The sequence below is a fragment of the Adiantum capillus-veneris genome, chromosome 21 (genome assembly GCF_014529385.1).
Source record: "Adiantum capillus-veneris isolate H3 chromosome 21, ASM1452938v2, whole genome shotgun sequence".
Classification (NCBI taxonomy): Eukaryota; Viridiplantae; Streptophyta; class Polypodiopsida; order Polypodiales; family Pteridaceae; genus Adiantum; species Adiantum capillus-veneris.
Window position 1 is genome coordinate 54656363 of NC_140951.1, and position 72089 is coordinate 54728451.

General features: G+C 41.5%; 1 pseudogene; it reads right to left on the minus strand.

The window, feature by feature from the left end:
* Positions 1-2974: 2974 nt before the first annotated feature.
* LOC147430975 (uncharacterized) lies at positions 2975-49351 on the minus strand (annotated as a pseudogene).
* Between the last annotated feature and the right edge of the window lie 22738 nt (positions 49352-72089).

Consider the following 72089-nt stretch of genomic DNA (forward strand, 5'->3'; position numbering starts at 1 on the left):
GCGTTGCTAAAAGCATCGCAACAGAAACGTCGCTATAAGCATTGCTATATGCGTCTCTAAATAGTGATGCTCATAGTGATGCATATAATTTTTATTTTAGCGATGCATATAGCGACACTGCAGAACCTTATATAAAGATGCCTATAGCGATGCTGGAGAATAAAAGATTTGGGTGGCAGGGAAATGAATGCCCTGCCACCCATCAACCATATTGAACATTGTTTCCAGAATAAAGATTCAAAACTGACAAAAGTATTTTGAAAAAATTGAATTGACGAAAGTAATACAATGACAAAATTATACACATCATAGGCAAAATCACTTGATTGTTAAGCTTTGACCAAAATGTAATAGTTACAACACAACTGCCATTATCAAGAAAATACATCATTGACCAACAGTTACAAAAATGACGTACACACGTCATTTCATTATACATGCTATGACAAAAGAAAACTAGTGCTATCTCGCTACGGCTAGATGGCCGTGTCTAATCATATGTCTCATCGCGTCCAAGTGGTGTATCTGTTGGATTCTACATAAAAAACAATAAGACTTTCTGTAAGTATAAACATATAATTACAAAAAAATCCATTTTTTAGCTTATCATTAAAATAAAACAAATGTAAGAGAGTAAAGTGAGACACTAACCATGCCAAAGCGATAATTGAGAATGTTCATAAGGGCGTTTAAGCCCTTTCTGTCTACATACTCGTGCTTGTATGGTGTGAAATCACGTCCTGTCTCATTGACCACTATTCAAAACATACAAAGAATATGTTATGTTAGAATTTAAAGGTACAATTATCCATAACTACCAAACTTAAAGGGCAATGCAAAAACATTTACAAAATTGGCCTTAAATGATGCCCACCCACTTCTCCCAAGTGGTGCAAGCTCCCTGCCTCTACTCTCGCTTTGGCTGCTTCCACTTGTCAAGATTCTTGCATGCTTCTCACTTTGCATTCTTCCAATCTTCTTTGGCGAGCCAATATGGCCTGTTCCACCCATTATTTATTGTGTTTTGCACTTCCAAATGCTTGTGCTTGCAGTGTTCGTGCATCTGCACCTTCATCAAGTCTTCATTGAAGCACTCATCCCAACTTGACACGGGAAAGTTGTCATGCAGCATGCTTATGACTCTCTCTTTTAATTCATTTGGCACTTCACTCCAGGTGTTTAGTATATAGTGTCAAAACACCTGAGAGTAAAGGCCGCACATGTGCAATATCACCTTCTTGCCGTCATCATCGAAGATGATATTACCGTTGATGTTGACCAAGTACGGCAAGTCCCTTTCACCGATGATGCGTGAACTTGGTGTCTCTGCAGGCATCTCGAGTGGTGTCTCAATGGGGGTACGGATGATAAGTGTCTCAACTCGAGTTTTGGGCCCCGAAGCGAGGAGTGTCGACTGGGGTGATTCTCGGAGGAGTAGCGAGTGGTGTGCAGCCAGGGACAGCCTATAGTTGCGCAAAACCTGGAATAGAGGGCGATGCCATGGCTGGTGTGCGGGTGGGCAAATAAGATGAAGGTAAGGAGCCTCGTAGACTATGAGGCAGTGTCGAAGCATCAACGGTGTCATCTCCATAGCAACCGCCACCACCACCAGTAGAGCGTCGGTGCCTAGAAGAGTGTGTAGATTTTCTAGTCGCCATCGAACTCTCAGAGCGTTGAAGGAGTGGAAGGGCGTGACGGTGCTCTAGAGCAATGATGCTACTCGTACCACCTCTTGTGCTCAAAGACCAAGGAAGAAATAAATTGATCATCATATATACCTACATTAAATACATGAACATTCAATCTTAATGATGAATGGAGAAGAAAATCTGAACAAGTTATAATTTGATTAATCACAATTTAAATTTCTCAAGTATAGCATATAGACATGAATGGAAAAAACTCCACGTGGATACAATATATTATAAAAAGGAGTAAAATTGTTCAAATAAAATGTTGGATTTAAGAGGTCTCTCTCTCATCCTCTCATAACTTATCATAACTCCCTATGTCTATATAGATCTCTCCATTTAGGCAGACGTCATCTGTTTCATTTTATAGGTACTTTGTATGCATCCCATAGAGAGTATTGGCACCAGGCTCGTCTTGCACCACCTCAGCGGCTTCCAAATCAGCATCCTCTCCAATCTCCTCCACTAATGCCACTGTGATTGGCACATGGTAGCCCTCATACGTCCATGCACTATGAGGGGCTACCTCTATGACATACCACCACTTTGGTGTAGACTTTGTAGGATGAAATACCACCTGCAAGAGTCACATAACTTACATGAGTGCTTTTAGACCACCAATCCTCTAACATTGGATGTTAAATATTTACAGACTTACTTGTTCACAATGCTTGTGTAGTACAAAAGTGTCTCGAAGGTCGGTCCATTTTTTGGTTGAATCCACCTATAGGAAACCTGACTCTCCTGTGCGCACAGTAGTGTTGCGACCCTCCATGTTTATCTTGAACCATTGCACATTGAAAAATCCACAAATACTCCTCTATACTCGATTCTCAAAATCTCTTGTAGCGTGCCGAAGTAAGTGAGTTCCGCCACCACATGATGTGCATCAGAGGTCCGTAGTTGACTAGATTGTTTGAATTTTGCCATGATTCCACAATCTTGTGTAAAACGCTTTTTGTTGATCTTTTCCACCCTAAAATGTCAACCTTTACACCATGCTATCGTGTATGACTTATACTACAACCAACAAGGATTATACACCATGCTATCGTGTATGACTTATACTACAACCAACAAGGATTATGAGTGGCCGTCCAAACATCTAGAAAGCCATGAGTCATACATTGCAAACTTACCTTGGTCGTGCAACCTCAAGAGTACTCCCACTCCTCCTCAGTCACTTGTTCGCCACATTATTGTGCGCTTTTCAATTGGTTATGCAACCATATTAAGCTCATGAATATTGGTAGGCTCTCAAAGCCTGCTAGATAATGCATTGATCATCGTCTTCCCCGTCTCCACTCGATTTGTGCCCTTTGTCGCTCTTGCTTTGCATCCTCGTATTGTGAAATCCACTTTTTCATCATAGAATTGTAAAGCATCCAAAATTGATTGATTTTAGCCTCTAGATCTTTCGCCACTTTTTTCTCAACACCGAGTTGGACATGAAAATCCCAGATATGTGCTCATCATCTATGGTTTTCCATAGCGTGTCTCGCATACGATCAAATCCGTCTAGCTACTCTGCAATGTAAACTAAGGATTCTGATACCAACTAGCCTTCTTCCATGCTACCTCCGGACGTTCCTTCTGACGCACATCTCCCTTGAGAATTTTCATGAAACATTCTAAAAAGAGCATCCATCTGGAATGCACAATGCCAGCCATTTCCACCTCATCAACTATGTTAACAGGAAGATGCACTTGAATGGTTAGCATTCTAGTAGGAAAATGTTTCTCAAACATGTATACAAGCTCCGTAGTGTTTAGTTTGGTGGATGGTATGGAATCTACATGGATCTCCTTTTGTGAGATCCATTGTACCAACTTTGCAATTTTGTAGATTGTGGTACGGACATCAGGAGACAAAAATCCCTCAATGGCCACCGGTAAAATAAACTGCAAAACATGTCTAGCAATGATATTAAAGTCCACACACGGATATGCTACACAATTCCCACTATGATATATTCCACTTCAAACATACCTGACAGTTTGTATGCCAATCATGTGACTTCAAACTACAAACCTTCCCTTATTTAGTGAACCATTTTTGGAGCAAGTGCATTAGGCCACTGGACGTCCGAATGGATTGAATGATCTCTTTTACTTTCTATTCTTGTCCTCTTGTCAAAATCCATGGCACTTTAGAGAGTTTTATCAATCCATCAGGTGCTGTTTGCGGCCAATATTGCTCCATACGATCCACATTTCTAAGGTCAACTCTGGCCCCCAAAGTACCTTTCTTGCCGATGAGATGATCCCACAACAGATTACCCACATTCTTGAATATGTGCATTGGATTGAGGAAATGATTGATCATTAGTCTGGGCCAATATGGTAACTCGTACCATATAGAGAGTCTCTTCATCCCTGGGAGCAAACCGTCATCACACATCTCCTTTTGCTCTAACCATGCTCAAGCAAACATCCTCTGTGGCTCTCTTCAAAAAACCATCATGTAACTCGTGATTCTCTAAAAGATGCACTTCATGACCTTCGTAGATCTGCTTCTTCCGTGAGGGCACCCCATGTGCATTAAGTCTAGGTCCACATGTGACACGGGCTCTATATCCGCTTGTTTGAAGCCATGCATGTATACCAAGGTTTATAGTGTTTGAGTTTGAGTATATATCACATGAGCATTCTGTTAGAACGGAACAGTCATGCATAGTTCACATTAGAATGCCTCTGATCAACACATTGCATCGACCTGTGTGTCGACTCATATCCACCTCTTCTATGACAATCCACAATTGTTATAGCTCTTCCAATAGTGGACGAAGATACACATCCATATTCTTCACTTTATACCGCCCCAGCACAATCAAGCTTAAAACAATTGCCCCTTCTTGGTAAACCACGGGGGAATGTTGTAGTTGACAATGACAACTGCCCATACATTGTAAGATGAACAAATGGATACATATCCAGATTAAGGTTCAAATTCGGCCATGTGTTGTCCATATGCTTCCAGGCCACATAATCTACAAGAATCTGCAGCACACCATCCGAAGATCTATTCTCCTCGTTCCATGATGCTAGGGAGCTATGGACTTACATTCCAAGGAATGCTTGATGCAAGGCAGAAGAGGAAAGTGTCAAAAAACCTTCTGCATAATTTTTTGTCCTTGGACATCTACTCGATATCTCTCGAAATCACATTTCGGACACTTCTCTATGTCTTTGTATTCCCTTCTGAAAAGAATGCAGTCTCATTAGAACAAGCATGAATAGAATTTTAATCTATCTCCAAGGTTTGCAATATCTTTCTTGCTTCCTCTCTAGAATCTGGAATCACATTATCAACTGGCAGTATGTGCTCTTTGAGCAACCTACACAGCAAAACAAATGCGGTTCACTTGTGTAAGTAATCTATCGGATCATTACACATTTAGAGTTTTTTACTGAAGTAAACACATTGAAATAGATCACCTAAAAAGTGATGTGACGCTAGTGTCACTCCATCCAAACTTTGCCTCCATGTTGAGAAGAACAAGGAGCACCTTCAATCTAGGCACACGTGCTTCACCATACAATGGCGTATCGACTTCACTTTTCATGTCATCATAGATAAGCCTTTCTGGATTCATGATCGTCTCAATAATTTCATTGATCTTGGGCTCAAACCTAGGCTCGTTGGGAATGTGGTGTGCATGATCACCCTCTGAGATGTCAGAGGCTACATCTTGTGGCCTCATGTATGTTGCTTGACTAAAGCGCCTGCGAGCAATTCTATTGGGCTGCAAGATTGCTAATTGTTGTCCAGTGTCAGAGTATGACGAGTTGTAATTGGAAAAAACTCGATCTATAATAAATGGGTTAAGCTCGCCAAATTTGTGAATGTGCTGCAAAGAAAAGTGTCATGTCCATTGCACAGTATGTTTGCATCGATTTACAAGGACATAAGATCCTCGTTGAGAGATAGGCATTTTGGTTGGATGGCCCCACATCAGGGACTTCAAAATGACGTGATCACACTATAATTTCAGGTTAATAATTACAATAGAAATGCAAAATAACAAATATTTTGTTAATTGACATTCATCTTCTTTGACCTCCAGGGAGACCTGGAGACCGGCTCGTAGCCCGCTGGGCTAATTAGTTGGCCCGCCGGGCCCGCCGGGCTAGTGAATCTTCCCAACGGTCACGCCAGGTAAAGCTATTTGCCCGCCGGGCCCGCCGTGGCTATATAAAGGTGACGCCAGTGCTTGTCTTTTCACAAAAGAGGTACATTGAAAAGTCTTCACCAAACTTTCTGGCAGCTTTCAACATTCTCAAAGCAGTGTAGCACTAATTTCTTAAACCCTTCCTTATTTTATTGATGTTTTTTTTATTTTTTGTGTTAAAACTTAAAGGTTTAAAATTTCTTTCATCAAATCATCGTACTTGGATTCACTGGCACATGGTTGCAATTGCAGCTAGGTGTGTCATTGCAAAAGCTTACGATGATTATGTTTTATATTGCTCCTAGTCATTCATGCTTTGGCACCCAACATCTATTGAGGCTCCTCCAGCTTCTAGTGAGCACGGTGGTCCTTGCCCCATATGTAGATCATTCTTTCATGAGTGGTGTGGTCACTTCAACTTGCCATGCGGACATATGTACCATATATCATGCTTGATGCAAAGCATGATGAATAGATTTCATTGTGCTATATGTGAGTATGAGATATCCAAAAATCTATATGCAATGTTCAAAATGTCTGAAGACTATAATAAGCTTAGAGGTCAGCATGAACAGGAGAATGAAGATATTCTCACAAATATTTTACTATCACTTGATAGTTTTTGTAACATTTGAAAACATTTACTCGTTGTCTTGCGAGAATTTATTAGTGAATTGTGAATTGTCTTCACTTCAGCTTCAATTATGATATGTGATAATGCAAATATTTGTTAGGGATTTGTATATTATGAAGCTTTAATAGTGATTTGTGGCCTTGTAAAGGTTTTTAAGGGCTTCGTTTATTATTAAGAAAATGTCTAAACCTTAAACTAAATATAAAAAATAGCTTATAAGATAAACAGTTTCTGAACTTAAATAGAAGTCACTCAATGGATTCGATAATCTATTAATTAAACCACCGTCACGTGCTGCAACGTGTCAAAGTTGGTTCAATTTCCAAATTCTCTTCAATCTCTTCTAAAGTACATCTAGTTTCTACTTCATGAGATTCCCCTTGCAGCTCACTGTCTTCGTCCACCTCATCATTGGTTACATCATAAGTCCAGCGCGGCATCTCCTCTTTGTAGTTCACAGCTTGCACTCTTGCCAATAGCCGATGGTTGCAGTACATATACACCAATTTTTCAACTCTTGAATTTAGAAGGCGGTTTCTGATGATGGAATGTACACATTTATATGTACTCCAGTTTCTCTCAGATGTTGAATTGGATCCACATTGGGCTAGGATTCTAACAGCTAGGCGTTTAAGGGTGGGTGCACTACCACCATTCATCATCCACCACTTCCATGTTGGTTGCTCCGTGGCAAGTTTCTGCACAAATTCTGTACCAAACTTACCCTCTTTGAGTTTAAACTTCGTAAGATCAGTAACAGCTGATGCATGCTCATCAGGATCAGCATAAACCCTGCCTATCACATCATAAAAGTCTTCCAGCACCTCCTCATCAAGTTTGTCTATTTCCATTTCCCAATACTCTGGATCCAATAAGAAAGCTACGCTGTGTAGTGGATTATGTGCTCCAACGCATCGACCATGCACATACTTTCTCTGAATTTCTCTCCTCTTTTGAGTGAATGGTGTCTTCCAAGGCTTCACAATTGTCTCTTGGGGCTCCTCTGGATTTGCAAGGCTTTGTTGAACACTCTACCAAGCCATCCACACCTTACCTATGTTAGGCAAGGCAGAATCCAGTTGGCGTAATGCGAGCATAATTGGCATCATGGCATTGTGCACATCCACCACATCATCCTAGAAGTGGCGATCAGCTAGTAGATCTCTGATCACCACTATTTTGCTTTTTATCTTCTCCCTTTGATCGGCCTCCCATTCTGAAAAAGTGGCACAAACAAATGTCTCCATCACAACATTCTTACTTTTTATTAGTGATTCTACCGTATAGTAGTTGGTGTAAAATCTAGTTTCGCACGATAGTTTTAACATAGTAGACATCCTCTGACGGTACATGTCAAGAACCCTCTGACGCTTCAAAACAAACTTGACTATTAAGCGAGCATTGTCTACTATCCATTTGAACCACTTTGTGTCATTACTCTTGTACCAATCTTGCAATACCAAGTTCAAGCTGTGTGTACTGCAACCAGCACTATACAGGTGAGAGAAGCGACTTTCAAGTATCCTACCTGTAGCCCTGCAATTTTTGGCATTGTACATGATTACTTGGACAACATTTTCTTTTCCAAGTTACTCAATTGCGTCGCCAATGATGTCAGCTATAAAACTACGAGACTTTATTTGACCAGAGCTATCCACAGTTTTGATAAAACATTCACCACGAGGACATACAAGCATGATGTTGATCAATGACCACCTTTGAACATTGGACCAACCATCACTAACTATGGTGTATCCAAATTGTTCTGTTGCATTTAATATTACCCTTGAATATCCTGTTGTGTGCTTGTGTAACATTTATCCAACAGTTGGTTTCTCATATGGTGATATGTTGGAGGGTTAAATCCAGCACCATACTCCCCAATGCGTTTCCAAGCTAACTTCCATGCATCACGGGTGACAATGGCCAATGATCCCCCAGTGAAATAGACGTCTTTAGCTAGTGCAAGTTGTGCTTCTTCGAAGGCAAGCATCTTGAAGCTCGTCTGTAAGCTAACCTGTCTACTTTTTGACGATCCTACCTGAAAGTCAGGAGATCCATGGTTTGGAGGTGTAGTTCCATCGATATGAGAAGTTGGTTCCCTGCTTTGAGTGCTTCCATTGGTGGGCATTACACCCAATGATCCCTCGCCCTGGTTTGATCTTATCGATACCAAGGTGTGATGGTCGAAAGTAGAGAGTTTTGATCTTTTGCTCGTGGAAATTAGCTTACCAATTAAAGCTTTTAAGCGCATAGTTGCTTCTTCTGCACCTAAGCCCTTGCACTTTCCTCCTTGGATTCTGGTAATTCCACCTAGCAAATGATCCCTTATTCTTGGTGCTCCTCTAGATTTCTCTTCGCCACAAAAGTTACATTTCCAATCTTGATACTTATTTAAATTTGTGGCAAAATTCCACTCGGGTCCTCGACTTTTTCCACCTGCCTTTCGCTTGCCCTGCGAAGTGGTGCCCTGCGAAGCAGGACCTGGAATCGAGGTAGGAGGTCTCCTCAAGGAAGCCAGGCTTGAGACACCAACATCACCGCTCACATTCCTGGTAGAAGCAATACTTATTGGATGCCTACAATACCAATAAACATAGCTCAGTATGCTATCTCTTCTTTCAAGTATTATTCAAACCAAACATTAGTGTTATAATCAATATCACACACAAGCGTAGTAGTGAAGCCTGAAGGGAATAAACCTCAATCTACTCAAACATCAGCAAGCAAATACAACGGTGAATCAAATATGTGATCAGTCCATCCCAAAGTAGTAGAGATATCAACCCAAAGATTCACCTTCCTACCTCCTTTCATGAATCAGTTCAGTCCAAAAAAGAACTAATGACCCATGATTGGAGCTCTAATCGAAATAGCAAGCAAATACAACGGTGAATCAAACATGTGATCAGTCCATCCCAAAAGTAGAGATATCGACCCAAAGATTCACCTTTCTACCTCCTTTCATGAATCAGTCCAGTCCAAAAAAGAACTAATGACCCATGATTGGAGCTCTAATCGGAATAGCAAGCAAATACAGCGGTGAATCAAACATGTGATCAGTCCATCCCAAAAGTAGAGATATCGACCCAAAGATTCACCTTTCTACCTCCTTTCATGAATCAGTCCAGTCCAAAAAAGAACTAATGACCCATGATTGGAGCTCTAATCGGAATAGCAAGAAAATACAGCAGTGAATCAAACATGTGATCAGTCCATCCCAAAAGTAGAGATATCGACCCAAAGATTCACCTTTCTACCTCCTTTCATGAATCAGTCCAGTCCAGAAAAGAACTAATGACCCATGATTGGAGCTCTAATTGGAATAGCAAGCAAATACAGCGGTGAATCAAACATGTAATCAATCCATCCCAAAAGTAGAGATATCAACCCAAAGATTCACCTTTCTATCTCTTTGCAAGAATCAGTTCAGTACAAAAAAGAACTAATGACCCATGATAGAAGTTATAATCAATATAGCAATCAATTTAGTAAATATAAAAGTGAACCAAACATGAGATCAATCCATCCCAAATGTAGAGATACCGACCCAAAGATTCACCTTTCTACCTCCTTTCAAGAATCAGTTCAGTCCAAAAAAGAACTAATGATCCATGATCAGAGTTACATTAAGTTTTAATTTTTTTTTATGACTATTCATTTTTTTACCTTTAGTTTTTCTTCTAAATTTTAAACGATGACCAAATTTAGAGGAAGAGGTGATGTGATGAGATGTCTATAAACGGGTTATATAGAGCCGCCAAATATGGAGGGGATACACGACGGGCCCAACGGGATTCTTGCTTGTCCCGCTGGGCCCGCCGGGTTTCATATTAAACCCGCCGGGCCTGCCGGGATTGTTGGTGTCCCACCGGTTCTACGTTTTCTATCAGTTTTCGTAGGTCATGACATTAGATATGTTATTAACATGAAAAAAATAGTGATAATAACAACAATAATTAACATTTAACAAAATGCGTCATCGCATAATTAAAATCCCTGCCCCACAGTTGTCACTACTCATAATGAATGTAAAAACCTTATAGCTTGAGCATAAATTTATTCTTCTATTGGCATCCTCTGTCTGTTATCTCTCTCTCTTAATCTCCCTCACAATCAAGAAACCATAGATCACACTGTAAACTACCTCAAATTCTCTAGCCATGTCCGATCCTCGCACACCTCAATCTAGAGGTGCATGGAGATCAAAACCAGCAGGTTATAATCTTGTCTTTATTGGTCAATGCCTATATTTGTGGGTACAAGAAATCTACACACCCATGTCTACATGACAATGCATGTAGTGGACAAAACCCCTTTGTCTCTTGTTCAACTGTAGCAATTCATAGCACCTTAATATCTCTTCACAGCAGCTCCTTGTTAGAGGGGTTACTATGAACATTACATGTATGCCTCCATTCTGAGTATCATACCATTTAAAGTTTTCCAACCTAATGCCACATCCGTGGAGAGGAAGAGAGGGATCATCATAAACCTAACTCTAAATTTAAACCGTAATCCTGAAGGTAAACTTTAATATAAAAACTAAATCCAAAATCTAATCTTAAATGTAACCTAACTCTCTCTCTCTCTCTCTCTCTCTCTCTCTCTCTCTCTCTCTCTCTCTCTCTCTCTCTCTCTCTCTCAAACATGCATGTACATACACAGTAACAAAAATGTAGATTTCTCAAATGAAAACTGCTCTTGCTACGTCGTCCGCTTCAGCTGCTCTAAGTTCTACTCAGCACCACAAATGCTCTCTCTCTTCTCAGCACCGCGAGATAAAGAGAGAGATCGTTGGGCCTCTTCTTCCGCTCTAAACCTTAAATCTTGATTTAAATCCTAAACCTATCCCCAAAGCTCTAATATTAAATCTAAACCTAAACTCTATCTTAAATATAAAAACTAAATCTTAAACCTATGTGGACTCTCTCTTTCTCTATCTTTCTTTCCCTCTCTCTTTACCTATATATGTCATAGTACGTCTATTTACAAAGACAGGCATTAACGAAGCTCTTCACTGACCAATGCACTATTTTCTTAGAGAATGCAGACAATATATTTGATCCACAAGGAGTTTATCGGATTGGTCTCATAAATCATTTTGAAATTTTGAAGACGTTTGATATAACATTCATTTCATATTTATCTCCTTTTCTTTAATTTTCTCTTTCTCTCTCTCTCTCTCTCTCTCTCTCTCACACACACACACACACACACACACACATACACAATGTTTGTGTGTGTGTGGGAGAGAGGTAGAGAGAGAAAAAGAGGAAGGGAACATGAGAGGGAGGAGAGATAAGGAGCATACCTGGGGAGTCTACTTCCTCTCCTTGTGTGTGTGTGTGTGTGTGTGTAAGGGGGGGGGGAGCGGTGTGGGTATATCTTTTTTGAAAGAGCGCGCTCTCGGTTTATTTTTTTACCCTGTCTCAGCATTGCTATGAGCGTCAATATGCAACAAAGAATATAGCCACGTGCAAAGCAATGATGTGGATTTTCACATTTGAGTGTCACAGTGCTAGCGTTGCTAATATGATGAACCTCTTGTAGTGTTTGTTTCATGCTTGGCAGGTCATGTATTTCATGGTTGAGAACGAAGCAACCTACTGTGGCCACTTCCAATTGTGAGGCTTAGTACAGGGTAGTCTTCACAGCTATGATTGAGTGTGTATAGCATAGACGCCTTATGGCTGATTTGGGTGTTCGACAAGACATTGCAGCATCATCTACACTAACAGTCACAGCACACTAGTAGTTGCGAGAAACCCAATTTCTCATGCTTTCACAAATCAAAGCACATTGAGGTGCATTACCACTATGTCATGGAGAGGCACCCAGTAGGAGAGATCAACTTGGCTTATGTGCCAACACAGGACAACCTTGCAGATATTTTCACAAAGGCATTTTCTCATGATAATGATAGCCGTTTTTCGGCTTTCCATAATTGTTATAGTAAGTTACCTCACCCTATCAAATCACTCAAACATTTTGGTTATCCCTACCATTTCACTGTACATAGGCGTGTGTGAGTTAGGGGGCTTTTCCCATATCTTCTTAAAATCCTCAGCTAGCCAGTCACTGGGCTAAATGAATCAAAAAAATAAATAAAATAAATAAAATAAAAGTATATTATGGCCTCTTTGTGTGTAAATATTTCATTGAATATATGGCCTAGATATAGGGATTTTTTATAATTATTTTGGTATTTTATTTAAATATTTCTACTTAGGTGTGTGTTTTATTAAACCTATGTACACCTTCTTTCATCCTCTTACACCATAATTATATTTTTTGCCAATATGTACATACTCTAACCTCATATTTTTTCTTTATACAAATCACTCCCACATTTTCACCCTCACCCTCGTGAAAAAAACAAATTGATATCTACTCATTGGTCACATTTATAATATTATTTACTTGCATACCTTTTCCTATTTCACCAAAAATAATTCAAAGAGGGACCATATACATAACTCCTCCATATTTTTATAATTATTTTTACTCATTATTCTAACACCATGTGCTCATTGAGCTAAAGTCCATGAATAGTCCATACACTAGTCCCACCATGTATATATTTCTTTATTCACCAATAATCCTCCTCCATGCATGGTCAAGGGCAACTTGGATGCTTTGTATTATAATATGACAAAGGAGGGGCTCACTCTTGGATGCATTGTACAAATTCAACAAAGGAGGGGGCCACTAAAAGACTTTTGCAGGCATAAAAACAGGCTTTTTGGTGAGAATTTTGGCACCTATTTCCACTTCGAATTTGGAGCGGTAGTCAAAAGAGAAAATGTAGCCCACATTCTGAACAATCACCTGAGTTTTTGCATGATTTTTGGAGCTACCAGAGGTGAGCTAGGATTTTTTCAATGGACCCCAGTCTGCCCACTTTTCTCACAAGTAGCCCTTAGTCGTCTCTCACCCTTCCACACACCTACTCACTCTTACACATCCCTCCCTCTCCTTCCCTCACTCCTACCTGCTATTTCCATGGCTTCTCCCACCCTCTTCACCATTACCCTTCTCTCTCATCCCTATAGTTCTTTTATGAACGTCTACATACATACACCCTCTCCATGTCTCTCTCTATTGCTTCTATGTTACAATTTCGTTTACCTCTCCTAAAAATATCTAAAATTCAGCATCTTAACCATGATAACTTCTGCAAATTGAGGATTTTTCATCAACAAATCCTCTTTTCAACGTGGTGCTCAACCGTGGCGGCGGCGTAAAGAAGCGAAGAAGCAGAAGAAGACCAGCGGTCATTTTTTCCACAATCTACACAAGGGTGAGTTCAAGCTTCTTCAAAGCTTCACCATCTCAATGATTCTCTTTTAATTCACCCCTCTTCCTTCATCAAATCAACTCATCCTACCCATTGTAAATGTATCACTAACAATTCTAGTGATTATTACCACTAACAACTAACTTCTCTTGTAAAAATGCACCCACACTATCAACATATGGAGTAGGCAACCGCACAAGTAAACTAAATTCACTCACTCCCATGGAAGTTTCTCTCCTTTCACCACATCAATAATTCTCTTACTTGAGCCCACATCCATGTGACTCAAGAGAAAAGAGAGACCCCATTCTCATTTGAAATTCATAAAAATTCATAATCCTTGATCTTTCCTAATAAAATTGATTAGGCTTAATCCTAATCAAGGCTTCTAAAACCTATAAATAGAACCCATTCCTCCTTGTAAAAGACATCACTATACCATTGCACACTAGATTGATCGTACCACACGCGAGTTCTATCTTTGTTGTAAAGAGAGAGTAAGCTTTCTATACACCATCACCTTGGTGCATAGAAAAGCTTGAGCTAGTTTGAGTGAGTGCGAGTAGAATACATTCTTCCTACCATTTTTGTATCTACCCCAACATCAATGAATTGGTAGTTTTGGGTGCAATTCATGTCCAAAGGCTCACGCTTCTCCTCCAATTTGGCTTGGCAAACTCATTCAGCTTCATAAGGTGACTTATTTCATTGAAGGTTGTTGTTTTGTTGCTTGTGATTCATTCGCTATTGTTTGGCTACCATTGTAAGAGGGTGGATGGTGAGAGGGCTCCCAAAACCCTAAGACAATGTGCTAGTGATCTATAACCAAATCTTGTCACTTGATTCCGCAAGCTCTAAGTTCCTTTTTGTGCAAAATATAAAGTTGAAGCTAAGTTGTACACCATCTCGCTCTCTCTCTCTCTCTCGTGTTTTAGTGTGTGAGAGTGTTCCATTGGTGTTAGGGTTAGTGTAAATTCCTTGCTTGTTTGTGGGTTGCTCTAACGATTCTTCTCTTTTGCGTCCTAGTTCGCTCTTAAACTAGGTGGAACCCCTTGTGTAGTTGGGATTTGGCTGTGGGTTTGTTGTTTTGGTTTGTGTTGTGTTGTGCCCCAGCCCCATTGAGCAGCACGGGAGCCTTGAAGGGTTTCTAGAGGTTTCTCTTCTTGTTGCCCGCCCCGGACCGCCTCAATTTTGGTGCCCCCACTGAGGACTGACTTTGTGCTTATTGTTGTTGTATTGCATGAATGCTTGAATTTTAGCATAATCAAGTAGATTATATGAATCATGAAAACTTGTATGACCGAGTTTAATTTCAAGGCAACAAAAATTGATCTAGAATATGGTTTGGATTAGCATAACATAAGAAAGGAAAAAAACATTTTCACATCAGAATCTAAAATTCATGTTGAAAGACCTTTCAAAACCTTGTGTAGTTAGTTGATGTCATGAGAGAAAATGATTGTTTGGAACTAATCTTTGTGTGGTTCTAGCATTGAGAGACTATGACACGCTATACCTTTGATGATATCCCAATCTTCTTCGGAAATCTAGAAGAAGATGTTGATGATTTTCTTGCTGATTTTAGAATGGTTTGTCGTATCCTTGGTAAAAGGGATGACATTGAAAAAGGGGATTTTCTATTGCTATGCCTTAGAGGCAACGCTGAACAATGGTTTTGGAGTATGTCTTCTCATATTGAAGATGGGTATACCCAAATTTCCAAAGCTTTGAAGACCAGATTCTCTAAAATTCCAACAAGAGAGACAGCATGGGCTTCATTAGGGAGACTTCAACACATGGTGAAGACTACTATGCTTATGAGGATTTTTTTTCTCGTCAATGGGGAGGATGTGGATTTAGTTCTACATTTCCAGATTATGTAAAAATGGAGCAATTTATTTCTGGTTTGTCTCCTTTCCTAAAGACTAAGGTTACTTGGAGTGGACCCTCTACCTTTGAAGAAGCGGTCACTATTGCCCGAAGGAAGCTTCACAAGTACTTCTACATCAAAAATGGTTTCCATCATGTTGGAAGATCCAACCATCATGAAAGTGTTTCTATCAAGGAGTCATCTCCTTTGCCATACTTGTCTCCTTCTACTCCGACAAATGTTGAAGAAGTTACTTACATGCCAACTGATTATTCAAGTGCTAAAGTGTGTGGCCAAGATTCAAATGTGGAATCTCTTTCTTCTACCTTTATCACAAGCATGCAAAAATCGACACAAGATATCTCAAATGACATTGATGATTCAATAATGGATATATCCAACCCTTTGGCGGAGGGTCAATTTCTAGTCCGAGCAGACGAAGCTTTTGTGCAACATGACTCTAAGGAGAATGAAGACCTTGAAGGTAACCATGATCTTATGGAATGTTCAGAGAGTGTATCTTGTCTAAAAGAAGAGAGTGAAGAAGAATATAAAATCATAGGTGGAGAGATCATAGACCACATTGATCATAAAGAGATGATTGTGTACATGGAATGCCAACTCCAAAACAAAGTAGAAGAGTGTGAGTTGAATCCAGGTGAGGATAATCTTGAAGAAGTGTTTGAGGATGTTGAAAAGCATTGGTATGACCCATGTATGTTAATCATAGAGGAACCTATCATGCAAGAAGCCAAATGTTTCACAAAATCAAACAGTATTCCATCAACCTTTGAGGTGGTACAATGTGAGGAGTTACAACCTTGCCAAAGGGGGGGCTTAGAAGGGGATGAAGAACATGGGAGACTAGTAAAAGATAAAATCATAAAAGGAAACTATCAGAAGGGTATCATTCTCTCGAATGGTGTTTTAGTGGGTGGCTCTTTATTCATGGGACAATCTCTTAGCAAGGAAATCCAAGCTTTTGAAGCCCCAATCATCTTCATATTGGGTTTCACCTCTTCAAGGTCAACTTCTCCTCTCTTCACATATACCTTTCATCGGGGACACCATACCTTCTTAAGTGGAAGAGGACATGAATACTTGGTGATGAACGGATGTTTCCAAACCTTCTTCATTTGGTTCTTTGGTGTATGGAGGTCGCACATTGTGATGCTTCTGGTCTTCATCATAGATGAAAAACTTGTTGATTGCTACATGTGGATATTTCATCAATCAGTACCAAAATCTATTCTCTTCCAATGTGTTGGAGGCAATAGAAACCTTCCTCTGTTATCTACCTATGTGGTAAACTATTTGCAATACCTTCCAATAGCATCTGGAAGCATGGATCAAGCTTTCCTAAATCATGACGGCCATATAATTTTTGACTTGGTGAGCCTACCGAGGTTGAATGAATTTTATGAGTTGTAAGTTCATGAATTCGCTCATACAAGCTCTTGAAGATCGTAGCAGATACACCAACTTTATACAGGAGGAAGAGCAACCAATCTTTTATATCACATTCATAGTGATAGATACAATGATGGACAACAGTAAAATCTACAAGTTTCTTCAATCAAAATCAGTAAGTGATTCCATACCATACATCTCGCTTTGGGAAAGATATTTCAAGATCTTTGATCCTGGGGGGTGCTTATGGAAACTTTCTCGATGGAGGAGGTTTACTCGGTCACTTCATTTCATCCTGCTATTGGCTCTGAGAACCTTTCATATCGCACAAGGTTTTTTAATCATACAACAAAGGTTCTTCAAAGATGAGAGCAGACAAAGACAGACGTTACACAATCTACATGTTGTATGATCGGATAAATGGTACATGAATGTACCATTATCTAAAGGGCGGGCTAATGATAGCCGTTTTTCGGCTTTCCATAATTATTATAGTAAGTTACCTTACCCTATCAAATCACTCAAACATTTTGGTTATCCCTACCATTTCACTGTACATAGGCGTGTGTGAGTTAGGGGGCTTTTCCCATATCTTCTTAAAATCCTCAGCTAGCTAGTCACTGGGCTAGTTGAATCAACAAAATAAATAAAATCAAAAAAATAAAAGTATATTATGGCCTCTTTGTGTGTAAATATTTCATTGTATATATGGCCTAAATATAGGTATTTTTATAATTATTTTGGTATTTTATTTAAATATTTCTACTTAGGTGTGTGTTTTATTACACCTATATACACCTTCTTTCATCCTCTTACACCATAATTATATTTTTTGCCAATATGTACATACTCTATCCTCATATTTTTTCTTTATAAAAATCACTCCCACATTTTCACCCTCACCCTCGTGAAAACAAAAAATTGATTTCTACTCATTGGTCACGTTTATTATATTATTTACTTGCATACCTTTTCCTCTTTCACCCAAAATAATTCAAGGAGAGACCATATCATATGATTCCAATATCTTTCCATATCCATAAATCCTCCATATTTTTAGTATTATTTTTACTCATTATTCTAACACCATGTGCTCATTGAGCTAAAGTCCATGAATAGTCCATACACTAGTCCCACCATGTATATATTTCTTTATTCACCAATAATCCTCCTCCATGCATGGTCAAGGGCAACTTGGATGCTTTGTATTATAATATGACAAAGGAGGGGCTCACTCTTGGATGCATTGTACAAATTCAACAAAGGAGGGGGCCACTAAAAGACTTTTGCAGGCATAAAAACAGGCTTTTTGGTGAGGATTTTGGCACCTATCTCCACTTCGAATTTGGAGCGGTAGTCAAAAGAGAAAATGTAGCCCACGTTTTGAACAATCACCTGAAATTTTTGCATGATTTTTGGAGCTACCAGAGGTGAGCTAGGATTTTTTCAATGGACCCCAGTCTGCCCACTTTTCTCACAAGTAGCCCTTAGTCGTCTCTCACCCTTCCACACACCTACTCACTCTTACACATCCCTCCCTATCCTTCCCTCACTCAAACCTGCAATTTCCATGGCTTCTCCCACCCTCTTCACCATTACCCTTCTCTCTCATCCCTATAGTTCTTTTATGAATGTCTACATACATACACCCTCTCCATGTCTCTCTCTATTGCTTCTATGTTACAATTTCATTTACCTCTCCTAAAAATATCTAAAATTCAGCATCTTAACCATGATAACTTCTACAAATTGAGGATTTTTCATCAACAAATCCTCTTTTCAACGTGGTGTTCAACCGTGGCGGCGGCGTAGAGAAGCGCAGAAGAAGAAGAAGACCAGCGGTCATTTTTTTCACAATCTACACAAGGGTGAGTTCAAGCTTCTTCAAAGCTTCACCATCTCAATGATTCTCTTTTAATTCACCCCTCTTCCTTCATCAAATCAACTCATCCTACCCATTGTAAATGTATCACTAACAATTCTAGTGATTATTACCACTAACAACTAACTTCTCTTGTAAAAATGCACCCACACTATCAACATATGGAGTAGGCAACCGCACAAGTAAACCAAATTCACTCACTCCCATGGAAGTGTCTCTCCTTTCACCACATCAATAATTCTCTTACTTGAGCCCACATCCATGTGACTCAAGAGAAAAGAGAGACCCCATTCTCATTTGAAATTCATAAAAATTCATAATCCTTGATCTTTCCTAATAAAATTGATTAGGCTTAATCCTAATCAAGGCTTCTAAAACCTATAAATAGAACCCATTATTCCTTGTAAAAGACATCACTATACCATTGCACAGTAGATTGAGCGTACCACACGCCAGTTCTATCTTGGTTGTAAAGAGAGAGTAAGCTTTCTATACACCATCACCTTGGTGCATAGAAAAGCTTGAGCTAGTTTGAGTGAGTGCGAGTAGAAGACATTCTTCCTACCATTGTTGTATCTACCCCAACATCAATGAATTGGAAGTTTTGGGTGCAATTCATGTCCAAAGGCTCACGCTTCTCCTCCAATTTGGCTTGGCAAACTCATTCAGCTTCATAAGGTGACTTATTTCATTGAAGGTTGTTGTTTTGTTGCTTGTGATTCATTGGCTATTGTTTGGCTACCATTGTAAGAGGGTGGATGGTGAGAGGGCTCCCAAAACCCTAAGACAATGTGCTAGTGATGCTATAACCAAATCTTGTCACTTGATTCCGCAAGCTCTAAGTTCCTTTTTGTGCAAAATATAAAGTTGAAGCTAAGTTGTACACCATCTCGCTCTCTCTCTCTCTCGTGTTTTAGTGTGTGAGAGTGTTCCATTGGTGTTAGGGTTAGTGTAAATTCCTTGCTTGTTTGTGGGTTGCTCTAACGATTCTCCTCTTTTGCGTCCTAGTTCGCTCTTAAACTAGGTGGAACCCCTTGTGTAGTTGGGATTTGGCTGTGGATTTGTTGTTTTGGTTTGTGTTGTGTTGTGCCCCAGCCCCATTGAGCAGCACGGGAGCCTTGAAGGGTTTCTAGAGGTTTCTCTTCTTGTTGCCCACCCCGGACCGCCTCAATTTTGGTGCCCCCACTGAGGACTGACTTTGTGCTTATTGTTGTTGTATTGCATGAATGCTTGAATTTTAGCATAATCAAGTAGATTATATGAATCATGAAAACTTGTATGACCGAGTTTAATTTCAAGGCAACAAAAATTGATCTAGAATATGGTTTGGATTAGCATAACATAAGAAAGGAAAAAAACATTTTCACATCAGAATCTAAAATTCATGTTGAAAGACCTTTCAAAACCTTGTGTAGTTAGTTGATGTCATGAGAGAAAATGATTGTTTGGAACTAATCTTTGTGTGGTTCTAGCATTGAGAGACTATGACACGCTATACCTTTGATGATATCCCAATCTTCTTCGGAAATCTAGAAGAAGATGTTGATGATTTTCTTGCTGATTTTAGAATGGTTTGTCGTATCCTTGGTAAAAGGGATGACATTGAAAAAGGGGATTTTCTATTGCTATGCCTTAGAGGCAACGCTGAACAATGGTTTTGGAGTATGTCTTCTCAAATTGAAGATGGGTATACCTAAATTTCCAAAGCTTTGAAGACCAGATTCTCTAAAATTCCAACAAGAGAGACAGCATGGGCTTCATTAGGGAGACTTCAACACATGGTGAAGACTACTATGCTTATGAGGATTTTTTTTCTCGTCAATGGGGAGGATGTGGATTTAGTTCTACATTTCCAGATTATGTAAAAATGGAGCAATTTATTTCCGGTTTGTCTCCTTTCCTAAAGACTAAGGTTACTTGTAGTGGACCCTCTACCTTTGAAGAAGCGGTCACTATTGCCCAAAGGAAGCTTCAGAAGTACTTCTACATCAAAAATGGTTTCCATCATGCTGGAAGATCCAACCATCATGAAAGTGTTTCTATCAAGGAGTCATCTCCTTTGCCATACTTGTCTCCTTCTACGCCGACAAATGTTGAAGAAGTTACTTACATGCCAACTGATTATTCAAGTGCTAAAGTGTGTGGCCAAGATTCAAATGTGGAATCTCTTTCTTCTACCTTTATCACAAGCATGCAAAAATCGACACAAGATATCTCAAATGGCATTGATGATTCAATAATGGATATATCCAACCCTTTGGTGGAGGGTCAATTTCTAGTCCGAGCAGACGAAGCTTTTGTGCAACATGACTCTATGGAGAATGAAGACCTTGAAGGTAACCTTGATCTTATGGAATGTTCTGAGAGTGTATCTTGTCTAAAAGAAGAGAGTGAAGAAGAATATGAAATCATAGGTGGAGAGATCATAGACCACATTGATCATAAAGAGATGATTGTGTACATGGAATGCCAACTCCAAAACAAAGTAGAAGAGTGTGAGTTGAATCCAGGTGAGGATAATCTTGAAGAAGTGTTTGAGGATGTTGAAAAGCATTGGTATGACCCATGTATGTTAAATTGCCAACACTTTATTTTTTCTATGTTACAAACTATGGCTACGAGGGGTTTTAGGTTTCTTAGTTGCATATAAGACCATATCACGATGTGAATCCTTGGCAAAGGAAATCGCAAAAATTCCTTGGTGCGGGGTTGTAAAATTACTCTTTGTTTGGCTTCTAGGAAGTTGTGCAGGTTGAGAGAAGATGAATGATATGGCTCTTGAAAAAGCAACAATCCATTGATGTCAAGAAATTTTAGTCTTTGCAAGACAGCTCGCAAAACAAATAAGTAGCTACACAATAGGATGGCTTACATATTCTTCTACATTGGTTATTACGGAAAAATCATGTCCATGGCTAGCAAAGGTCCATACTAGGTTTGGCCACTGTGGAGATTGTCCACTTCTGTGTTGACATCCTCGAGTTTTTTCTCACCACTCCCTTGTTATTCTGCCATTTGAGGCTCTTGTGTCTCTAGTCTAGAGTGGCCCATAGCTAAAGAATTAGCTTCTAACATGCTCTTCTCTACTTGTGGGTCAGACATCATTGACGGTTGCTGATTTTTAGGCTCTACCAATGGAATGATGGGAGTGGTATGCTTTGCTTGAGGGGTAGTGTGTTCTTCCTCAACCCCTTCCTCTACATTATTTCTACATTAAGTTCTTAGTTTATAATTTCTCGTCTGCAAAGCTCTTAGTTTTCACAGAGTATTGTAAGTACTCAAGAGCTCAAAAGATTTATGGTTTATTTTGTGTACATTGTAATTCATAATGCAAAGTCATTTCTACGGGGTCAGCCTCATGAAATTTGGTCCTCCACACTGTCTCGATGTTAAATATTTATGCATCTTGAATATTTTGTTAAATTGATTAATTAAGAAGCAATTGTCAGATTACTAAATTTCAAGTTTCAATTTAGTTACAAACTTGAACAAGACTTAGCTCATGCTTTTAAATCACAAGAACTTAGGTCACGATTTTTGGATGATATCTTGTATATTATGTAACAAAAGCTAGCATGTCATCCACATCTATATAAGAGGCATCGACCATGTATTTTTTCAAGTGAATGATACTACTCACTCTAGTTTCTTTCCTTTTAGCTCATGAGTCCATCTCTTATGTGAATGCAAATTTATCACATCCACTAAATCCTAAAATTTGTAGTTGATCAAAAGTTTTTTCCCTTTTGATAATGCATCAAAAATTATTTTTGCCACTGCTTGCGCATATAGACACCACACACACATGCACATTGACATATACTTCGCATAAGTTAGTTAAAGTGAAACATAATTCGTGGATTAGTTTGTGAGGGTTGTAAGATTTTGTGTGGCCAACTAGGATACATGTGTGACCATTTGGACCATGTGACTGCAAGAGCAAGATGCAAGTGAGGGAAAAAACTTCAGTTATACTCGTGGCTTGGGGATGGTAGGATGTTAGAAAGCCAAACATCTATAGGTATCTAAAACTAAGACAACACATTTGGTCCAACGGATGTATTGCGGCACATGATGGCACTCACCCAAAGCACGTTTGAAGTCTAGGATCTTCTCATCTTGGGAGTAGAGGCCACAAGACTCTTCCACATGAGTTTGAAAGTGTCAAGTACTATTCAAATAGAATATATACATAGTTTTTCTAATTTTTATCATATGGTTAAGTGTTATATTACAGAAACTCTCCATGAAGCATCCTCCACCGACATGTAGAGAAGAAAAATATGGATTATCAGCTCTTCTTTTTCAGCTTCAAGATGAGGAAGAGATCGTCTACTATGAGGCATTACCTTGACTAGTATGGTTTATTTATATTCTTTATCGAGTATAGTTTATGTATAGCTAGTTATGTTTATGATTTTGGTGCATGTATATTTAAACGCTGGCTATGGTTCTAGATGTATTCATGTATGATCGATTCTCATTTTGGTTCTATGATCAAAACTCCTTATTCCTCGAGGCATGCATTTCCTCATGTATTCCATCATTTAAAAAAATAATAATAATGTCTAGTCGATTCATGTATAGTTCAATTAGTAAGTTCTACCAAAATGCAAAACTTAGACCTTGTAGATCACTTGGAAATTGTAAGATTTGAAAAACATGCAATTGGCTAAAATGGATAATAAATAATGAGTCACATGGAGTTGCATGGTGATAGTGTGGCTCTTAGATCAATCAAGAAAGAAATTGAAGAATGGAAGCCCTAGAGTTTGATCAAATGGATGAAACCAGAATCTCCAAAGACCAGAATGTCACGGCAACGTTGTTGTACTTTGCTTGACCGGTACCCATTTTTTCACATTTAATACATAGCCTCTTGAAAAGCACACACTCTAAGCACCCCTAAAAAGTACAAAACACGCAACATTATTCCCCTAGCTGCTACATTCCAATGATAGTACAAAAAAGTACGATTGAACTAAAGATTAGCAATTATACACTTGCGGTCATGAGGTCAAAGTGGAACTGGTCATTTTTGGATGGGAAAATTTTTGCTAAAATAAACAGTCAACGTAAGAGCACATACAACTTATCTACGACCAAATTACTTCAATAGAAAGTTTTAAAAAAAAACCTCGCAAAAAAGCGCCCATGGAGCCTCGAGATGCATGATGCCTATACTAGAGAATCTTTAATGAGGCTTTTGTGTGTGCCACAAATGTCTTCTTCATTAACTGCATTGTAGTGTACAATCCGTATGAGTAGATACAAAGACGAAAATACGAGGTAGATTAATGCTTCTAGTCGTGTCTGACATATTTATTACTTATGGAAGAGGGAGAGAGAGAGAGAGAGAGAGAGAGAGAGAGAGAGAGAGAGAGAGAGAGAGAGAGAAATCACTTACCGTCAATGTTCTCTATCTGATACACTCCTGATACATTATAATCTTCCATCAGAATCCCCACAGCAGGGCTTGACTGCATAGGTGATTGTATTTGAAGAAAGGCTTTTTGTTCACATTTGGTGAAAACATTCGAAGTGCTTCCTTGCCACATCATGCATAGAGTGGTCTTTGCATCACAGTGATCAAAAGTACCCAGATCTTCCTTACCATAGCCATGCTAGGCATAACCATCAATCAACGTGCTCCAAGAGACATCCCAGAAAGGATGCACATCAAGAGCTTATGTGCTTTTTTGAGGATGGAGAGAGAGAGAGAGAAGAAAAGAGAAAGAGAAAGAAAGTTTGTTACCATTCATGAAAGCATGTTTCCTTGGTTTTTAATTGGTACCAGCTCTAGTACAATATGATCACGATGCCCCATTTTGTATCTGTGCACCTTGCAAATGAACCATAAGAAGGATTAGAATTGAGAGAAATGGTTTCTACCTTCTCCGATTGGTATATTGAGCATGTATAAAAGTTGTTTTGTGGATTTCTTTTGTGTTTTCCATTTTCTTTTCATGTTCATGCCTCTTGGATGAAGAACAAACTCTTTTCTGCTTAAAACAACCCATACCTTTCTCACATGTATCGAGCAATCGACTCGTTTCACAAGGAGACATTTTGAACAAAAAGCTCACACAAAACTTTTCATTGTTTTTGAAGGCATCATATTGGCTTACATATCAATATAAGCATTGCTTGCATATTTGTTCAACATGCATGGCTAGAAACCTCATCATCATGAGTTCAAAAATTACCCATGTGAAGGTATTTCGTAAAGCCACATGCGCTCATGGTGCAAGCATAGGTGAATGAACTTGAAGAGAAGCCTTCCCTTTGCATTTGGTTGAAACAGTTTTTTCCAAAGAACTCACTTCCCATTTGGTTAAAGAAGTCCGCAGATTTCCAAACACAACAAAGTCATGTTATAGGAGCAGTCCAAGAAACATCTGGCAAGAATCTCTCAATTCGCAGGCAATAAAAACAATCAGATCTTTGTTGACACTGTGAGGTCCCCACCCCGTCGTATCAAACAACGGATCTGATGGTAAACCTGGTGGCCACTAGATCTATAGCGGAAGCAAACAAAATGGTTCAGGGTTCAACTAGCGGATGATCTCTCATCACAAAGTGAGTCGAGTTCGAGCCTACTAGCAAGGAGATCTAGCTCCACCTCGCAGGGGAAGCGTACTTAACTATCTAGCGATCCTAAGACCCACCTTCCAACAGGAGAGAAAACCCGAGTGCCTTTTTCCCCATGTTTCAGAGGCACGTACTCTCGAGGATTCGCCGCTCTAGGGGCAATGAGTAATACTAATATCGAGTAAGCACTATGGGGACAGAGAGTTCCCGACCAGTCGGGACCACCCATCTCGTAGGCATTGGCAACCCGAGCCAAGCCCCCACTTTCCACCCCCACACTCACACTTCCTCGTGTGACCTAATTACTACCACAAAGGTTGTTCAACATAGATATTCCTTGTTTAATTCCGAATCACATGGTTCGTTAAAACAACCCTTCAACCAGTATTGCAAACAACACCAAGACAGAATTCTAGTAAAAATTCTACTCAAACTTATTCATAAAAGTTCCAATGTTCTGGAGGTACAACATCCCTCCTCCAGCGAGAGTTCACTCCTCCCATTGTCTCCTAGCTTCCCATACAACTAGGTATGTCCACGTCCGCATAGAAAGCACGTCGTGGACACTCCCACTGCATAGAAAGCAAGACGTGGGTTCCCACTGCATAGAAATCAAGTCGTGGGTATCCACCGCATAAAAATCAAGTCGTGGATTCAAGAGCCCTAACGAGGAACTCTGCCCCCTGTGATCAGTAGGGGGTCCAGGATTGATTCAACATTGGAAATAAAATGAACATGTCGAGCTAAATTTTCCCTAGCAAACATTCTTTCCTCTTGCAAACAGCATACCCATCAATCATTTCTTTCCTACTTTATACTTAAATGTACTATGCATTCAATGCCGAGGTTTCTGTCGGATTTCTCCAACATGTTTGGGGATATGTTCATTCCTAACTAATCGTATGCAATGTTAGTTAAACAACTTGAATAGAAATTGGGACCTACCTCTTCCATTTCTTCGTCAATAGCCCATGAGATGGCCGGTATTTGCTCGTCCATGGGAGCCTTTCCTTTTCCGTTGACATTGCTTGTTCCCGCTTCGCGGTCGTGGGCTCCACCGAAGCGAGTTCTCTTAACCGGGGCCATTTTTCTCACTACTTAAATGATTGACTTGAAAAAAAAAGAGCTAAGGTCCGAGAGTAACATGACAAACCAATCGGCATATTATATTTATTAAAGTCTCCTCCTTATGGACGAGGTTAGATTTCTCCCTTTTTGCCCTAGCACTTTTAAGGGTAATTCTGTATCCACCCTATGGGAAACGACTCTAAGGTTAATTACTTGGCTTAGATGATTAAGAAATTCAGAGTTTTTCTAATTGATTCGCGAAAGATATGAAGTAAGCAAGCTCATTCATTTTCCTAGAGCAATTTGAAGGTGCAGAGTGACCGCAGGCATGTGTGATGGAAAAACCTTCTTCTTATTGGACTAATGACGGATTAATTTTCAGCCTTAATCGCATCTAAATGTGGGAGAAGATTAAGTATAATTTAATTACAACTCTATTAGGTAGTGAAAGATTGAATTCTGACAAATCTACACTATTACTAGCTGACAATTTATTGACTATACCGCCTAGAGAGAGAATCTTTCCTAATCATGCATTAATCCTCGATTAAGGATGATGAATGGCTGAATAAATTAACTAAATGAATGATAATTATGTAATGAAGTATAGCTATGAAAACTTAGAGAGTAGCAATAGAGAATTATAGCTGAAAGTAGGCATAGTAGACAAGAATTATGAGTGGGTAATGATGAGATTAAGAAGAGCAATAATTTAACCATAATTACCATGATTAGGGGCTGAGAATCCTCTTAAATTTCTGATGCAATGAATCCTCAAGATGGGAATTTCGGCAGCACCTCCCTCCTTGCTTCTCCTTCAAAAGCTGTGTGTGTGCCGGCACCACCTTCCCAGTGTGTAGGTGTGTGAGTATGCAATGTGTGTGTGTGAGCATATGTGTGTGTGTGTGTGTGTGTGTGCAGGTCTTTAAATAGGCTCCTACAGGCTGAAAATCGATCTCGGTTGCTAAATGCATCTGGGAGCTTCTCCAGTCAAGCATGGCAAGTCCAGTTCTCTGCCCACCAAGTGTCCAGTTGGATTAGTAAACTGACTCTCACACTGAGTTGCACGCTTGGCAGCTTCCCCAAGACTCCCACAAAGCAGGAGGGCGCCCCGTAGCTGCTAAAGCAGGTCTGGAGTGGGCTGGGACCTGTTCCCACACAGTCTCGGGCCCCCGGTACCTCCCCGGACAATTTTTAGGAAAATTGGTTCTAGGCTAAAACAGGTCATACGAGTCGGATTTTGATGCCAAAAATTGCTATAGCAAGCTCTAACTAAGGCGTACTGGCCCGCGTACCTGCCATATTTAGCAGCCTCCGGGTCCTAAAATGCATTTTTTTTCAAATTCGGGGTACGGGTGCAGATTTTTGAGACGGTCGAGACTGGACGGTTCGGGTGACCAAAACCTTACTATTTTTGGAATTTTTTCACAAAAATTATTATAATTCACATTTTGAAGCTTTATAACATTCTAAACATCATGGCACTGACAGAATCTGGAAAACTACTAAAAATAGTAACTTATTCCATTGTATTCATTTCGTGGTACAAGGGTGCTCTTGTGATCGGGTCAGAGACCTTACAACCTCCCCAACGTGAAAAATTTGAGATGTCCTCATCTCAAGAATGAGTTTGGGTAATCTTTTAAGAGCGTCGTCTCGTCTTCCCAAGTTGCATCTTCTTCAGGGTAATCCTTCCATTTTACTAGATGCTCCGTGATAGTTCTATTGCGTAATTTCCTTTCTCTTGTTTCAAGCACATAGTCAGGTTGGAGTTCGAGAACTCCTTGTGCTCGCATGACTATCTGATCTGAGTCCAAAAATTGATTAGGGTTAGGAACATAGGGTTTGAGTAAGCTGACGTGGAACACATCATGAACCTTCAAGTTTGCAGGTAACTTTAGTTTGTAGGCTTGGTCACTCACAACCTTAATGATCTCGAATGGTCCACAGTACCGTGGGCTTAGCTTCTTGTATCTGCCTAGCGATAAATTGCTTTTCTTAGGTCGGACTCAGAGAAAAACCTTATCTCCTTCTTTGAAAGTCCTTTCCGAACGATTCTTATCTGCATAGTGCTTCTGTCTATCCTGAGCTTCCTAAATGTCCTGGCGAATGGCTCTAGTCTGTGCTTCCATATCTTCTAGCATCTTTCTAGAGGCTTCTACTATGATGGTTGGATTTGAAAATTTCAGTGGTGCTAAACAGTCCTGTCCATAAAGAGCTTTGAAAGGTGACATTCCAATGCTTCTGTGTTCGAAAGAGTTATAAGCATATTCTACCAAAGGTAGATATTGTAACCACTTCTTTGGCTCTTGTGAACAATAGGCTCTGAGGATGTCCTCGATGACTTGATTAACTCTTTCGGTTTGCCCGTCAGTCTGCGAATGATATGCTGTGCTGAAGGCTAATTGTGACCCAATAGATTGAAAAAGAGAAGTCCAAAATTTTGATGTAAACTCGGCATCTCTATCACTGACAATACGCTTGGGTAGACCATGTAGCCTGAAAATCTCCTTGATGAATACCCGACTAATATCTGAAGCAGTAAAAGTTGTCTTTACGGGTATTAGATGAGCCACTTTTGTGAGCATATCAACAACCACGAAAACAGAATCATAACCTCCTGTGGGAGGTAATCCTGTAACAAAATCCATACTGATGCATTCCCACTTCATCTGGGGTATGTCAAGAGGTTGAAGTTGCCCTGGTAACTTGATCCTTTTGGCCTTTATCCGTTGACAAGAAAGACATTGTCTCACATAGTGAAGTATGTCTCCTTTTATTCCAGACCAGAAATAACTCCTTCTGACGGCGTGAAGAGTTTTAGCATAGCCTGGGTGTCCGGATGTAGGGCTATCGTGTGCTTCATATAGAATGGCCTTCTTTAAAGCTGGGTCTCTGGGTACACAGAGTCTATGTCTGTAGTAAAGACATCCTCCCATAAGAGAGTAATCTTTAGCTTCAGGCATCTTATTCTGCTGGACTAATGAAGCCATACATTGGTACTCTGGATCTTCGAGGGATGCTTCTTTGATTCTATCCAAGATAGGGTTATTTGGAATAGAGATAGCTCCGAGAAACGATTTTCGGCTGAAACCATCTGCAACTGCGTTTTCCTTCCCTAGTCTATACTTTATGTCAAGGTCATATTCCTGTAATAGCTCTATCCATCGCCGTTGTCGCATATTGAGAATGGGTTGGGTAAAAATCCACTTTAAACTCTTGTGGTCTGTAACCAGCTGAAACTTGCGTCCAAGAAGATAATGTCTCCATAACTTCAGTGCATGAATAACTGCTAAAAGTTCTAGATCATGAGTGGGATAATTCTTCTCATGATCCCTCAGCTTTCGCGAAGTATACGCCACCGGTCTTCCTTCTTGAGTAAGAACTCCGCCTAGAGCAGACTTACTAGCGTCTGCCGCTACTTCAAATTCTTTACTGAAGTCTGGAAGCTTTAAAATAGGAGCTGAGACCAAGAATTCTTTTAGCTTAGCAAAACTAGACTCGTGCTCGGTCTTCCAATCGATCCTCATTCATTTCTTCAGGAGTTCCGTCAAAGGTGCAGCAATACGTGCATAATCCTTGACAAAAATCCTGTACCATCCCGTTATTCCAAGAAATCCCCTTACTTCGCTGACAGTGGATGGTTGAGGCCAATCAACGATGTCCTTGACTTTGTCTGGGTCCACTGAAATCCCTTCAGCCGAAATGACAAATCCAAGATAGTTGACCTTTGGTGAGCAAAAAGTGCACTTGCTCTCCTTAGCGTAAAGTTGGTGTTTCCGAAGAAGATCAAGTACTTTGCGAACATGTTCTTCGTGATCTGCCTCGTCTTTGGAATAGATCAGAATGTCATCAAAGAAAACCAAGACAAAATCATCGAGGTAAGGTCTGAAAATATCCTGCATAAGTCGGTTGAAGCTTGCAGGAGCATTTGTTAGACCAAAAGACATTACTGTGAATTCGTAGTGCCCATACCTAGTATTGAAAGCTGTCTTCGGAATATCTGATTCCTTGATCCTGATTTGGTAATATCCTGACCTTAGATCTATCTTTGTAAATATTTTGGCGCCGTGGAGTCTGTCCAAAAGTTCGTCAATCCTTGGAATTGGATACTTGTTCTTGACAGTTACCTGGTTCAGTCCACGATAGTCTATGCATAGCCTTAAGGTCCCATCCTTCTTCTTTTGGAAAAGAACTGGAGCACCCCAAGGAGAAGTACTGGGTCCACTACAAGAGGTTGTGTGCTCTTGTGACGCTGTTAGCGACGGAAATACAATGGGTTTTTATAACCCCCGACGTCGCTCAAACCGTCGCTACGAGCGTCGCTACGAGAGCGTCGCTACGAGAGCGTCGCTATATGCGTCGCTATATAGAGACGCTCATAGCGACGCTCATAGCGACGGTTATAGCGACGTTTACACAGAAGACTATAGCGACGCTACAGAGCCATAAATAGCGACGGTTATAGCGACGCCCGAGAGATTTGTTTTTTGGTGGTAGGGCATTGAATGCCCTGCCACCCATCAACCATATTGTACTTGATTCACTTTTAAAAAAAAGTGCAAGGGTAGATAATAGACCCAAAATAGTCACCCACAAGACGCATTGTTTGCAAAATTGACAATTGTACACATCATAGGCAAAATGAAGTGATTGGCAAATGTAATAATGACAATTGTACAACATCATAGGCATAAAGAATTGATTGGCAAAAGGAACTGCGGTGACAAATGTAATAATATACATGGTTCAAAAAGACGTATAAAATCCGTCTCATGATACATAAGCTATGAGAAACCCTAAACTAATGCTATCTAGCTACGGCTAAACTGACGTCGTCTAGTCAGACGTCTCATCGCGTCCAAGCGGCGTATCTGTCGGATTCTGCAAAAAAAGACAATAAGACAGCTTTCAGTAAGTATAAACATATAACGACATTTATAAAACAATACAAAAAATAGAAAAGAGTAAACTCTAATACTAACCATGCCGCCGCGAGAACTGAGAATGTCCATCAAGGCGTTTAAGCCCTTCCTGCCTGCGTACTCGTGCTCGTACGGTGTGGGATCACGTCCTGTCATCGACCACTGTCAAAACATACAAAGATTTCATTATGTTAGAATTAAAAAACTCATAAACCCTAAACTATCGAACATAAAGAGCAATGCGAAAACCCTTACAAAATCAGCCTCAAATGATGCCCATCCACCGCTCCCCAAGTGGTGCGAGCTCCCTGCCTCTACTCGCGCTCTGGCTGCATCCTTTTGTTGCTTCCACTTGTCGGGATTCTTGCGCGCTTCCTTTTTCACATTCTTCCAATCTTCTTTGGCCAGCCAATCTGGCCTGTTCCACCCATGCTTGATTGCTTTTTGCACTTCGGAACGCTTGTGTTTGCAGTATTCGCGCATTCGAATCTTCATCAGGTCTTCATTGAGGCATTGATCCCGTGTTGGAACGGGAAACTCATCATGAAGTATGCTGATGACTCTGGCTTTTAAATCACTTGGTACTTCACTCCATTTGTTTAGTATGTAGTGTCTAAACAGCTGAGAGCAAAGACCACGCATGCGCGAGATCACCTCTTGCCGTCATCATCCATGATGATGCCGCCGCTGAAGTCGACGGAGTAAGACAAGCCCTTTGGCCGGTGACGCGTGAACCTAGGTGTCTCGGCAGGGGTCTCTAGCGGCGTGTCGATGGGGGTACGGACGTCAGGTGTCTCCACCGGCGTCTGGGCCCCGAAGCGAGGAGTGTCGAGTGAGGTGGCTACGGGCAGAGTAGGTAGAGGTGTGTAGCTTCTAGGAACAGTCAGCCGTGCAAAACCTGGCGTAGATGGCGATGTTGTGGCTGGTGTGGGGGCGGGCAAAGAAGGGGAGGGTAAAGAGCCTCGTCGAACACGAGGCGGTGTGGAGGCATCGGTGGCGGAATCCCCACAACAACCGCCACCGCCACCACTAGAGCGCCGGTGTCTAGATGAGTGTGAAGCTCGTCTCGTCGACGCCGAAGCTTCGGAGCGCGCCGAATGCTCCGAAAGAGAGGGAGATGCGGATGGAGTAGGAACGCGCGATGATGCGCCAGAGCGATGACGCTCCACGTACCACTGTCTCTGCTGCGGTGACAAAGAAGAAAGAAACTCCTCATCATCCATACCTGCATTAAACACACGAATATTTAAACTTAATATTGAATGAATAGAGTAGACAATGACGCAAACACCATTAAATACAATGACGTAATGACGCATATAAATACAATGACGCAATGAATTGAGTGATAGAAGAGGCAAGTCGAAAACTCAGAATTTTCAATCAAAAGATGTGAGCGCGAGTAGAAAAGAGCGTTATACACCATGGAAGGTACTTAGAGAGCCAGAGCTTTTACAACACGGAGCAAAATTGTTCAAATACAATATTTGTGGCTTTAAGAGATCTCTCTCTCATCCTCGCATAACTTAGCATAAATTCCTATATCTATATAGAGCTCTCCGTTTAAACACATATCCTCTGTTTCATTTTGTAGCTCCTCTGCATGCACCCCATATAGAGTAGTAGCATCTTGATGCTCGTCTGGCACCACCGCAGCAGCTTCTGATTGAGCATCTTCTTTTATCTCCTCCATTGATGCCGTTGTGATTGGCACATGGTAGCCTTCATATGTCCTTGCACTACGAGGGGCTACCTCTATGACGTACCACCAGTTTGATGTAGACTTTGTAGGATGAAATATTACCTGCCAGAGCCACATAACTTACATGAGAGCTTTCAAGCACATAACTTGTAAAAGGGGGATGTTAACTATTTACATACTTACTTGTTCACAATGCTCGAGTAGTACGAAAGTGTCTCTTAGGTCAGTCCATTTCTTAGTAGAATCCACCTCAAGAAAACCAGAATCTCCTCTACGCACAGTAGCGTTGCGACCCTCCATGATTATCTTGAACCATTGCACGTCGAACAAGTCGACAAAAAATCCTCTGTAATCGATCCTCAAAATCTCTTGCAGCGTGCCGAAGTAAGTGAGTTCCGCCACCACAGGATTTGCATCAGAGGAACGTCGTCGACTAGACTGTTGAAATTTTGCCATGATTCCACAATCTTGAGTAGAACGCTTTTTGTCGATTCGTTCCACCCTAAAATGTCGACCTTTACACCATGCTACTGTGTATGACTTATACTACAACGAACAAAGATTATGAGTGGCCGTTCAAACGTTTATAAATAAAGTCACTTCCTAGTCATACATTGCAAACTTACCTTGGTCGCGCAACCCCGAGAGTACTCCCACTCTTCCTCAGTCACTTCGTCACCGCATTGTTGTGCGCTTTTCAATTGGTTGTGCAACCATCTTAAGCTCATGAAGGTTGGTAGGCTCTCCAAAACCGCTGGATAGTGCATCGGTGGTCGTCTTCCCCGTCTCCACTCGATTCGTGCCCTTTGTCGCTCTTGCTTTGCATCCTCATATTGTGAAATCCACTTTTGCATCACTGGATTGTGAAGCATGCAAAATCGGTTGATTTTAGCCTCTAGATCTTCCGTCATCTTCTTCTCAACACCGAGATTGCACATGACAATCCCAGATATGCGCTCATCATCTATGGTTCGCCATAGCGTGTCCCGGGCTTTATCAAATCCGTCTAGCCACTCTCCAATGTACACTAGGGACTCTGATACCAACCAACCTTCTGCCATGCTACCCTCCGGACGTGCCTTTTGACGCACATATCCCTTAAGCGTTTTCATGAAACGTTCTAAGAAGAACATCCATCTGGAATGAACTGTGCCAGCTATTTCCACCTCATCAACTATGTGAATAAGAAGATGCACCTAAATGGTTAGCATGGTAGTAGGAAAATGTTTCTCAAACATGCACACAAGCTCCGCAGCATTTAGTTTGGCGAATGGTATGGAGTCTACGTTGATCTCCTTTTGTGAGATCCATTGCACCAACTTTGCAAGTTTGTAGATTGTGCTACGGATGTCGAGAGACAAACATCCCTCAATGGCAACCGGTAAAATAAACTATAAAGTATGTGCAGCAATGATATTAAAGTCCACTATGAACGTACCTGACATATTTTATGCCAATCGTGTGACTTCAAACCGGTAATCTTTCCTTCTTTAGTAAAACACGTTCGGAGCGAGTGCATTACGCCAGTGGGGGTCCGCAAAGATCGAATGGTCTCTTTTACTTTGCGTTCTTGGGCTCCTATGAAAATCCATGGTGCTTTAGGGAGTTTTATCGATCCATCAGACGCTGTTTGCGGCCAATATTGCTCCATACGATCCACATTTCTAAGGTCAAATCTGGCTCCCAAAGTATCTTTCTTGCCGGTCAGATGGTCCCATAGTAGATTAACCACATTCTTGAATATGTGCATTGGATCGAGCAAGTGATTGATCATGAGTTGGGGCCAGTATGGTAACTCGTACCATAGAGATAGTCTCTTCATCCCTGGAGGTAATCTGTCATCACACATCTCCTTCTGCTCTAACCATGCTTGTGCAGACATCCTTGGTGGCTCTCTTCCCAAAAAGCCGTCGCGTAACACATGATTCTCTGGAAGATACGCTTGATGACCTTCGTAGATTTGCTTCTTCGGTGAGGGTGCCCTACGTGCATTCAGTCTAGGTCTACATGTGACACATGCTTTGTATCCGCTTGTTTGAAGCCCTGCATGTATACACATGATAATAGATCAACTATGGGAAAAAACAAGATTTCGGAATCACATTTCGGACACTTCTCTATGTCTATGTATTCCCCTCTGAAAAGAATGCAGTCATTAGAACAAGTGTGGATAGAATTGTAATCCATCCCCAAGTTTCGCAAAATCTTTCTTGCTTCATCTCGGGAATCTGGCATCACATTGTCAGTTGGTAGTATGTGCTCTTTAAGCAATCTACACAACATAAAAATACGATACAGTCGTGTAAAAATCTATCAGATCATTATACATTTAGAGTTTTATTAAAGTAAACTAATTGTAATAGATCACCTGAAAAGAGCTGTGACGCTAGTGTCACTCCATCCAAACTTTGCCTGCATGTTGAGAAGAACCAGGAGTGCTTTCAATCTAGACATACGTGCTCCATTATATAATGGCGTATCGGCTTCACTTTTCATATCATCATAGATAAGCCTTTCTGAATCCATGATCGTCTCGATCATTTCATCAATCTCGGGCTCAAACATTGCCTCATTGGGAATGTGCTCTGCATGATCATCCCCCGAGCTGTCAGAGGCTACATCTTGTGGCCTCACATATGCTGCTTGACCAAAGCGCCTGCGAACACGTCTATTGGGTTGCAAGATTGCTGCTTGTTGGCCAGCGTCAGAGTCCGGCGAGTTATAATTGGCAACAACTTGATCTATAATAGATGGATCGAACTCGCCAAATTCGCGAACGTGCTGCAAAGAAACACGTCTTGTCCGTCGCACAGCATGCTTGCATTGATTACAAGGACATAAGACCCTCGTTGAGAGATAGGTGTTTCGGTTGGACGGTCCCACATCCTCGTCACTACTCATAATGAGGATAAAAATCTTATAACCTGGACAACAAATTTAATATTCTATTGGCATTCTTCGTCTTATCTCTCTCTCTCTCTCTCTCTCTCTCTCTCTCTCTCTCTCTCTCTCTCTCTCTTTACCTCACATTCTCTAGTCATGTCCAATCCCCGCACACCTCGGTCTAGAGGTGCACGGAGATGAGAACCACCGGGTTATAATCTTGTCTTTATTGGTCAATACCTATATTTGTGGGTACAAGAAATCTACACACCCATGTCTACATGATACTGCATGTAGTGGACAAAACCCCTTTGCCTCTTCTCTAGCTGTAGCACTTCACAGCATCTTAACATCTTTTCACAGTAGATCTTTTCACTGTTCGTCTAACTCTAAACCCTAAACCGTAAGTAATTCTTGTGTGGACTCGATCTAACGTAAATAAGCGTAAATCTAAATAAACATAAATCTAACTAAAAATAAACCTAAATCTAATTTAACGTAAGTCTACATCTAACCTAATCTTTAACGTCTTTTGGGATAGTTTTCTACGACGTTAAAACTCTCTTCTTCTTGTGTGTGTGTGTGTGTGTGTGTGTGTGTGTGTGTGGGTAACCTAAATAAACCTAAGTCTAATCTAATATAACATAAATCTAAATCTAGCATAAATTATGTTATATTAAAAACAAAGAACTAAACTAACAGAGATTATAAGAACCTTAAAACTGATTTAACACATAATTTTTCACATAACTCGGCAAGAGTTGGCATTCTCATCACTATAGATGTGAGAGTTAACTTCCGGCGGTGACGCTGCCTCATCTCCATCCACATCTGACGACAGCAATTGGCCCTTTAGACCGTTCTTGCTCTTGTTACTAACTTTGAAGTTGCTGTTGAATGACTAGAGGTTGTCTAGATGGTCATTGTGTCGGGGATGTAGTGACTCTTGCCGCCCTGAAGATCCACCTTCTTCCCTATCTTCTGAAGACATTTCACCAGTACTTTTGGATCGACGGAGCCCACCATGAGTGAAGGCAACAATACCCTATATTCCATTGAGGGCTTTCTTCACCCGCTTCATGCAGGCATCGCAGTCTATGGAGACCTAAATCTAATCTAATATAACGTAAATCTAAATCTAGCGTAAATAAATGTAAATCTAGTTAAAAATAAACCTAAATCTAATCTAATTTAACTTAAATAAACCTAAATCTAATTTAACGTAAGTCTACATCTAACCTAATCTTTAACGTCTTTTAGGATAGTTTCCTACGACGTTATAACTCTCTTCTTATTGTGTGTGTGCGCGTGTGTGGATGTGTGTGCCAATAAAAAGAGATAAATGGTATAACCTTTCTATCGCCCATGCCAAGTATGATAGATTGATTATGCCATTTCCCTCTTGAATAATAGGTCTTGAGTTCAACTCCTCGTCGGCTAGATCTTTAGGTCTTTTAATTTTAATTAGTTTCCTACGACGTTAAATTAGTTTCTCTCTCTTTCTCTCTCAATGTGTGTGCGTTTTTTTGGATCGTATGCATGTTTTCTCTCTCTTTTCCTCTCTCAATGTGTGTGTTTTTTGTTTATGCATGTTCTTTCTCTCTTTTCCTCTCTCAATGCGTGCGTTTTTTGTTTATGCATGCTCTCTCTCTCTTTTCCTCTCTCAATGTGTGTATGCATTCTTTGTTTATGTATGTGTGTGTGCGTTTTTGTTTATGTTTGTACTCTCTCTCTCTCTCTCTCTCTCTCTCTCTCTCTCTCTCTCTCTCTCTCAAAAACACTATGTGTGTGTGTGTATGTGTGTGTGTGAGAGAGAGAGAGAGGGAGAGAGAAAGAGGGGAAGGGAACATGAGAATGAGGAGAGGGAAGGAGCATACCTGGCTCTCCTTCCTCTCCTCCTGTGTGTGTGTGTGTGTGTGTGTGTGTGTGTGTGTGTGTGTGTGTGTGTGTGGAGAAGAAAAAGAGAGAGAGAGAGAGAGAGAGAAAGAGAGAGAGAGGAAGAGCGTTACCTGCTCCTTGCTTGAGGACGCCGAAAAACTCAAATCTGAGATCTGATTTTTTGGGCGCGCTCGGTTATTTTTTTAGCCCAGCCGGCGTCGCTATGAGCGTCGCAAATTTACAAAGAAATTTGCGACGCTCATAGCGACGCCGGGAATTATTTTTTTGAGCGTCGCTGTGTGAGCGTCGCTAATATGAATAGCCTCTTGTAGTGGTCGAATGAATCCTTGCTCAATGAGTTGCCTAAGTTGTTCTTTGAGTTCGATGGCCTCCGGACGTGACATTTTATAAGTTCTTTTTGAGATAGGTTCACACCCAGGGATAGTCTCAATCTCATGATCTACCTCTCTATGTGGTGGAAGATTCGTAAGGTCTTCGGGGAATACATCATCATACTCTCTCAACCAGTTTGGTCGAAGTGAGGTATCTGATTGGTCCACCTTATTGAGTTTAACTGCATATATTTGCTGACCCTTCCTTAGTCCCTTCAAGAGTCTGCTGGCCTTAACTAGAGTAGCCTTAGGTCTCCCATTTCCCCCCTGGATTAAGGCTTCATTCCCCAAGTTATCTGTAAATGTAAAGTTTCCTTGTGCACAATGGATATGGGCCTTATTTTGCTTTAACCAGTCCATCCCTAGTATCCCATCAAAGAATCCTAAGGGTAAGGTTCGAAATTGGGCAGAAGTCTAGTGTCCCCCTAAATCAAAGTCAATTTTGCCTGCAGAGTGTTGAGATACTACCTCATTGCCGTTTGCTAACTCGACAACTAGCTTGCTTGACGGATACTTATCTAGATTAAGCTTTCTCATGCATCTGGGTGAAAGAAATGAAAGAGTACTGCCACAATCTATAAGGAAGTTAACTTGTTCACCTCTGAGAGATCCTGGCGTATGAATGACTGCGTATTGCTCTCAACCATTGGGATTGTCAATTGCAGCATGTAGGGTTGCTCTCTCCACTGCTTCATCACCCACAGTTGGTTGAACTACTGCGGGATTCACTCTGGCGGTAGCTCCACGCCCTCGCCCTCTGTTCATTCTTCCGCATCCTCCTCTTTCATTAGCTTGGCCACGCCCACGGGTATTCAAGGGTATGGCATTGGCGTTGGTTGCATGAATGTTCCTGGGGCAATTGGATATGTAGTGTCCATGCTCGCCGCAACCATAGCATCGAACACCAGGGAACTCCATGGTTGTGGTGGTTGCAACAATAGGGCGCTGGTTATAGCCTTGGTTGGCTGGTCTGTTGTCCCAAGCAGTGTTCCTTGCCCTCTTTGCCCAATGATTCCTCCTATTCTGATTAGCCTTTTGTACTTCGAGAGCTAGAGGTTTAGCCCTCAACAAGGCATCTTGTAGTGTTGACGGCCTGAGAGCCTCCAGTTGAGTGTTCAAGGGATCGATTAGTCCTTGACAGAACCTTGCCACCTGTTGTTCCAAGGTCATCTTAGGAGCATATCTCCGAAGAGTGAAAAACTTTGCATAGTATTCTTCGACAGTTGAATTCAGCTGCCGAAGTGAAAAGAATTCATTCATTCTCAAGGTCTTATAGGCAGGTGGTAAATAACGCCCCATTATCGCATCTTTGATGTCTTCCCAAGATTGGGAAGATCCTTTAATGTCCAGGTATCTGCAATGTTGCTTCCACCATATCTTGGCATCGCCAATCAAGCGGAACATCGCAAGCATGGTCTGATTTACGGGTTGAGTCCCTGCAGCTTCAAAGTAATCGTCCATGGCTTCCATCCATACTTCCGCATCTCTCTCCACATTTGCCCCCTCGCCCTTAAAGATCGGAGGTTGGGCTTGTTTGAGGAGAAGATTCTTCTCTTGCGCTGCCGAGTAGAGAGCAGTAGGCGGTGCCTATCCAATGGTATAAAACTCATTACTATAGCACTCTTCTCAAATGAACCTAAGCTTTTCTATACTCAAGAAGAAATTTAACTTTTGGGCTTAACCAGCCTACTTAATCTGTACATCTATCACAAAGGATTTTAACCATTCCACCATTTAAATTCCATTGAATACATCCAAAATTGTCCGATAAATAATGGTAAAAACTATACTCGAGAGCTTTGATCCATACTTATAACTTTATGTGCATCAACAGGCTACCTGCCCACAGCACTAGTCGCATCAACCACTTCTCAAAAAAAAACATCATGTGGAACCCACTGAATCCCGAAAGCTCATTGAGTGAAACTCTTTAACATCACTCAGGAGACAATCCACTAGACAAATCCAATCTCATTATTCTGGGAAACATCATACTCAAGCTTTGAGTACGAGCTATCCTACAATCCCTTAGTTTTTAAAATTTCAAACAACATCATTTTCTAGTTCGTAAACCTATAGCTCTGATACCAGGTGTGAGGTCCCCACCCCGTCGTATCAAAGAACGGATCTGATTGTAAACCTGGTGGCCACTAGATCTATAGCGGAAGCAAACAAAATGGTTCAGGGTTCAACTAGCGGACGATCTCTCATCACAAAGTGAGTCGAGTTCGAGCCTACTAGCAAGGAGATCTAGCTCCACCTCACAGGGGAAGCGTACTTAACTATCTAGCAATCCTAAGACCCACCTTCCAAGAGGAGAGAAAACCCGAGTGCCTTTTTCCCCATGTTTCAGAGGCACGTACTCTCGAGGATTCGCCGCTCTAGGGGCAATGAGTAATATTAATATCGAGTAAGCACTATGGGGACAGAGAGTTCCCGACCAATCGAGACCACCCATCTCGTAGGCATTGGCAACCCGAGACAAGCCCCCACTTTCCACCCCCACACTCACACTTCCTCGTGTGACCAAATTACTACCACAAAGGTTGTTCAACATAGATATTCCTTGTTTAATTCGGAATCACATGGTTCGTTAAAACAACCCTTCAACCAGTATTGCAAACAACACCAAGACAGAATTCTAGTAAAAATTATACTCAAACTTATTCATAAAAGTTCCAATGTTCTGGAGGTACAACATCCCCCCTCCAGCGAGAGTTCACTCCTCCCGTTGTCGCCTAGCTTCCCATACAACTAGGTATGTCCACCGCATAGAAAGCACGTCGTGGACACTCCCGCCGCATAGAAAGCAAGACGTGGGTTCCCACCGCATAGAAATCAAGTCGTGGATATCCACCGCATAAAAAGAAAGTCGTGGATTCAAGAGCCCTAACGAGGAACTCTGCCCCCTGTGATCAGTAGGGGGGTCAGGACTGATTCAACATTGGAAATAAAATGAACATGTCGAGCTAAATTTTCCCTAGCAAACATTCTTTCCTCTTGCAAACAGCATACCCATCAATCATTTCTTTCCTACTTTATACTTAAATGTACTATGCATTCAATGCCGAGGTTTCTGTCGGATTTCTCCCAACATGTTCGGGGATATGTTCATTCCTAACTAATCGTATGCAACGTTAATTAAACAACTTGAATAGAAATTGGGACCTACCTCTTCCATTTCTTCGTCAATAGCCTGTGAGATGGCCGGTATTTTCTCATCCATGGGAGCCTTTCCTTTTCCGTTGACATTGCTTGTTCCCGCCTCGCGGTCGTGGGCTCCACCGAAGCGAGTTCTCTTAACCGGGGCCATTTTTCTCACTACTTAAATGATAAACTTGAAAAAAAAAAGAGCTAAGGTCCGAGAGTAACATGACAAACCAATCGGCAGATTAGATTTTTAAAGACTCCTCCTTATGCACGAGGTTAGATTTCTCCCTTTTTGCCCTAGCACTTTTAAGGGTAATTCTGTATCCACCCTATGGGGCACGACTCTAAGGTTAATTACTTTGCTTAGATGATTAAGAAATTCAGAGTTTTTCTAATTGATTCACGAAAGATATAAAGTAAGCAAACTCATTTATTTTCCTAGAGCAATTTGAAGGTGCAGAGTGACCACAGGCATGTGTGATGGAAAAACCTTCTTCTTACTAGACTAACGACGGATTAATTTTCAGCCTTAATCGCATCTAAATGTGGGAGAAGATTAAGTATAATTTAATTACAACTCTATTAAGTAGTGAAAGATTGAATTCTGACAAATCTACACTATTACTAGCTGACAATTTATTGACTATACCGCCTAGAGAGAGAATCTTTCCTAATCATGCATTAATCCTTGATTAAGGATGATGAATGGCTGAATAAATTAACTAAATGAATGATAATTATGTAATGAAGTATAGCTATGAAAACTTAGAGAGCAGCTATAGAGAATTATAGTTAAAAGTAGGCATAGTAGACAAGAATTATGAGTGGGTAATGATGAGATTAAGAAGAGCAGTAATTTAACCATAATTACTGTGATTAGGGGCTGAGAATCATCTTAAATTTCTGATGCAATGAGTCCTCAAGATGGGAATTTCGGCAGCACCTCCCTCCTTGCTTCTCCTTCAAAAGCTGTGTGTGTGCCGGCAGCACCTTCCCAGTGTGTAGGTGTGTGAGTATGCAATGTGTGTGTGTGAGCATATGTGTGTGTGTGTGTGTGTGTGCAGGTCTTTAAATAGGCTTCTCCAGTCAAGCATGGCAAGTCCAGTTCTCTACCCACCAAGTGTCCAGTTGGCTCAGTAAATTGACTCTCACACTGAGTTGCAGGCTTGGCAAATTCCCCAAGACTCCCACAAGGCAAGAGGGCGCCCCCTAGCTGCTAAAGCAGGTCTGGAGTGGGCTGGGACCTGTTCCCACACAGCCTCGGGCCCCCGGTACCTCCCCGGACAATTTTTAGGAAAATTGGTTCTAGGCTAAAACGGGTCATACGAGTCAGATTTTGATGCCAAAAATTGCTATAGCAAGCTCTAACTAAGGCGTACTGGCCCGAGTACCTGCCATATTTAGCAGCCCTCGGGTCCGAAAATGCATTTTTTTTCAAATTCGGGGTACGGGTGCAGATTTTCGAGATGGTCGAGACTGGATGGTTCGGGTGACCAAAAACTTACTATTTTTGGAAAATTTTCACAAAAATTATTTTAATTCACATTTTGAAGCTTTATAACATTCTAAACATCATGGCACTGATAGAATCTGGAAAACTGCTAAAAATAGTAACTTATTCCATTGTATTCATTTCGTGGTACAAGGGTGCTCTTGTGATCGGGTCAGAGACCTTACAGACACATCCATGCTCCACATATATTGGAATCAATACACTGAAAGAGACCAATATAGAAAGATCATCAATAACTTTTTTTTGGTTCATAAGGGCACCACATTTGGCATATACTCCAGAGACTGTGGTTGACAAGATACCATCACTTCCCATTTGGTTAAAGCAGTCGAAAGCTTCCCAAACACAACAAAGTATTGCTATAAGAGAACTCCAAGAAACATCCGGCAAGAATCTCTCAATTTGCATTTGCTGGTAAAAGCAGTCAGTGCTTCATTTCCACATCCATGTTGCATATATGTTGTGATCAACGCACTCCAAGAGACTTAACATAGAAATCTCATCAAGAACTTTTTGTGATTTCATAAGGTCACCACATTTGGTGTACATGTCAGCCAACACAACATCTTTGTCCAAGACCCCTTGATCTGCAATCCATCCACTAAGCAAGAATCTTCACTTTGCATCTAGATGAGATAGCCAAGAGCTTTGTTGCCAGAGCCCTGTATCTCATATCCGACAATCAATGCACTCTAGAAGGTGACATTTTGCATAGAAATCTCATGCAAAGAATTTTGTACTTTCATAATGGACACCTCATTTAGCATGCATATCGATCAAAGGATTGCCTAAATGCTTATGCAACAACCCTTGACTTGCAGCCACATCGTGAATTCTTCCACTCATTTGAAAATCTTGTATAAGGCCACAAGCCTTTCAGGTGGAAGCATAGGTGATTTCATTTAAAGACAAGCCTTCTCTTTTCATCTGGTAATAATATCCGAGAGCTTCCATGCCATGACTAGGTTGACCATATCCCGCAATCCACTCACTCCAAATGATGACAACATATAGAGGATCCCCATAAAAACATTACATGTTATTGTGATGGCACCACATCTGACATACATGTAGATCAACTCACTTCCAAGCATGCCATCTTGATTTGATAGACCCTAGCTAGCAATCCCATCATGAATTAGAAGTCATACATATAAGGTCTTGCGTAAGCTTGCCATGACCAAGTTGAGCATATCTTGCAATTCACTCACTCTAAGAGATGATATCCTAGGGAGGCTCCCTATCAAACACTTCTCATGCTATCTTGACAACACCACATTTGGCATACATATAGATCAAAGCACCATAATTAGTGCATTCCAAGAGACTACATTCCTGATAGAAATTGCCCAAGAGATTTCTCGTACTGCCCAACCTTGTAGAGACTGTAGTCCCGCAAACTATTGGTTGATCTCCTACCTGACTTATACTGACTTATAAGATTTCCCTGCACCAAGCATTCCCATGTGTTTTGGCTCCATCCATACTGCTAGGGATATGTCATAAGTACATGAAGCTTTTTTTCTCGTGCAAGACTCTCAACCAAAGCATCCAATAAGTTTTGTTTGATCCAAATCAATGTGATCTCATAGAGGATTGCATCATTGGGGCATTGTCATTTGTCAGCTTCTTTATCTCAATCACATAGGCATACACTGACCGGCCTTGCTTTTTGTCATATACCCCCATTTGCAAGATCCTCACATAGGCTCTTTTTGTGCTTTCTCAAACGCACCACATTTGGTATACAGATTGACCAAGGCAATCCCAAGCATGATATCCTTTTTCAGCACATGTCAGCATCTTGTGTAGATCCACATGCCTTTAAGATGCATACGGTGTAGGCATTAGGAGATTTTTGAGGTCTTTTAGAGGGCCTTAATGAGGAGAGATAAAAGGAGGCGTGTCCAATGACTAGCAAGGAAATGTAATGTAGAAAATAGAATAAATCAACGAAGAAATACCAAAACAAGACCAAATGTAAGGTAACATCTCGTTTCTACGGGATTTACGGAATCCATATGTGGACCCACTATAAATGGAGTTTGATAGTCATAAAGGTACTAAAAGAAACCTATAAAAATCTATCATACTACCACCACCAAAATCGCTTGCTCCATTAAGAAATTGTTCAAAATTGAAAATCCCTCCATTGCAAGCAAGTTCAAACTTTATTTTTCCACTCAAAAAGAGACATGGTTGCTTCTTCTTCCCACCCTAATAGCTCTAGTGGTTGTTGTAATATCTCCCTAACTAGACTAGTAGTCTGCCAAGGAGGCCAAGTAGCACCATATGCTCTCTCACCATCTAAAACGCTATCAATATATATAGTCAATGGCAACAATAGACAATATCCAAAGGTGCTTGGGCTCATATGCAACCAAGAAGGAGGAAAAGATCCTCTACAACAAATCTATTTTGTTGAGTATGGAAAGCATGAGTGCTAAATTTCAAAGTGGAGGTTGGCAAGAAAAGTTTTAAGGAAGTTTTGGTTCATCATGTCTACAATCACTCTGACATGATTTCAAATGGCGAAGATGTCTCATTGGTTTATCATCAAAGATGCAACTGTAAGTGCTTTCTTAGCCTTCCTATGGGTATTCTTCCTTTCAAACCTTGCTGGTCTCTTACTTTCTTTTCTTTTTGATGTGGTAGACCTAAAGAAAGTAGGGTAGATCTAGTATATTAAACAAGGTAGATCTAGTTCTCTAAATTACTCCCAAGTTCTATTCATTTGTCAAACTTCTCTATTCAAATGTCTATCTTTCATCATACAAGGAATGGGAGCTAGTGGAGTATATTGTAGGTCGAATATCTATAATCCATGCTCACATTTGTATTTTATAGTATGTTGGAAGAACTAGAAAGAGCCTTGCAAATGAGGTCATTTTCTTCTACAAGCACTTCTACTAGCTCAACCAATGAAAAGTTTGGTTAAAATTCCTCTCCGTACCAATTTGAGTTGTATTGATTGGCCAATCCCGAACACTACAGTGTGTGAAGCTCTCTGAAGTAAGTTGTTTAGAGATGTTCATAAGTCCCTAGAAAATTTTATACCCACCAAATTTGGTGAAGATTGCTATTTTATGTCCTATAAGTTTGTTTATGGAGCTATTTCACACCTACCACATACATGTTCCAAAGACAATGCTAGTATGTAAATCTCTATGCACTTGTTTCTCTGATAAGCTTGATGGAGGGTGTTATGTTAAAGAGGTGGATGACATACATTTCAAGGTTGCACTAGACATCTTGGTGGCTAAGTACGTGATTGGCACATAGTCACTTCTCATCCCCTTTTGGTACAAGCACTCTCAAATTGTTGCTAGTTGTTGTCAGTTTGTATCTATTGATCAAGAGTCGGCAGGCCTAGAGAACAATTTTGTCATAGATGTGGAGGTATTGAACAAAGAGCTCAGCCTTGTGAAAATGGTCATAATAAGGGAGCAATGTAGCCTTATGCAACTTTGGCACAACATAGTGGAGGAGACCATGGACAACAAGCCCTCAAAGTTCCATGTTATAATAGGTGGATGCAAATTAATGCAACGAAGAGAAAAACAGATTGTCTGTAGAGAGCTAACTAACCGAGTTCAAATCGTTCCAATGTAACTTGGATGAACTCCATTGGGCATAACTTCTTCTTTAACACTAGGTTGGTAACCTAACAGGACATAAAAGTGTCCCTTAAGGGTTTTGAAAAAAACCTCCAAAACCATAGTAGATCCACTCATTTTGTAAAATCCTTTCATGAGGTTATAGTTCAAGGCCTACTACACATGGAGAAAATAAGAAACTTGTAAAATTTCTCATCTTTTGGTCACACCAAGCCTCCAAAGTTGATGGACTAGTGCATTTTCATCAAAACAGTCATTTCTTACGTTTTGTTGCATAAAAATAAGATTAGGGATTTTTGTAGGACTTGAGATAAATTCCCTAGTTAACTTCAATGGGTTGGTGATCAGAACATATGATTGCTTCTCACTCACTATTTTTTGTTTTGAAAAAATAAATTGGTACAAAAAAGTTGAATTTTTACCATTCTGCAAACATATCATCAAAGTTTCTATAGCCATGCTCAATACAAATAATATATGCATGTTTTCTTAGTTCCCTATTGTCCTTTATGTTCATAAGGAGCCATGGAGCATGTCAAAATAATAATACATCTCTTACCAAGGGGAATCTTGGGGACAAAGATGAAGTGTTAAATACAGCAAATTAACATGAAAAAACTGGGTTCAACATTATGAGTTGTAGAATCCCATAGAAACTATTCAATATCTAGCCAAATTTGATCCTTATGACTAGATATGGTTACTACCTACAAAATGCATGTAGTTGTCACAAGAAACTAACAATATTGAAAAAGCTATACTTCATATACTAGAATGTTTCGTTTGCTTCTATAATTGAAAAAATCAACCATCGTTGTGTACTATGCAAAATAGGGTATTAGGTGCCCCAAAACTCAAGGAATGTTAGCTTTATGTTACAATATGCGACATAGAAAAAATCAGAAATGCATTTGGATATCATGAAATCCACCAAAAAAATCATAGAAGAGCTAAAATTGGCTAAAAACAGGATTTGACAATTTTTGTAATTTGGTCATAACTTACAACTTTAATATTTATTTCTCCCTGTAAGCATCAAGACATGTTGAGGACTACTAAAGATAGTTCTCTAGCATTATAGACCTCACAAACATGAATTCTAGAGTGGTATAGTTGCAAAAAGTTAAAAAAAGCCAAAAATTGGACCCGTTTTTTCACATAGTTTAGGTTGTGAAATGTTGTGCAAGGACAATGTTAAAGATGGAATTGATATTCCAAAAAAATGTAGAGTTTTTTTCAGCTCATGAGACAACTTTCTAGATATATAACACCTCAAAATCCATTTTGAAACTCTTGACATAATTCAAGGAAAATGGTCACTTAACAGGACATAAAAGTGTCCCATTACCAACCTAGTGTTAATGAAATCTATATTCATGACTTACATTCTAACGTTTCTTTCAATCGAAATCTTTTATTTCAACTATGAGATGATTATGACCATCTAGTTGTAAGATGACATTGTTTGTCGATCTCTCTCCCTTTGTGAAAGTATGTGTCATTTCTTTACATTTTGTACAACATATGCATAGTTTTATGTCTAATCTCTCTCTCTCTTTCACACACACACACACACACTCTTACATCCAAGGCACCACATTGACAAGTACAAATAAGCATATTAATGTACATAATTATAATTTTGGAGAGTATTTGTAAGTACAAATTTTGCATCACAATCTCCTCTTTGGCCACACACTCAATTCTAGCACCATCGAGCCCTTCCTCGTCTACCAGCCCTTCAAGGTCGATGAGCACCTCTTGCTCTTCAGCTACAACCTCTTGTTCTTCAAGCATCTCTTCTACCGTTGCATCATGCTCTTCCTAGGAAGAGAGAAACGCATTCTCTATTGCACCATCTTTGTCCTCCTCCATAGGCATAGCTACTCTATCTCTCTTGGAAAAATTTTCCACTTGTTGTGCTGCCATGGCACATTGCACCGCTACTTTCATCAGCACGGCCATTAGCATGGCACCACACACCACCTTCATCTGCATTCCATCATTTGTAGGCCTAGACCACTCCATTTGGTCTTCATCAAGCATCTCGGCTTGCTTTGTTCCCTGCTCGTCTTGCACATGGGCTACTACCATATCATCGAACACATAAGAGGAAAACTTTACCTTTACCAGCTCATGTTCCTCAGACTCTATCTCTCCATCATAGGATGTGGACTCATTCGCTCCATTCTTTTCTCTCGTCTCCCAGCTACATGAGCTTGTATCCTCATCATCACCGGCATCATAAACCAATTCTGCATCTTCATCTTCATCCGCTTGTTGCTCCACAAAAGCTTGACCATCGTCATGCCTTCTCTCACTTTCTTCATCAGCTTCTAAACCCTCGGTATCTGCAACTTGATTGCATGCTGCTATCTTTTCATGCAAGCTTTCCACTAGAACAGGCTTTACCTCCTCAAGCTACACTGGAACCCCCACATCTGCTACCATTTTTGCCTCTTTGTTCACCTCAACATGGAGCTCCTCCTCGTTGACAAGCTCGTCCACCCTCGGCACACGCACTTCACATACTGGAAATCTCCAAGGAACATAACCAACAGTAGGTCTTACCTCAACAGGCTTGGCACTTCGAGCACTTGGAACCACCCTTGGTTGAACCAAAGAGCACTTTGCTACACCCGCAACAGGCACATAATATGCTGGTTTCAACATGTCCAGCTCCAGCTTTCGCTTTACCTTTCGGCTTTTTATCTTTGCTAGATAGACCTTGTCTTCATAGGTATTTTGCAACGTCTTTGACCTTTTCTCTAATCCTCGGATGCAAACACTCCAGCAGCTTTGACAGGTTCAAATACTGGTTGCTTTTGACCCTAGTAGCAACCTCTAACTGCTTCCAACAAGCTTCAAACTGATCAATGAAAATGGAGAATTCTTTACTTACATCGTGGTGTATTGCCTTCGCCCTTTTACAAGCTTCTTCTGCCATAATCACTTCTCGAAACCGCTCCAAAAATTGACTTTGCAATCTTTCTCTCTCTATCTCTTTCTCTCTCTCTCTCTCTACACTGCAAGATAGGATGTTGGGGCAATGGTTGGCAAGGAGTCTCATCGACTTTGGACCTTATGAATTCCATGCTACATGCCAAGGCACACCGTTAAGCTGTTTTGGAGGCCCTCAAAGCACCCTATGGATCTACTTTGTAAAGTGTAAAATTTGAGCATATTTGAGCGATGTCAATGCTTCCTACTCCTCCTCTAATGTTTTGATGGAAATGTTTCTCCCGTTTTGATGTCTTTATGTGTGTGTGTGTGTGTGTGTGTGTGTGTGAGAGAGAGAGAGAGAGAGAGAGAGAGAGAGAGAGAGAGAGAGAGAGAGAGAGAGAGAGAGAGATAGATAGATAGATAGAGAGAGAGATAGACAGATAGATTGTATTATTCATCCACAGAGGTCAGATATGACTTATGGGACCAAAGACAAGACAGTTCAAACGTGGGGGGGTTTTGGGATACATCTCAGTTAAGGACTGTGGGTCCAAAAAGAAGGTGAGATAAAATAAGATGAAAAAATCTATGCAGAAGGGGGTGAGGAGGGAGCCGGTTTGGGAGTTCAAAACTCTTGAACAATGGCTTTACATCCTCGGTAGATTGCCCATTTCCCTGTTGTGCACACTTCTCGCATCTTCTGTATTTCTGCCTTCTTTTGCCTGAGTTGTGTGGGTGTAAGATCTTTTGCAAACCATATTTTGGTGTCCTTGAGACGCCTTGATTGCTCAATCCTTGATTTCTCAATAAATTTAATTCAGTCCGCTTTGGTTTTGAAGGTGTAGATTGCATGATTGGTGCGAGGTTTGTGTGTAAGAGAAGTGATTGTTGCCGGAACACACTGTACCATGGGGATTGCGGATTGGATGCGGGCAAATGACTCATGATTGAGGTCTCCATCCCCTTTCAATCGCTTGGGAGCCCACCAATGCAAACATCGAGGGCGATATCCTCTTATCGTTGCCATTCATGTAACGTGGATGCCACGCGATCTCTGACCCTATAAGATATTACCTCTTGTACTTGATCTTTGATCTCCTTTGTGACGGTCGTATCTACTCCTTCTTTTGCCTTCGTGAGTTTGATTTCTATCTATTGCAACTCCTCCTCCTTGAGATTCTCTATTGTGGCAAGCCGAGCTTCAAAAATTGAAAGCCTTTGTTTCAGCTCTTCATTCTCCTTCGGAGGCTTTCGACTTATGGTTTGGAGGTGGGTGATGTTGTCTACCTTGAGAGGTGTTGCTACGACTCCAGCAAAACTGAGCTTACCTCGGGACGAGGCTCGGGTAGCCATGAATGCCAAGGGTGAGTTGCTTGGGTTGGGGTAGCCTTTAGATAAAGGCCGACCTCCTTGAAAAAGTCACCTTCTTGAAACGGTGACACCTTTGGTCGGAGTTAAGGCCGACCTTCTTGTGATTGAGGTCGTAAGGCAAGGGCGACAATCACCTTCACTGAAACCCCTTGGGTTGGAGTTAAGGCAGTTCTGCTGGTCGTAAAAGGTAAAAGTTTTAGGCAGTTCTGTTGGTTGTAAGGTAAGGTAAGGCAGATTGACGAGGGAAAAATTGGGTAAGGCACCATTGAGCAGGTTGACAAGGGAGAAATCAAGCAGGGTCGTAGGCGACCACGCAAGAGCAGGTCGCAAAGGAAGTCGAAGACCAGGTTGCAAAGGGTGAGCTGGGACCGAGGTCGCGTAGGGCCGATTCGAGTAGAGCAAGGGAATTTCTTGAGTTCGGAGGGAGCGAGCTAACGCTTGATGCCCCCCACAGGGCAACCCCTCGCCTAGGGGGAGGTTGAGGAGGAAGACGAGAGAAACGATGTTGGGAAACAAACAAACTGAAACACCTCTATAGTGATGTCACCCAAGAGCATTGAAAGAGAACTACAAGACACCAAAAGCTTCGCAAAATCCCTTTGAAAAACCACAAGTCCAATAGGAGTAGACCCTTGGGAATTTACTAGCCGTCGCCCACCCAAGAGACTATGTCACATAGGAGCAAAACCCTTGAGAGGACAAAGGAATGAACCTTGCCATATACTTCACCTTTTGAATAAAAGTAGAAAGTTGCTTTGTATCTTTAGGTGATGGGAGGAGCACCAAAGCCTTCACTTTGTCAGGATCCGCTTCAATCCCATTCTCTGAGATCATATGCCCCAAAAATTTCACTCTTGGTTGAGCAAGATGACATTTCTTTGGGTTGAGTTGACCTCCACTTTCATCATATTGCTTCAATGCCATCCCAAGCTTTGCACAATGATCCTTTCTAGAGCTATAAACACAAAATTCATCAATAAGATCCTTCACAAACTTGCCAAGAAAGGGAGAGAACACCTTGTTGACGCGCTTTTGATACCACGCACAGCCATTCACAAGACCAAAAGGAAGCACACAATAACAAAAGCATCCCCATGGCGTGATAATTGTGGTCTTCTTTCGATCTTCCAAAGCCAAGGTGAGCTGAAAATATCCAGAGAATCCGTCACATACGCTATACCTCTCATGCCCTGCAATAGAATCAAGTATGTCATCTATGAAAGGAAGAGGGTATGGATCCCTCTTCATGGCTGTGTTTAGAGGCTTAAAATCAACACATATCCTCCACTTTCCATCCTTCTTGGGCGTGACAACAACAGGACTCACCCATTCTGCAGTGCTCACAGGACATATGAAACCTGCTTCAAGAAGCTTGTCTACCTCTTCCTTTAAAGCATTAAGTTGTACATGTCCCATTCTCCTTAGCTTTTGGCGTACGGGCTGAGCTCCTTCCTTGATTGGAATGTGGATTTCCTCTCCCTTAAAGCCTCTAATTTCCTCATAAGAAGTGATGAATAAATGGGTAAATTGTTGTATCATATGTAGGTACTCACTCTTCTCATGACTAGTCAAGTCGGGAGACAACATACCTTGTATCAGCTCCTGTTTGACATTAGGTTGAACTTTGGGTTGCATCAGATCTTCAATTTTCTCATAAGGACCAGAGATATCCTCATTCTCCATAAGGCCAAGAAATCTTTGTTTCTCATCATGCTCTTCTTCAAGAAACAAGGAGGAAACATCTAGATCACTATTGCTGCTATCTTCCACTTCATTGTCCTCATCCCCATTGTCTTCTTCTTCACTTGAGTACTCTTCTTCATCACTTTTCTCATCAAAATCAGCATCCAAAGATTTCTTGCTATCCATGTCAAACCTCTTCTTATCACCCCTTCTATTGTAGAGAGTGATGGTACCATGTCCCCAATCCTGTATAGCTTTGGTTGCCTATAACCATGGTCTTCCAAGGATGAGAGGGAAAGCACCAATACCCGCGGGCATAACATGGCAATTGACCAACACTTTAACATCAAATACATCCACCTCCAAGTCCTTTACAACTCTCAAGCACCTCACCCTTGATTGGTTGGCAAGCTTTATGCGAAAACCTGAATTCTTCACCATGTTGAGTCCCAACTTTGATACACAAGCTTGAGTAATAACACATACCTGTGCACCTCCATCAATATAATCCTCTCCAATGCACTTACTCTTATGCCATGCATCCATAGTAGGACATATATCAGGTAGCTCATTCAAAGACAAAACTCTCACTGATCCCCTTGCAGGCTCCTTCTTCATGGGGTTGACTACGTGCTTCCATTGCCTCTTTAACTTGGGACACATCTCCATGATTTTCCCAAAGGTAACATCAGCCTTTCTACCCACCAAATCAGCCCTTAAACTATAATTTGGTTGCCCTTCTCCCAAAGGAAAGTCGGATGCATTGTAATGTTTCCTGGGCTTTCTCTTCTTCTTGTCTTTACCTGTACCTGTTTCAACCTGTTTCCCTCTTTTATGGCTGGGACTTGCATCACTCATGTCATGATCTCTTGTAACCCTCTTACCTATAGGCATGACCATAGCTCCCAAAACATCCTCTTTCTTCTCCAAACGGATTATGCTTACCACTTTTGTTTTGCCCTTCTCTTCTGCTGTCAATCCACTTGGTCCTGCTTCCCCTTTAATCTCAATACCATAATCTTGAGCTCGAGAAGGAATTTGTGGAGGAAGAGGAAACATGTTGCCACCCATTCTCTTTGGCTTGTCACATTGAGGGCTTTTATGACCTCATTCACCACAATTGTAGCATTGAAACATTGACCCTTCCTTCCATAACCACGTCCCATATCCATAACTCTGACCTCTTCCACCTCCATCATATGCACACTAAGATTCTTCATAAGACCTACAATCTCTTGCATCTCCTTGCGAAAGCATTCACATCATGAGAAGCTTGTTTGATCATAACCTGGCTCCCTGATGAGGACCCTTGGTTGCTCTACCGCTTTCACTTCAAGCTTTGGCTCCACACAATTGATTCCAAGTTGATGAAGACGCTCTTTTTTCACTCTTTATTATTTGCAATTTCAAATGCCTCCTCAAAGGTCCTTGGCTGCTTAAGCTCTACCTTCAAGCGTAGGTTACTCCTCAAGCTTGCAAGAAACCTGTACTTCTTCAACATGGCTGGAGGAATTTCAGCCCCCAAAGATGCACACCACTTTGCCCGGATAACGAATTGAATGCCTTCTTGTACTAAGCCTTGAATAGACTGCCATACCTTTTGTGGGTCTTCCACCTGTTGAAAGTGTGTAAGAAAAGCATGCCTTACCATTTCATGAGTCATGACTTAAGGAGGTTGGGCTGATTGCAGCTCCTTTTTGTAGCCTTCCAACCATTCCCTAGCATCTCCCTTCAAACAGAAGTAGAAGATTCGTAGCACCAACGCTGGGTCTTGCTTGTCAGCAAGAAGGCAAGCAAACTCCATTCTCTCAATGAAAGATTTGGAAATTTCATTTGATTTCCCACTAAAATCCAGAAAATTAAACGCCATGTCTTCAAAACCTGTAAACTGAAGGTAACTTAAAGTGATTCCTTGGTGGTGGGCACCAAAACACTGTTGGGAAACAAACAATCTGAAACACCTCTATAGTGATGTCACCCAAGAGCGTTGAAAGAGAACTACAAGACACCAAAAGCTTCGCAAAGAAAATTAAACGCCATGTCTTCAAACCTGTAAACTGAAGGTAACTTAAAGTGATTCCTTGGTGGGGGGCACCAAAACACTGTTGGGAAACAAACAATCTGAAACACCTCTATAGTGATTCACCCATAGCGTTGAAAGAGAACTACAAGACACCAAAAGCTTCGCAAAATCCTTTTGAAAAACCATAAGTCCAATAGGAGTAGACCCTTGGGAATTTACTAGCCGTCGCCCACCCAAGAGACTGTCACATAGGAGCAAAACCCTGCCAAAGCATGGATTTACAGCACACGCCGACCAATTCATATGAAGACAAGATCCTCTCCTTTCACAATCAAAAATCACAAACCCACAACTTCAACATCAATTCCACAATTCATAGATACATGCCCTCCGAATCTGTCTACACACAATTTGCCCTAGGATGCCATAGCCATAACCCTGCAGAGAACTAGTCGTAAGCTGATGAGCACAACTCCAATTGGGGCACTTTTAAGCTTGAGAGAAAGCTTGAAAAATGAATGGCGAGAAATTTGAAGATGACTAAAATTGATTCCATATGCCCCCATGAGCAAAATTGACGTGAATAGAGAGCTGTTCCAACACGACTACACGTAGAGAAGGCTAGTCAGGGCAAAAATCTGCATCCAAGAGCACCAAGGAGACAGAACGATCTAAAACCTGAAAATTTCTGATCTATGGCTGAACTTTTTAGTTTGTACATGAGTTTAAGTTATATACAAGGCACTTCAAAAAACTCACTCACGGGCACTTACAGTAGCCCGACAACTGTCACTAGACTAGCGACTTGCAGTGCATGTACATGTGCTTGCTAAAGCAAGCTAAAAAACCCACAAAAAGAAAGCCCACACGCCCTTTTTACATCAGGCGTCATGTCCATATGTACAAATTTACAAAAAATAGGGTGTCAGAAATGCGCCCAACAACGGCTAGGTCGTAAGGCTAGGTCGTGAGAGAGAGAGAGAGAGAGAGAGAGAGAGAGAGAGAGAGGAGAGAGAGAGAGAGAGAGAGAGAGAGAGAGAGAGAGAGAGAGAGAGAGAGAGGAGGGAGAAAGAGAGAGGGACCGAATGGAGAGGGAGAGGTGATTTGAATGGATGCTTTGTTCACATTAGTGTAAGACTGTATAAATTGTAACTAGTTCCTCGAGGAGAAATGATAGCTACCATGGTAATTAATTCGTGGAGGAGAAATGATAGCTTCGATGAAAGTCCGTGCTATTTGGCCATCAGCTAGGCTTGTCAAACACATTTCTCCTAACATAAGAAAATAAGGGTGCACTTTAACCTGCTCCGTTTTTTGGGTCAAATTTTGAAGCGTTTGCCAATATTTACGTGACAAACTTGTAAAAGTTTATCGATTTTATTCAGGGTAACCTTCCAATCTGGCCAAGAATTTGCAATTTCAGCCCGTTAAAATACACTAAACCTCATTCTTTTGCAAACATTGAGTCGTTCCCCCTCAAGCACCTCATGCCATGATCTGTACACATGGGTTGCAACCCAAAGAGACAGCTAGCACAAAGAACATGGGGAATTTCAAACGAGTAAGAGAAATCACTCCATGTGTGGGTATGGGTGTGGGTGAGTGCCATGATGTGCCACAAATACATCCTTTGGACCCAATGTGTTGTCTTAGTTTTAGATCATAGCTATAGAAGTTTGGCTTGCTAACATCCTACCATCCCCAAGCCACAAGTATAATTGAAGTTTTTAGCCTCACTTGCATCTTGCTCTTGCAATCACACTATGGAGAGGGAGAATAAGGAACACACCCAACACACAAAATGTTTTCCTCTCTATAGCCCAAAAATTTCACAACACTTCTAACCTCGCTAATAACACCTTCAAGTTGGCTAATTTGCACTAGAAAATCCACTTTAGCATACATAACAAATGTCTCATATCTTGAAAGAAAACACCTTACAACACAAACGCACCCACACTACTCAACTCACCCTTTTTGACTCACAAGACACCCCGATTTTTCCCTCTTGGTATCACCCTTCAAGCTGCAGGCAAACCCTATGCAAGCACTACCAAGTACACAAGAGCGAGAGAAACGGAGGGGGATGGGGAGAAGCAACACAAGAAATAGGGGCAAAGGTTTGGTAGTATTGCATAGGGAGATAGCACAATCAAGTATGTAGCTCCGATGGCAAGCTTGCAAACCTCCAATAACTCTCTTTGGCAAAAAAGCCCTCAAAAAATCACTTCTATGCCCTTTTATAAAGGTTGGCTAAGGCTAAATAAGAAAAAAGAAGGAGCTGGCAAGCTCGTACAATCCACTGAAGCTTCCTTTAGAAATTTTTTTGCATTTCCACCACTTGGCGCATTTGATTTTTTTGGTATCTGCATGGTGAAAACTTGCCCAATTCGGCCGCCCAACTCTCCACTGTTTGAATTCATCCCTTTGGCCCGCCCTTAGAATGGCCTCTTGGTTCTAACACTTTGGGTTCTCTCTTGCTCTTTCCCGACACCCTTGTTGTGGGATCCCACCTTTGACTTGAACCTTAAAGCCTTCAAACTCTCACTCTATCTCTCTGTCCTCGACCGCGGGACAAGCCCCTTGACTAGCCTCGTGCTGCCTCTCCAACTCTCTCTTTATCCATTCACCGTGGGACCCCTCCCCATGAAGCAATAGCGACATCACTACTGGGGGGCCGGGGGCTTCTTTGTCGTCTCTAAAATTGGGTCCGTGGGAATGAGCCCTTGACGGGCGGCACGTCACCGTTGTAAATCCACCACCGACTACAGGCCTGCGGGCGCACACACTAGTGGAGCCGCTCCATATTGGCCAAAACTGCCACCTCCATCTTTGTTGGGCTCCGCGCCGCTAATCCACAGAGCCCCTAGGGGCTTGCCATCGCCAGGGAGCTCACGGCTCGCTTCGCATCTTTCAATAGGGCGCCAATGTTTGGGCTAAGTACCCCGGCACCCGGATACCCCCCAATGTCTATGGGACTATTGCCTACCATGTGGCAGCCACTGTTAACCCTCACCGCACACGGACACCCATCACCTACGACGGACGTGTATTATGTATTCGATAGAGTCAGGTACCGGGCTTGTCGGACCAATAGGGAAAGGTAGAGTGATCGTCGATGAGAGGCGCACTTTAACTTGGACATTCAAGGGATTAGTTGGCTAAGCATGGGCGCCCAAGTGTGAATGGGGTGAGCTCCTATAAAAGCCAACTAAACCTAATTTTTACTCATTCTCTCATTTGTGCAATTGAAGAGTGCTCTTGCTCCATCTCCATCTTCTTCTTCTTCTTCACCTCCTTGTGTGTGTGTGTGAGAGAGAGAGAGAGAGGGAGAGTGTGTGTGCGATCGAGCATTACGAAGGCACAACGGCGGCGAAGCGGTTGAGCGCGGCACGACTGCAGCTTCTTCTTCATCGCGGCGAGGAATCCACCACGAAGGCGAGCGGAGAGCGGTGAGTGACACACCCTTTGTTTTCTTGAGTTTGCTAGTTTAGGCTTGTTGTGTGCTTGGAGCCGTTTGTGGCTCGCACACGGTGTATTGGCAAGTCCCTTGCTTCGACAGTGCGGCAAGGAGCGCACATTTTTGGCGCCGCTGCCGGGGATATGCCCTACACTAAGCTCGGTTAGCACTTTACGCTTCCTTGTGGTGCAATTTGTATCATAGGAAAGGCAGGGAAGGAGTGTGTGGAAGGTTTCTGTTTTTTGCGTTTTCTGCAATTGCTGTCAAGTTTCAATTTCTGCTATTTTCTGCGTTTTTTCAATTTCTGCAATTTCTGCGTTTTCAAGTTCGGCGTTTTCAATTTCTGCAATTTCCCGCATTTCTGTCAATTTTCTGCAATTTCTGCGTTTTTCCTGCAATTTCTGTAATTTTCTGCAGTTTTCTGCAATTTCTGCGTTTTTTCCTGCAATTTCTGTAATTCTCTGCAATTTCTGCGTTTTTTCCTGCAATTTCTGTAATTTCTGCATTTCTTTAATTTCTGTATTTTCTGCAAAAAAAAAAAAAAAAAGTTTTTTATTTTTTCTCCCAAAAAAAGAAAAGAAAAAAAAGCCGGAAATTAAAAACGCGAGCGAGTGGGCGGTGATATTTTTCGAAATAAAAAACGTGACTCTTAAAACGGACGGGTTGGTTTGTATAAAAGATAGATCGGGATCATTTTCCCAAGCCCAAGCCCAAGCCCAGGCCCAAGCCTCAGTCCTCAGTCTTATGATATATACTAGACTCACTCTTATATATATACCCTACTCCCTCAAGAGAGAATGAGAGCATGTGGGACAAGTCCTCCACTCTCCTCCTTTCTCTTCCCACTTGCACCCTTAAACTTTCTAGTTTGGGCCTAGTTCCCTACTGGAAATTGACAGTTTTAGGGATTCCGAGGGCATAGAGTGACCAAACGGAGGGCTGTAAAGCACGGCACGACCCTCTGACCAATACGCTCGTTTTGAGCTATCACACGGCCCATTCCACGACACGCTCTAAAAAATCTAGCAAAAAAACAAACAAAAAACACGCTAAAAACTAGTCACAAGGCCTCCTAGAGCAGCTTTTTGACACCTTAGGGTATCAAAAGCACATGCACTTACGCTCTGGGCGGGTGCTAGAACACGAGCATATTGAGAGTGCCTCTGTTCATACGGACACCCATTACCCATCCACGATAAGCTCTAGACCCTCAGCGGGGACACAAGGTAGCACCACCCAAGACCCTAAAATAGCCGCTAGTGATTCCTCCTCCGACTCAGAAATCATGGAAGCATACCCTAACCAAAACACTGAGAGAGAAGGCCATGCACCTCCCGAAGCTCCACAGCCTAGTACTAGTATGTTTAGCCGTTTCATGGAAACATTAGGTAGAGCTACTCGCTCGGAACCTGATGCAAATGAAGCACACGAAGGGGGTGGGGAAGTGGACTCTCCTTTCACATCGCACGTGGACCCCACACCCCCAAAGAGTGTCCATGTGGATATCCTACCAACTTCTTACCAAGAAGGCCCTGTTGAGCTGCCTCCTTCAGAAGTTCCCTCTAGAGTACCGTTGGTGGCAAGTAAAACCACGAGGAGCAACATTGCTTCTACCTCACAAGAAACCGTTAACACGTCGACTCTAGAAGGATTGTTCATTAATGATCATTGGACATACGACCTCCACACTGAGGTGTTGACGGATCTACACTCTGGCCACGCCTACCATGTAGGATGGATAGAGATTGTACAATCCACCTCTAGTGCCACGAGCATCGAAGATCAACAGAAAATGATCTGTAATGTTATCCATGGCATTATTCAATCAGAAAGGCAAAACCGAGGGGTAAATATACTCTCAACTGGCCCCATGAGATTTCTGGATACGAGCAAGGCTCAACAGCCTACTCTATCACAAATGGAGACTCCTCTAATGAGCCCCATGGACCCATCTTACGTCATTTCACCTGGGGTCTTTATGCAATCTGAGCCTCCGAGCGAAAACTTTAGCTTCCCTAACTTGGCTCAACCCTCTATCAAGGAAAACACAGTGCTCACTCCAGGGATAAGCCTGACAGAGAATGTACCGATAACATCTACGGTTAGCGCAGTGCCACTACCTAGTGTCGTAGTACCTAATATGGGGCCTCGACCCTATGTGCCTCTAGCCCCTTATGCACACATGGCCCCCACACCTCCAATTGTACCACTTGCTTATGCTCCTCGAGTGCCGCTCCCTAGCTCTTATCCGAGTGGACCTATGCCCGGTTATGTTCCATATCCTGCATCATCTACACATATGCCAAGACCGACACCCGTCCCTCTCCCACATATGATTCCAAGAGTACCTCCACCGGCCCTGCCTCCTCACATAGGTGACTTGGCAGCGTTTGCTCAAACCATAGGTCGATCTATCGGGAAAATATGCGTCATGCATCTGATAGAGAGCCTAGAAGTAAGGCAGTACAAATTGCCAAACTCACGCAAAAATTCAATGGGGACGAAGATGCTAGAAAACACATTGAAGTGTTTGAACAAGTATGTGATTCCTTAGGGGAACGCAACGAACTACGTAAGTGCAATGCCTTAAGCTTGACATTAAGTGGGAAGGCTGGAGATTGGTATAGGACCCTAAGGGTGGATGAGAAAACAATCTACCCTACCCTTCGAAGGTTGTTTCTAAAGGAGTACATACGAGAAGGTGTGCTTTGGGGTGTAGCATCTCAGCTACAGAAGGCCGAACGTAAGGAAGGAGAGTCAGTAAGGGACTTCATTAGTCGTCTAAAGCACTTAAACTCTCGCTGCCCTGTAAATGAGCGCTTCAACAATAACCAACTGCTTGATCGATTCATTCGAGGTTTGAGGAATGAAGGAATCTATAATGGACTAGTGATTAGAGGTATCACAACCTGGGAAGATGTCACTGCCAATGCAATCCAATTAGAGGACAACTTGATGATAGCAGGCATGAGGGTGTCTACTGACACGAGATCCACTAGCTCACAAGCCATTGAGTATGAACCCATGACTGCAAAGCCCATTGCCAATGAGCCAAAGGTATTTGAGACATTCTTGACAGACCTCACCAAGGCAATCCAAGAGTCTCTTAAGGATAATCGACCCCCTCAAAATAGTCACATGTATCCAAGAAGGGAGCAACAATGGTGTTCCATTTGCCTAGGCCCACATAGCACTAGTGAGTGCCCTACGTTTAGAGTAAAATTTAATGGAACTTGCAACGCATGTGGTAGGTATGGTCACCAAGCTAAGGATTGTTTAATGATCAAACGTATGATGGCAAATAGACCACCTGTAGCCTGGACGGATGCACCTCGAGCTCCTGTATTGATGCCTGCTCCACCTGTTGAGCAACTACCGCAACACATGGTCCCTAGATCTCAAAATGTTGTACAAGCTACATCGTTACCACCTCCTGTGCTAGGACCGCAGCCCCCGCATCCAAGAGTTGCCCCTATGAACCAAGTGGGTTGCGAGCCATCAAATGCTTATGCAGATGGCTGTGAGGAGGAAATAGACACTAGTATTGCCTACGGACTTGATACATTGGAAGAATGTCCTATATACTACATGGAAGATTGTTGGGGACAAGTCAAGCCGGTTTATCAAGCTGCTGCTCTCGCATCCAGAGGTCAAAATATCAACACCCAGGCTAGGAGGCCACCTCTTCAATGCTACGAGTGTGGTGGACCACATCGAGTAGCGGAGTGCCCTATTAGGCTGCAAAAGAATGCTGCACAGATGCAAATGAATCAAGGGAGCACGTCTGCAATGCCAATACTCACATGTAATCGTTGTGGCATAGATCACTTGATTGCCCAATGCCCTATAACCCAAATGCGCCTAAAATCACACCCCTGAATTTGGTCGAAATTGCTACTGTGACATCACCAATACCACCCGTCGCACCCGCTTATGCGATTACACGGTCCATGCTTCAAGGGCCAGGACATATCCTCGAAGAGAGAGATACCGCGTCAATTATCCAAGCAAAGAAAAAGAAGACACGAAGGAAGAAGTCGCAGAATACGGAAAATTCAAAGCCAAGTTCCAAAACAAACATAGGAACAGGAGATGACCCCGTGTATATGAATGACCTCGAGGATGATTCAGATTCAGTCGAGACAATGGAGACTAGAACCAATACCACAAAGGGAAAGACCGACAAAGAAAACCGTAACATGGAACCAAATGAAAACCGAATGAGAGAAAACCATAAAGAGCCTCTGAAAACACCACAAGTGTTTCCAAATCCAATCCAAGACCCCCAAGATAAACCGCAGGGGCAAAAAGGAAAAAATCGTAAAAAGAAGATTGGGACGTATCCAAACCCTGTAGACGAGATTAAGCAGGTGAAACATCTAAGAGGTTTAGTGGAGGAGACTCAAAGGAAACTAGAACCAGAACCCATGCATATCAAAATTCATGACACAGTGTTTCCCACGCAAGTTCATCCACCCCACATGAACCATAGACCGTTAGCCATATCTAGTATCATCCAAGAAGGGAGTGAGGACGGGACATCAGAAAGTGAGCATACACCCTTCTTGTTGGAAAGGATGTTTAACAAAGGAATACCTGATCCCATTGAGGAATATGAGATTCCATCCTCACCAGTTCCTAGTCAAGGACCTACACCCTGCAAAACACCAATGAATGTTGCCAAACTAGTGGACTTCATGTCTTCTGAGGTCCGAACCACGATCATAGCAAAGCTGTATGGAGATCCTGAGTTATTCCTTGCACTTCGAGCATTCCTTAACGGAGAGCTACGAACGGGATTACCGCAGTTTGCGCAACCAAATAGGCCTGACTCGATTATGATTGATGAGGAAAATCATGTGCAATCACTTGACTTAGATGGACACAAGTCTGTGATCGAGGTACCCATTAACGAATTAGGGCAGTATTTTGAAGGCGACGAGTCTAATGCGACCCTACCCATCACTACCAAGGGATTAACTATAAAGGGAATTCTTGATGGTGGTGCGGGAGTTAGCATCGTTACAAAAGATTGTTGGGAATCCATGGGAAAACCCCGCCTCAGTGTTACTAACATTGTGGTAAAGATGGCAAATGGTACCATAGCCAAACCTATGGGGATGCTCAAGGATCTTAAGATCAAAGTTCTAGGACACAAGGTACGACATACGTTCATTGTAATGGATTTCTCTAAACACCTTATGTCATATGAAATGATTTTAGGACGACCATTCATGAGGGAAGCACAAATGGTTCACGATTGGTCTAAAAATCATGTCTATTTGCAATTCCAAGACTCTGTCCTTAGAGTGGATTTGGTGACTGGTAAGGTACACCCCTTAGGGAGTAAAACCATTATTGATCATTGCTCTGACACCACAGTTCACTCGGCCCCACTACAATATTGTTACACTTGTAAGAAGGATACAGACATTGGCCAAGATTCTCCTTACATGGATGTGTTACCGAGTATGACGGAATTGGACAATGTAGACTGGGTCCACCTAGCATCAACCATAGACACTTGGGGAAATAGGGGGACGACCTGGGTAACACCTGAGGGGAATGAAATGCCTATACCCTTAAATATGCTACAAGCAATGCATATCGCTTCCGACAAGACTCATCCTAATGTAACGAAGAAAACATACAAGTGGGTCCCTAAAGATTCTTTAGTGACCATAACTAGTGCTAAAAAGCAGAAGCCTTGTAAGAAACGTACCACTCGCTCCAAGAAAAGTAAGAAAATGTTGCGATGGATCCCTAAACGACTATTGGAAGCCCAAGGATACTATGAAGGAAATGATCAAATCTGGGTGCCCAAACGTAAAGTGTACTCTTACCTGTCACCTGGCCCATGTAAACCCAATCCTGTGGCTCCAAAACAAATTGAAAATCGCGGAAAGGAAAAAATCATGGAATGTTACACACCCGTTCTAGAGCTAGTTTGGGTACCAAAGAAAGAACGATTTGTTCCACCTAGCTCAGGAACAGGGAAATCAAATGAAGCTTCTTGCTCTTCATGTAGTTCCTATATGCAAATAGAAGCTTCGACACAACATCCACCTACCACTGTCCATATCCATCCAAGCACGAAAGAGTTTGCACCTTCCGGGGTAAGTTCACCACCTACAACAACGTTGCAAATAAAATCCTGGGAGAGTACCTTACCACCGTTGCAACTTGACAAGGCACCTAGGGTAATAGAAAACTACTGGCAAAAATCCTCACCTATTACCAACTGGAACAATTGGTTTCAAAGGGTGACAAGCTCATTTCAAACGGTATGATCTACCCAAGGAAGGGGGGAGTGTTTGTGGACATCCATCATTCACTTGCTTCCCTCTCAACCTTTTTCCCTGACCTCTTAATCTCCGATCTTAGGGAATGTATATATATAGCCTTATACTCACAAAAAAACAAAAATAGTAAAGAGCAAGAGCGCCTAGCAATGAGAGAGCACCCTATCAGATCTTACATATAAGTCCAAATTCACCGTGTCAAGTCAAGCAACACACAAAAACAACTCTTATGTTTTAAAGGCCTAACCAAATCTATCTGTCTTGTCAGAAATGGCTACTTCACCAGAGGCATGCACTTCTATTTTTGATGAAAGGTACCCCTTGTCTTTTCAACAAGTGTTCTACGTATGCTACCCTATACTTTCTTGTGAATGGGATTTGATAGAGAGCCTTGCATGTGAGAGAAATTTTGAGGAGTTAGAATGGCTGATACGTCTATGGCTAACTAGTGATCCCTACCCAGTGGCGAATGTGTCTCCAATGGCACATGCTTATTCTTTTGCACAAGATGAGTATCCACGCATCACGAGGTTCTTGATTAGCATGATTGCACAAGAGGATGATGAAGAGGAACTAATAGAGACCGAGGAAGACTATGGCCTCACGGACAACGATTTTATTTATCTAGATGATGAGGATAGAGGCCTAGCCTTAGGGTGGCCACCCGGTTTATATAATATCCTCTTTCCTTGATTCTAAAAGGGGTGACATATAGGTAGGTTAGGGGTCTAGATTGTGTTTTGAGTTTGTTTTTTAGGAGTTTTAATTTTTCCCACTGATGTGCCTCCTGGAGGTATTCCTTTTGTTTCCTAGTGTGTACAGGAGCGTGTTGCTATTGATAGGATTTGGACCTTCATGGAACCTTTCTCTCGTTCACACTTCATATCAAGCGCGACCATCAACACAAACAGGTGTTTCTTGTCCATTAGCATTGCCCTTATCTTTTTTGCATCCATGTTTGTCTGCTTTGATTGTGATTGGTAGCATACTATTCAGCGCATTGGCTTAGTATCCAACATTTAATTCAATGCAATCTTTTGTCATAATCACTTGTTTAGGTGTAAAAATCAAGCAGTCCGACTAAGCTAGTTTGACCAAGCTAGGTATTAGAAATCTTCTCTTAATACCATGGGAAATGCCTTGCTAATAAGCAATGGTTACTTAGGTTCTTAATCCGATTTAGGCAGCATTGTGTGAAATGTATTAGGGCTTTCTAGTGGGCTTAACCCTATTGACCTTTAGCTTAAGTATTATAAAGGTAGTTTACTAATGTGATGAGCCTGGGGAGGGTAACAGTGTTATATGACCCCCCAAAGTTACAAAATTTAAATGCTGAAAATGAACAAGCAAAAAATCAAAGTGCCACAATGTAAAATTTTAAGCTGGAAGAGAAATCTCAGCTTGATTTGGTACTTCACTCACATGTATTGCCTATGGTACTAGAGCCCTAGAGGTTCCCAGTGTGGGCGCTTTTCCTTGAAAAGCAAAAAACCCAAGGCATACAAAATAAGCACACACATCAAAATTGAATCAGTGTGAAAAGACCTTGGGGAGTCAAAGAAAAAGTAATCAGCCAGGCGATGATTTCATGAGAAATTCCTTTTATGGTAGCTTAACTACAAAGTTTTCTAGATATAGCCTCTAGTCAGCCCTTGAACATGAATACTTGGCTCTCGCGATTAAACAACTTAATTGACCACAGAAAATTAAGAAGCTTACCCATGGTATTAATATTCGATCTCTAGTGCTTTTCGACCGTCAAATTAGTGACCCCAGACTTGTTTAATTTTTTACCTTTACATCTGTTTATGCATTTGATTACATTGCAATTTAATGTTCATTGCTAACAAATTGTTTGAAATTCTTTGACCAATCAATTTTTCTACCTAAAACTGCATATGCTTTTTAAGAGAATGCCATTACTGTGCCAATGTTGTTTGATTTTGCAGTGACTGAAGAAGGCTAAGGACATTCATCTCAAATGCTCTTCCACCTCGACGACCCAGCTTCAACTCAATAGCTTCCGAGGACGGAATCTACATCAGGAAGGGGGGCATGTTAACCCTCACCGCACACGGACACCCATCACCTACGACGGACGTGTATTATGTATTCGATAGAGTCAGGTACCGGGCTTGTCGGACCAATAGGGAAAGGTAGAGTGATCGTCGATGAGAGGCGCACTTTAACTTGGACATTCAAGGGATTAGTTGGCTAAGCATGGGCGCCCAAGTGTGAATGGGGTGAGCTCCTATAAAAGCCAACTAAACCTAATTTTTACTCATTCTCTCATTTGTGCAATTGAAGAGTGCTCTTGCTCCATCTCCATCTTCTTCTTCTTCTTCACCTCCTTGTGTGTGTGTGTGAGAGAGAGAGAGAGAGGGAGAGTGTGTGTGCGATCGAGCATTACGAAGGCACAACGGCGGCGAAGCGGTTGAGCGCGGCACGACTGCAGCTTCTTCTTCATCGCGGCGAGGAATCCACCACGAAGGCGAGCGTAGAGCGGTGAGTGACACACCCTTTGTTTTCTTGAGCTTGCTAGTTTAGGCTTGTTGTGTGCTTGGAGCCGTTTGTGGCTCGCACACGGTGTATTGGCAAGTCCCTTGCTTCGACAGTGCGGCAAGGAGCGCACAGCCACACTGGCTCATCCACTACCAAAGTCCCCAAAAAAATCAATTTTATGAGAAAAAACACCCTCTTTTTGATGCCCTTCAACTTCAATGTTCTATCATGTGTGGCTCGAAATTCCGGTACCCAATCCGCAAAGCCTGGTCACAACACCATGATGTCAGCTTCAAATTCATCCAAACTCACCACATTTCACAATTCCCCGAGCCCCCGAATCGAGGCCGCAAAAACCGAGCAAGTCATCTGCAATCAACTCCGAACAAATGCATCCAATCTTCAGGCTTCTATATCTTTCCGCTACGGGCTCCGTTCGACGTGTAATTAATTTCTTCTAGCTTCGTATGATGCATACCCTATTGTAGAATCTTGTCAAGGCTCAAAAGATGCCATATGGCACACCTCCCCATGTGGTCACGTGGGCACCAACCTAGCCCCCGGTCAAACTTCAACTGGCCATAAAATACAATTTGCGGCTCCTATCTACAATTTTAAAATACGGGTAGGCCCCATAAATCAAGCACTACACGCCTATATCCTAACTTCCAATTGGACCACCTGTCGTCAGCTACCTTGTCCCGTAAGAATCTGCAACACACTAAACTTCAACCTTCCATAGCTTGTGCTCCGTAGCTCGGTTTGGTGAGCCGTCTAGACCTGATCCTTCAACACTTCAAGCTCTACATTCTTGGGCCCAAAAGATGCACCTTGGATATCCTTCATCTGCTCTTCAAATTAACCCCTTATGGAGCCTTCCTTGGCCTATAAACCGCATCAGTCATACACCTCAGTTGCTACCTGCCAGCCCATGATCTTTCTAGCTACTCCAGCCTTTTGCCATGCTTCTACTAGCCTGCACATATCTGTTGATTCCACCTTCTAGGGTCGACACACTTTGGCTGTACCAACGATCCAAATGGTCACACATGTATCCTAGTTGGCCACACAAACGCTTAGAGCCGTCCAAAAGTAAGCATGAATTATGTTTCACTTTGTCTAACTTAGGAAAATTATATGCCAATGTGCATGTGTGTGTATGTGTGTGTGGTGTCTAATATGCACAAGCAATGGCGAAAATAATTTTTGATGCATTATCGAAAGGGAAAGAGCTTTCGGTCAACTACAAATTATAGGATTTAGTGGATGTGACAAATTTGCATTCACATAAGAGATGGACTCATAAGATAAAAGGAAAGAAACTAGATTGAGGAGTATTATAATTCACTCAAAACAATACATGGGCAATGCCTCTTATATACATGTGGATGACATTCTAGCTTTGTTACATAATATACAAGATATCATCCAAAAATCTGACCTGATTTCTTGTGATTTAAAAGCATGAGCTAAGCCTTGTTCAAGTTTGTAACTAAATTGAAACTTGAAATTTATTAATCTGACAATTGTTGCATATTTCATCAATCTAACAAAATATTCAAGACTCATAAATATTTAACATGGACACAGTGTTGATGACCAAATTTCATGAGGCTGACTCCCCTAGAAATGACTTTCCAATATGAATTACAAATATACGCAAAATAAACCATGAATCTTTTAAGCTCTTGAGTACTTACAATACTGTGTGAAAACTAAGAACTTCACAAACTAGAAATTATAAACTAAGAACTTAATGTAGAGATAATGTAGAGGGAGGGGTTGTGAGGAAGAACACACCAACCCTCAAGCAGAGCATACCACTCCCACCATTCCATTGGTAGAGCCTAAAAATCAGCAACAATCAATGATGCCTGACCCACAAGTAGAGAAGAGCATGCTAGAAGCTAATTCTTTAGCTATGGACCACTCCACTGGAGTCGAAGGAAGCTCAAGATACAAAACAAAGAGTATATTGCTTAATGTGCAATGGAAAGATTGATAGCCCTAGAGTGATGGGCGTATATACAATGCACGGGGGGAAAAACCTTCTAAAGAGGGGAAAAATGCCCCAACGGTCCTAGTGTGCTCAATACCACATGTATATGGTAACAAATCCCTCTGGGAGTGATGCAATGAATGAGGGGTGGCACGGGTACTAAAGGGAATTTCCATGGCCTGAGGACATGATCATTCCACAAAGGGGAGCAAGCCCAAACCTTTGTTGAAAGCTTTGAATATCCGACCTCGATAAATGAGGCATCCAACAACAGTTTGCTAAAGAGTGACATCAGCAAGATCACCATCATGATGTAGAATCAACTTCAAAACCTGTTTTCATGGGAGTGGAAATAGGTTTGTAAGCCTCAAGTCCAAACTAATATAGTAATGTCTCTATCTAACTTTCTTGAGAGAAGGCAATACCACCATCACACTGCGTAAACTGAATGCCCAGGTAATGATGCAACAGCCCCAAGTCTTTCATATTGAAAGTAACATTCAAATCAGTCTTAAGTTTAGCAATATGTGTCTCATTGGGACCAGTGATCAACAAATCATCCACATAAATAAAAACAATGAGAAGTACATTGCCCTCACGCTTAACATACAGTGTGATTTTTGTTGGACTGTTCACGAAATCCTCATTTGACCAAATGAGTACCAGCTTTCTCATACCAAGCATGAAGAGATTCCCAACCCATACAAAGCCTTCTTACATCTGCACACTTTGTCATCTTATCCTTTCTTGACAAACACACGAGGTTGCGTTACATAGACTTCCTAAAAAATGTCACTATTCAAGAAAGCAGTAACAATATTGGATTATGTACATCCCAACCAAAATGGGCTGCAAATGCACATAGAAAATGAACCATAGTCATATGACAAGTGAGCACAAATGTTTATTCATAATTCATGACTTTCTGCTGCGCATAGCCGTTTGCAACAAGTCGAGCCTTGTGACGATCAACCTCACCATCCAGCTTGCGTTTCAACTTGTAAACCCACTTTGTACCATTGGCTTTTTTGCTAGGAGGCAAATCACATAAAGTCCATGTGTCATTTTCTATAAGTGCATCATATTTTGATTGCATGATAGCCATCCAATTTTTTGAGTTTTGTGCTTCATCAAAAGACAGAGGTTCCTCAACATCATGTAAGCTAGATACAGCCAAAGCATAACAATCTGATGCAAAAGATTCATGGCAAGAGCCTTAACGAGTACGACTAGACAAAGGTGCATCCAATTTACTGTCACACAAAGTGTGCACCAACCATTTTCGCATACCTCTAACCTGCTCATTTTCAGCCCTTTCCTCATCAAGTACATTACGTTCATCTGCATCAGTAATAGGATGATCTATAACATTTGCAGAAACCCCCATACGCTGTACATTTGCCTCATTTGAATTTATAGTTGAACTTCCATCACTGAAAAGAGGCAATAAACTGTCATAAATGTGATGTGAGCTTACATTACTATCTCTAGTACGTGACAATAAAGGCTGAATAGAATCTTCCACAAACACAACATCACGTGAGACCAAAATAGGCTTTGTTAGTGGATGGTAAAATTTTTAACCTTTACTTTCAGCACTATAACCAACAAAAATACATTTGACAGCCTTATCATCCAATTTTTTGTGCTACTCTTGTGGCACTAAACCATAAGCCAGACAACCAAAAACACGCATGTGCTAAATAGATGGATTTCTATCATGCCATGCTTCATATGGAGTCATAGATTGCAATGCTTTTGTAGGGCACCTGTTGAGTACGTAAGTGGCACACATGACAACCTTGAGCCAAAACAAATGTGGTAAAGCTTGACTCTTGATCATACATTGTGCCATTTTCGTAAGAGACTTATTTTTCCTCTCAGAAAAACTAGTTTGTTGAGGCCTATATGGCCCTGCACATTGGTGTTTTATCTCATGAATAGCTAGAAATGCATTAAATTCATGAGACATATACTCCCCCCCTTGATTGGAACATAGGGTCCACATAGTATATCGTGAGACATTTTAAGCAATAGCAAGAAATTTCTTGAAGCACATAAACACTTCGTACTTAGATTTCAATGATTATACCCATGCATGCCAGGAGTATTCATCAATGTAAGTCAAAAAGTATAATTAATTTCCAAGGACAAAGTTTGCATAGGCGCACAAACATCACTATGCACAAGTTGCGATCTTCATGTAGCACAAACTGACCCATCCTTTGGAAACTTAGCATGCTACATTTTACCCAAAATAAAGCCTTCACAAACATGTTTGAGAGGTGCTTCAAGAGACGGCAAAGAAGCAACCATATCAAATTTTTGCAAACGCAGCAAACTAGAAAAATGCAGATGCCCAATACGTGCATACCACAATTTTGAATTTGAAACAACCCTTGAATCTACAACTCCATCTACAAAATTTTGTCCACAGTTGTCATACAAAGAAAGCTTATAGAGGCCACGATACAAAAGACCACATGCAACAATTTCATCACCAAAACTGAGATCGTGAACTGTACATCTGTCATCCACAAATTTGACTACGAGACCAAGTCTAGCAAGTGCAGATACATACAAAAGTTCCTTTTTTATCTGAGGTACATACAATGCATCAACAAGTGTGAAAGAACTTCCATTTGCAGTAGTTAGGACAATATTTCCAACTCCTTGAATAGGATAAGAGGAATTTTTGGCACAAGTCACCGTATTCCCATAAGGGACAATCTACAGACTTAATAGAGGTAAACAAATCATGATATGAGGTAATGTGCTTTGTAGCACCATTGTCAAAACACCACACATGTGAATCTGTAGCAACTAACATACATGCATCATGGAAAATGGGATCATAAGTGCACTCTACACAAAATGACCATTGTGCATCAACATCAACATCATAATCTCCTTTGACGGAAGGCTCTCCAATTGGACCCTATAGTGGATCTAGCCTCTTTCTTCTTAGCCTCTTTTGCCTTTAGTTTTGGACACTGCTTGATCAAGTGGTCATTAGCTTTACAAAAATAGCAACACATCTTCTTTTTTCACTTATCATCAGAATTGGAGATGAAGTGCTACTAGTAGAAGCATTACGAACAAAAGTTTTTCCACTCGCACCAGAACCA